The sequence below is a fragment of the Plecotus auritus genome (assembly GCF_963455305.1).
Source record: "Plecotus auritus genome assembly, chromosome: 2".
NCBI lineage: Eukaryota > Metazoa > Chordata > Mammalia > Chiroptera > Vespertilionidae > Plecotus > Plecotus auritus.
Window position 1 is genome coordinate 18,061,090 of NC_137771.1, and position 70,717 is coordinate 18,131,806.

A 70,717-nucleotide genomic window follows, 5' to 3' on the forward strand; every position below is an offset into this window, starting at 1 on the left:
CATCAGTAAAATGTTGCTTCAATGGCACAAAAGTCTTTTTTGCATTAAATTGTGACTGGCGATGAAAAGTGGATTTATTTTGAGAATCCCAAATGCACAAAATCATGAGTTGATCCAGGTCAACCATCAACATGGACTGCAAGGCCAAATCGCTATGGAAAGAAGACAATGCTCTGCGTTTGGTGGGATCAGGAAGGTGTGGTGTATTATGAGCTTCTAAAACCAGGTGAAACCGTTAATACTGATTGCTACCGACAACAAATAATCAATTTGAACCACACTTTGATCGTGAAATGACCAGGATGTTCCAGAAGACACGGCAAAGTAATTTTGCTTCATGATGATACACCATCACACACTTCAAAATCAGTTAAAAGACACATTAAAAGATCTTGCCTGGGAAGTATTAACCCACCCACAGTATTCACCAGACCCTGCTCTTTCAGATTACCACTTGTTCTGATCGATGGCACATGCACTCTCTGGGCAGCACTTCAAAACTTAACGAAGAAGTGGAAAATTGGGTCTCTGAATGGTTTTCCTCAAAACAAGAAGTTCTATTGGGACGGTATCCACAAATTACCTGAAAGATGGGAAAATGTGTAGCTAGCAATGGACATTACTTTGAATAAAGCACTTTTGATGTTTCTCTTAAAATTATGTTTTCTTTGATTACAAAATCCGCATTATTAACCAGTACACCTAGTATATGATGAGCTGTGTACTTTCACACATTATTTCTCAAAGTAATCAGGACCTTCATTTAATGCAGAAAGAATATTGGCAACACACATTGGGCACTGCAGAGCTACCTTATATATGCCACTAGAGGCCCGGTGCACGGACTTGTGCACATTGAAAGGAAATTAATTAGGTGACCGGCAGGGTGGGACTGGGCAAGATGGGCCGGACCCACCCTGGAGCCAACCTCCCACAGTCCCTCTCTGGCCGGCGGCACCAGGGCTTGAAGGGTGTCTGTGGAGTGAGCGGGGTCCCTCCAGCAGGTGGGGTCCCTTGGCCTGGCCTACAGAGATTGGGCCCAAACCAGCAGTCCAACATCCCCTGGGGTGTCCGAGTGCAAGAGGGCACTCTGCAAAGTTGCTGTCACTCAGCAGCTTCTGCATTGAGCATCTGCCCCCTGGTGTGTGTCTTCCCAACCAGCCAGTCGGCCGGTCAGCCAGTTGCTTAGCCTTTTATATATATAGACTAGAGGCCCAGTGCATGAAAATTCATGCACTGGAGAGGGGGTCCCTCAGCCCAGCCTGCCCCCTCTCACAGTCCGGGAGCCCTCAAGGGCGAGAGGCAACCCGGCAATCAGGGGAAGGTGACACCCCCATCACACCTCTGCTGCTGCCACAGCTGGCAGCGCAAGCCTCGGGCAGCCCTGGGTGGCTGGGCAGCTGCCATCCAAGGTTTGCCTGCACCTCAGGCCGGCCCTGGGTGACTGGGGGCTGAGGAGACTGGGGGATTCCGGAGGCAGGCACGCAGAGCGGCTGGACCCACCTGGGGGCGGGCCCAGCCATGCCACGCACCTGCTGCCCCGGCGGGGCTGAGGGGACTGGGCACCACCATCTTGTGGCTATGGGTACCGTCATCTTTGAGGGTGTGGCAGTCAATTAGCATATTCCCTCCTTATTGGCTATGGGTGCCGCCATCTTTGTGAGGGCATGACAGTCAATTAGCATATTTCCTCTTTATTAGATGGTATGGCTACTTCTCCCTAAAAATTGCCACAGTAATCTACAGTATATTCCCATTTTGCAGATGAAGAAATTAAGGTTTAGCAAGTAAGTGGTAGGGAGCCAGAACTCCAAAGGATTTCAGGATTGGACCAAGCCAGACAAGGGACCCACCTTGGAATAACACCTGAAGAAGACTACAATAATGGTTAGGGTATAAAAATTTATTACACATACAGAATACGACCACTAATGAATGCAGACAGGCTAGGACATAATGGTGTCAGATGGAGGACAGCTAGCTCTTTGGAAAGTGAGCAGGTTTGGATGGCTCAGGGCTTCATGCCACGCAGATTGGTCAGTCAAATGGAAGAGCACATGCCAAACACCCAGGATGTCAGGGTGTCAAGCGATTGCTCTGTGTGCCCACTACCTTCCCTGTCTGACCTGTGGCTCCGAAGGATGCCACACCCAGAAGTGAGACAGTGAAGCAAAGGGGCTTCCCCAGGTGGCCCAGGATTGTCTCTGAAGTCACAGCAACACCATTTTAAGCAATATGTTTAATTGGATGATTTCCACAAACTATACACGAAGTCTCTAACCATGACAATTCAGTGGAGTACAAAACATTAAGTTACAGGGTGGAGAAGGCAGCACCAGTGGTGGCACCTTCCAATCTTGGTTGGCCTAGGGGTAAGGGGTGGAGGAAGGTTTCTTTTTAAACCAAGCCCCTCATTTCAATGTACAAAAGAATTACTCTGATTGATATTAAATTGTATTGAAAACAAAATGGCCTAAAAAGCAAATACTATTCTATGTTGGGGTGGAAATGGGAGGAAAGAATGAGTCCTTCAAAGCAGGTGGGGAGACAGTTGGGGAAAGGTTCCGTGGCTGTGACCCCAGGCAGTCACTCTCGCTGCTCCATTTTTACTTTTGGTGGTCTCAGGAAGGTCCGATTTTTCTTCTCTTTCTTCCCCTTTGTATTTGCTTGGAAGTTTCGCCAGCTGTCCACACGACCATCTCGACTTTCCTAAACACAAAAGTGGTTGGAGGTAAGGAAACTAGTCAGTAAGAGGAAGGGCCTGACCTGCTCTGCCACTGCCCTGTAACCGAGCTCAGCCCTCTGGAACAAGACATTGCCCCAGAAAGTGTCAAAGCACCCCTAGAAGGCAGGATAAGGCAGCACAGGCTGGAAGTGGAAAACAAAATGAGTAATGCTCATATCAACAACGAGGCCACCATTTGTAGGGACCTCTGGGCTAGACAATTAGCATATGCTATTTCTAATCCTCACAGAAAGCTGACTGATCTGTTATAGTGCCACTAGCATTTCACAAATGACAACACCAAGGCTCAGAGAAGTCAAATCGTTTTCTCAAAGCCATATGGCTAGCCAGTATAATACAGCCACTCTTTCCACTGAATCTGTCCTACTCCCCACCAAAACGTGGATGGAGGCTCAAAGCCAGCACCAGTGTACTGAGAGGGCCACTAGGGACTTCTTCCTCCTTATGAAGGGGCCTACTCATCTTCTCTTTATTCATGCATGCAGTGGTACAAAGTCATCAACTCTGGTTAGCCACTCCCTACCCTGAGACCTAAATGTTATAGAAGACTAAGTGCTGCTCAGTTCAGATAACTGGCTGTGCACCTGAAAGATGTGACTCGAGTGCCAAAGAGGAGTCTAGTTCAGAAGCCATAAGTCTCTATACACTATAAATAAAATAAATTGTTTAAGTTGTTTTAAGAGTTTATAGGCAGGACACCAGGGCCATAAGAACCTCAGTTTCTACTAAAAGACCTCTAAGTCGGGCACCTCTCCATGTCTGCCCCTAAATTAAATGGGCAGGCCATTTTCCTTGAGCCTACCTGGCAGTGTGTGCCTACCACAATCTCTAAAACACCATTCTGGGACCCTCACTGCCCTTGCCAAGGCTACAGAGCTCATAGGAGGCTGAGGCAGGACAACTCACCCTTCCCCACATATCCCATTTCCCTGACTGTCGGCCCCAGTCAATGCTGGGAATGCCCCAGAAACCAGTTCTTTGCTGGGAAGTTTTCTTACTCTGGAATAAGAATCCCTGACCACCTTGGAAATTTACCTCAAAGTTTTTCTGCCACTCCCTTTCACGTTTGGCTTTTTCTTGAGCTTCAATTTCTTCTTCCCTTTGTCGCTTCCTATGAGGAAAGCCAGACTGTAGTATTTATATGATACTTAAGTGTGGTAACTATACAAGTTAAAGCATCTCCCCACAGAAGCAAACATATAAAGTAAATCGATATCCTAGGATTCTACAAAGATAGCTGTCTTGCCCTAGCCAGTTTGGCTCAGTGGATAGAAGGTCAGCCCACGGACTGAAAGGTCCCTGGTTCAATTCAGGTTAAGGGCATATACCTCGGTTGCAGGCTCAATCCCCATGCAAGAGGCAGCCAATAGATGTGTCTCTTTCACATGAATGTTTCTCTCTCTCTGAGACGCAACCAATAGATGTGTCTCTCTCACATCAATATTTCTCTCTCTCTCTCTCTCTCTGACTCTCCTCCTCCACTCTCTCTAAAAATCAATGGGAAAATATCCTTGGGTGAGGATTAAAAACAACAAAAGAAACACAACCAAATTTAGCTATCTGAAAAGGGCTCAAAGTACAATAGTGTGGTTAAGGCCCGGGGTGGGGCTGGGAGGAGGGGGATAGAGGAGGTAAAGGGGGGGAACTGAGGGGCATCTGTAATATTGTCAACAATGAAATAAAATAATTTTTTAAGTTGTTTCATAAATGTCTCATTTTAAAACATGCAGATAAGACTATGGGGAAGAGATAAATTCCCATTACACAGACAGACAAGACCATCAAAACCCAGCCAACCCTAATTGGAGGTTCTGTGCTCAGCCACTGACAAACTATCTCGAGAACTCAGGCCACCTTACTTCAGAGGAATGACCATTACAATTACAGAGGTTCTTACTCAAGAGGATCTCGGCACAAAATCCTATCCCAAAATAAGGACATTTCATACAACCTCAACTAGCAAAACCTAATTATTGCTTAACACCAATCCACGCCACAAAATACATAAACTAAGTTACCAGTAAACTCAAGATTTCTGATGAGCCAGGGAAAACATACAGGGGTCCTCAAACTTTTTAAACAGGGGGCCAGTTCACTGTCCCTCAGACCGTTGGAGGGCCGGACTATAGTTTAAAAAAAAAAACTATGAACAAATTCCTATGCGCACTGTGGGCCCGGGACGAGTCGGCTGCTAAGCAGGACAGGCAGCGGCACCCGGCGGGCCGGATAAATGTCCTCAGCGGGCCACATGTGGCCCGCAGGCCGTAGTTTGAGGACCCCTGCTTTAGGACAATAGACATTGTATATGTGATTATACTGTGTAATACTACATACTCACCAAAGCTGCAGCCACCAGACACACAAAAAGTTCTGGCCTCAGTAACAATGACCTCAATAACTCTGCCTATTTCACTCCAGGAAATCAGGAAGAAAGTACACAGCACCCTTGATTATAAACTCCCTGTGGACAGGTCTATTCAGTATTTCCCAAAGTCAGAATTTCTTACCCTTGTGATTCAAAACGTTGGCTGTTTCAGGTAACTATTTTAGATAATCATTTAAATGACCTATTACATTATTCCTTCGTTAGGAAAATCCCCAAAGAGCAATATTGGTTAAACTAGGTATTTAAATATGGTTTAAGTGAATATATTGATATATACCTTTCATGCATCTCTTTGGCTTCTCTCTCCTTCCTTTTAATTTCCAGCTCAGCAAAGAGTTTCATGGTCTGTTTGTATACTGCTTGTTTGAACTACAAGAAAGTTAAGAATCAAAGAAAATAAAATTAAATTATTTTACCAACTACTTGAATCAAGTACTTTCAGATGGAGCCCAAGACAAAAGCAGACTAGAACTCAGCAAGGAAAAGGATCTTCAAAGAGAACCAGGTAATGATGCTCTCGAAAGATAAATAACACCTCCACCTTTGAGATATTTCCACCACTTTCACCATCAGATGATATATAGGAAAATTGCTCTAGTAAAAAGCACTACCTACTCATCACAACCATTTGAGATTTTGGAGGACCCCTTCTGCCAAAGACCTTACAAAATTAACTTCCTTTTCTTTTTCTTTTCACAAAAATTTTATAATTACTCTGTGCTAGGCACCAGACTAGATACTAGAGATATGAAGTTGTTATCAAGCAGACCAGTCTTAGGGGTCTATTAACTGTGGCAGGGCTATAGTTGCCATCCCCACCCATATCATTATCTCCTCTCCCTCCATCTAAAATCCCTTACCTTAAGGCACAATGCACCCAACATAAAAGCCTATGTCCCTAGGCTTCCTTGTAGCAGAGTGAGGTCCACGTAACTTAAGTTTTAGCCCATAGGATAATAGGAAAAGTGATGTAGCAACTTCCTGGATGTTCTTAGAAAGAGCAGGCTTATCCCTTCTTGCCTCTTTCCTCTACTCTGAACTCTGAGGACAGGGCAATATCCTTGTTGGAAGAGTCAGAAAGAGTTAACATATTAGATAGAAAATAGAACTCTGCCTGGCCGGATGTAGTCTCAGTGGTTGAGCATCAACCTATGAACCAGGAGGTCATGGTTCAGTTCTGGTCAGGGCACATGCCCAGGTTGAGGGCTCAGTCCCCAGTGGGGCGGGGGGGGGGGGGGGAGCGGGTTTGAGGGCAGCCAATCAATGACACTTTCATTATTGATGTTTTAATCTCCCTCTCCCTTCCTCTCTGAAGTCAATAAAAATATATTTTCTTAAAAAAGGAAAGAAAACAGAACTCTATCTCTGAAACTTTCCCCCCAAATATGAAGTATTTCAAGTATACAAAGAAAGTTAGAAAATAACTCATCATGCAGATTTCACAGAGCCTACATCCTAAAATCAGAAACACTGGAGCAAAGAGTAATATATGAAGAGAAAAGAAAGTAAAAGAGCCCAAAAATTTCTTGCTTCTTATAATATTGTTACTGTCCACAATGAAAGCAATGATGACAACTCCAATCTCTAATAAAGACAAACATCAAAAGAGTAAAAGAGTCTGTCATGAATATTTTAATATCTTTAAAAGCTCTAAACTCTCCTGGGTGAACAGTTACTGGTGACTGTCAATATTTTATATTTTCCTGCTTTTTCCAAATTTGCTATCATTAGCATATGTTCCTTTATAATCAGAAAAAAAGACAACTAAAATAAAGTTAGGGTGCTGGCCTGACTGGTGTGGCTCAGTAGTTGAGCACTGACCCAGGAACCAAGAGGTTACCAGTTCAATCCCTGGTAAGGGCACATGGGGGCTCAATAGCCAGTAGGGGGCATGCAGGAGGCAGCCTCGATCAATGATGTTTCTATCTCTCTATTCTTCTCCCTTCCTCTCTTTCTAAAAATCAATAAAAACATTTTTTTAAAAATTAGGGTTCTTAACAACTTAGAAGAACCAAGGAATATTTATAAGAGGGCCTTCAGAAAAGACTACAGAGGATAATTAAAAGGAAGAAAGAATAAGACGGAGGAAAAAAAAAAAATACTGGAAGAGAGTAAACCCAAAATAGGTGACTAGTGGAAAATATAGCCTAGTAGTTCTCAAGCAATGTTACTGTCCAGATGATGGGACCAGTCACTGTTAATAAAATCAATGAAGCAAGTTGCAAAGAAGTTCCCCTAGCAAGACAGCCTCTTCTCTATAAATCTTTAAAACCAAGATAGGTATATGGATAACTTACGTGCTGACCTAAAGTGAGGCAAGATTAAGATGACTTTAAATTTTTCAGGCTAAAGAGGCAAAAAGACACAAATATTTAAGTAGAATCTCTCTCTTAACCAATCTCCAATAAATAACCCACTGCATTATCCAATGCTCTCCATAACTCGAAATCATTACCTAGAGCACAATGAGAACTCATAGCTCGTAGACAGCTGTTTAAGAGTCACTTGTGGCCTGGCAGACATGGCTCAGTTGATTGGAGAGTAATCCTGTACACCAGGGGTCCTCAAACTTTTTAAACAGGGGGCCAGTTCACTGTCCCTCAGACCGTTGGAGGGCCAGACTATAGTTTAAAAAAAAAAAAAAAACTATGAACTAATTCCTATGCGCACTGCGGGCCCGGGACGAGTCAGCTGCTAAGCAGGACAGGCAGCAGCACCCGGCGGGCTGGATAAATGTCCTCGGCGGGCTGCATGTGGCCCTCGGGCCGTAGTTTGAGGACGCCTGCTGTACACCAAAAGGTGGCAGGTTCAATTCTCAGTCAGGGCACATATCAGGTTTCGAGTTGGATCCCTGGTCAGGGTACGTGCAGGAGGCAACTGATAGATGTTTTTCTCTCACTTCGATATTTCTCTCTCCCTTCCTCTCTCTAAAATCAATCAACACATAAATAAATAAAAATAAGAGTCATCTCTGATTTTTCTCAAAGCTATCTATGCCAGTTGCAATAAATACTATACTTGTGATTTAAATATCACAGAAATTCATAAATGTGGTTATAAAAGTGTTTGTTGTTTCTTTTAAAACTAAGTATAATGCTTTATAAAAATTCAATAAACATAAGTCCCTAAAAATAACTGCTATTGGGAGAAACCAAGATGGCGGCATAGGTAAACACCTGAAATTGCTGCCTCGCACAACCACTTCAAAACTACAACTAAAGGACAAAACAGACATCATCCAGAACCACAGAAAGTCTGGCTGAGTGGAAATTCTACAACTAGAAGGAAAGAGAAAAGTGCAGAGGTACAGAGGCGCGCACGCCTGTGTGGAAAGAGCTGGAAACTGAGGACGCGGTTGTCTTTTTCAATCTGGAGGGAGACACAAGCTCCCGACTGCTCTGAACTCCAGTTCCAGGTGAGATTCCTTTTGTTTGGGGTTCTCTGTGCTTCCTGAACTTGTAAGTCTATTTCTTTCACCAGGTAGGGGAAGTTTTCTGTCATTATTTCTTCAAATAGGTTTTCAATACCTTGCTCTCTCTCTTCTTCTGGCACCCCCATAATTCGGATGTTGGTATGCTTGAGGTTGTCCCAGAGGCTTCTTATACTATCTTCATATTTTTGGATTCTTTTCTCTTTTTGTTTTTCCGGTTGGGTGTTTTTTGCTTCTTCATATTTCAAATCTTTGACTTGATTCTTGGGATCCTCTAGTCTGCTGTTGGATCTCTGTATATTATTATTTCATTCAGTGTATGCTTAATTTCTAGTTGGTCCTTTTTCATATCCTCGAGGGTCTCACTAAATTTATCGGCAGTTTCTAGAAAATTCTTAAAAAACCTTATAATCGTGGTTTTGAACTCTATATCCAGTGGTTGCTTTCCTCCATTTCTTTCATTTGTGACCTGTTTCTTTGTCTCTGCATTTTGGCTGCTTCCCTGTGTTGATAGAGTGGCTTTGTGTGCTAGGTATCCTATGGGGCCCAGTGGCTCAGCCTCCCCAGTTACCTGAAGTGGACACTCTTGGTGCACCCCTTGGTGGGCTGTGTGCACAGTCTTGTTGCAGTTAAGCCTTGACTGTTGTTGGTATCACTGGGAGGAATTGACCTCCAGGCCAACTGGCTGTGAGGATCAGCTGTGTCTATGCTGGGAGAACTTGTGTGCTGGAGACACCCTTATGAGGCAAGACTTGCTTCAGTGGGGCTTTGGTGCTCACTGAGTCTGGCCCCTGAGTGTGTCCCTTATGGATCTGAGGGGTTGTAGTCTGGATGGTCCCACTCTGACCCAGCTGCAGTTTGTTAGGTAATTTTAGGTTGCAAAGGGCCAGGCCATTCATATGCAAAAGCTTCTGTGCACAGCTTGGGTGGGGGAGGGTCTCGGAATTAACAGGGCGGAGCAAACAGCTATGGCTGATCCTCAGCCCTGCCTTAAGAGGCCCTCGGGTCTCAGTGTCCCGCGGTAATGGCTGCAAGCACCTCTGAGAGAAAGCCGCCCTCGAGTTCCGCCCAATGCCAGACAGTCCAGTTTCTCCCCGTATGAGTCTGGGTCTGGACCCCAAACAAAAGGAATCCAAAGTGGACCACACCAAGACACATCATAATTAAAATGCCAAGAGCAAAAGACAAAGAGAGAATATTAAAAGCAGCAAGAGAAAAACAGTTGGTTACCTACAAGGGAGTACCCATATGATTGTCAGCTGATTTCACAACAGAAACTATGCAGGCCAGAAGGGAGTGGCAATATTCAAAGTGATGAATAGCAAGAACCTACAACCAAGATTACTTTACCCAGCAAAGCTATCATTCAGAATTGAAGGTCAGATAAAGAGCCTCACAGACAAGAAAAAGCTAAAGGAGTTCATCACCACCAAACCAGTATTATATGAAATGCTGAAAGGTATTCTTTAAGAAGAGGAAGAAGAAAAAGGTAAAGATAAAAATTATGAACAACAAATACATATCTATCAACAAGTGAATCTAAATATCAAGTGAATAAAAAATCTGATGAACAGAATAAACTGAATATAATAGAATCAGGGGCATAGAAAGGGAGTGGACTGACAATTCTCGGGGTGAAAGGGGTGTGGGGGGTGCGGGAAGAGACTGGACAAAAATCATACACCTATGGATGAGGACAGTTCGGGGGGGGGGCGGTAAGGGCAGAGGGTGGGGTGGGAACTGGATGGAGGGGAGCTATGGGGGGGAAAAAGAGGAACAACTGTAATAATCTGAACAATAAAGATTTATTTAAAAATAAATAAATAAATAACTGCTATTGAATGAGGTACAGGTGAGACATCTGGAAAAGATTAGGAATAAAATCATAAATATCTAGGACTTTGCTCTTGGTATATTTCACAAGTACCTACATTTTTAAAGTACTTCAAAAGAAATTAAAAAGTACTAAAAACTATGGATAATGATTCATGTGTGTGTTTCATAAAATAAAGTCAACTACAAACTCCAATACATACTCAAAGAAAAAGGCCATAGGCCTATGTCAAAAAAGAGGTGAATTTTTAAAAGGGTGAATAAATATACATTTAATATTTTGAGTTAAAATAAGTATTTATAGCATGTGTGCATCATTCTTTAGGCTTCCCTCTCTTTAACTCATCAGTGAGCCCAAAAACACCAGATAAGGTGGCTTTTCCCTTAACTCACCAGCTCTGGATCATCCTCCTCTACATTTGTAGGTTTTCCTTCCTTCTTTAATTGCTTTTTTCGCTCTTTCACCTAAAAAAAAATTTTTTTTTTCATCAAAAAATGAGCACCCATAATTTAAGAACATCCATGAGCCTGCACACATGATATGTGTACTTTTCTATACGCACAAGGAATTTCCATTGAAAAAAGAAGAGCCTCCCCTCTAAAACAGCAATGCAATCAAGAAGAACTAGGAACAAGGGGTTCTTTCTCTCGCCTCATCTAAATCCAATCTACTGGAAGGATGAAATTGGACCAGTGAGGGAGCTGTCCCAACTCATCAAATCCTAGGCCAGATCCAATAAATTCAACACATTACCCATTTATCTTTGACAGTTTGTGGGTATATGTTTAGTAAAGAAAAAATTACGTGTCAAGTTTTAGAAGCAGCTACAGAATAAATATCGGTGTGGGTTTTTTGGGGGCATTTCTACAACTGCATTCTTTTATTTTCACTGTGAAACCCCATAATTTTCACATCATGTTAATTGGTGTTTTTACCAGTTTGGCAACTATTGAGATCCAAAAAAAAATCAAATATACTCATCCACACAAGAATGACATTACTCCATTAAGCAATCACTCAGTGTTGTACACCAGCAAAAAGCAGTGCTTTCCAAGCTCAGACAGGCCCCACTGCCACCTTGTGGTCATAAAGACTGAGGGTGGCTCCTTTACAAGCAAAATTCAGATGAAAGGTAACTACTATAATGGTTCAAGTACAAATTTTCAGGTACTTTTTTGATTTTTTTCAGAATTGGGCCTACACATGCCATTTCCAACACATGACCAGCAGGATATAATTATGGTTGTCCATCTCCTCTTTTTACTCCTTTTCCTCATCTAAACTTGGAGTCATTATTATTATTGGTTATGAAGTTCTGTTTTACATTCCAAAGCTCTTCAAAGAAAACATCCATATTCACTCCCGACTGAAATAGCCCTTATAAAATGGTCTCAAGATTCTTGACCCGCAAGTAAAAAATTAAACAAAGACCTTTCTTACCTCAAGCAAGCCACCTTAACATTTCCTGCCACTCAGATTTCAGTAATGAAAAAATAGTAACACCAGTTCTAACTAAATTTATTTCAGTTGAGCCCTGACCGGTTTGGCTCAGTGGATAGAGCGTCGGCCTGCGGACTGAAGGGTCCCAGGTTCGATTCCGGTCAAGGGCATGTACTTTGGTTGCGGGCACATCCCCAGTGGGTGGTGTGCAGGAGGCAGCTGATGGATGTTTCTCTCTCATCGATGTTTCTAACTCTCTATCCCTCTCTCTTTCTCTCTGTAAAAAATCAATAAAATATATTTTAAAAAAAATAAATAAATAAATAAATTTATTTCAGTTGAGTCCTTCCCTGTTGTTAATACAAACAGGTAGCTCCTCCTTTTTAAAAAATTTACTCATATCCCCTTGCCAGCCTACCTCAAGCCCATGTTCCAAGCCCTTCACAGGGACAAGAACAAAAATCAAGGGTCAAGTGTGACCATGGCTGCTCCACTTCTCCACTCTCAAATGGAGTAATGTGACATGTAAAGAGAGGACAAAAAAGCCATCTCTCCACACACAGGACTGGTAAGGAAAGAGGTTGGAGCAGTGTCCTAACGACTCTTCATCCTGAGGTCTGGGGATGAATTAATAGTTTTAGGCACACACTATTCACGACCACCACAGCAAAGTGGTGGAGACCACATATGCAATCACAATTTCAACAGTAGGCATTGCTATGTTAACATTAACCCTCCTACAAGATGCCCAAGGCTTGCTAGTACTTCCTGTAAACACAGCGGCTCTATAAATACTTACAGTGTGTTCCACGTATTCTTTTCCTGCCTGAATTACATCCAGGGCCCTCTTCTTTTGTTCCTGATCCAGTAGCAACTTGTAAGCTTTGTCCACAGCTAATGCAAAACATTGAAATTAACTGTTTCTGCAAACACCCTCTGCAAGTCTGAACTATACTCAGGCAGTGTAAACGGACTTGTGCCATCTAAAAGCATTCCCTACTTTGTTAAATTATTTACTGTTGTTAAACTAATTTTTAAAACATATAACTAGAGCAATGACTTTCCTTGAGAGCCTTGGAAAAAATTAAATATACACTCAAGGCTAAATACACCACATCCAGGTTTAATTCAGCGATAAAATATTGCCAATTATTTTTTATGTTCAGAGAAAAAATGGATCCTATGCAGTAACAGTCTTTGTTGGCACAAAGAAGCTTTAACAAAGCAAACTTAAGGTCTATTTCTTAAACAGCAACATTTTGCTTTGGAATGACAACTGTTCTTCTACTGAAAACCAGCTTCTTTATGACCAGAAGACAAAACTATTATATTCTTTTCTTGATCCAGGACAAGAAACAGTTCATCCCTAACATTTGACTATATTATTCAAAAGCAGGTAAATTTACAAATACCTTCAAAAGCCTTTTGTGCTCTGTCAGCATCATCTTGATTTTTGTCAGGATGCACCAAGATGGATAACTATAAGGGAAAAGGAACATTTACTCTTTGCCTGCATTCTTTAAACCAAAAGCTCTAAGGTACTATGGCAAAAAAGACTCTTGGCCAGAAGCATTTTTTAAAATATTTTTTAGCCCTAACTGGTTTGGCTCAGTGACTAGAGCATCGGCCTGCAGACTAAAGGGTCCCAGGTTCGATTCCGGTCAAGGGCATGTACCTTGGTTTCAAGCACATCCCCAGTAGGGGGTGTGTAGGAGGCAGCTGATCGATGTTTCTAACTCTCTATCCCTATTTTTTTCATTGATTTCAGAGAGGAAGGGAGAGGGAGAGAGAGAAATATCAATGATGAGAGAGAAATATCAATGATGAATAACTGATTGGCTGCCTCCTGCATGCCCCTCTCTGGGGATCAAACCCGCAACCTGGCATGTGCCCTGACCAGGAACTGAATGGTGACTTCCTGGTTCATGGGTCAATGCTCAACCACTGAGCATACCAGTCAGGCCAGAAGTATTTTTTTTTAATTAATAAATATCATAAAATGCCCAGCCCAGAAATACTGGTCTTTAACAAAATTCAAGCACCAAAAGGTAAACGCACAACTGGGAAACATTTAGGGTTTTAATCACAATGTTGAGAATAAATGTAAGCCTAGTATTATGAAGATGTTGTGATCACTGGGAGGAGGAGGGACACTGAAAACTACCAAGTTCCTGTTAGGTTCCTTATTCCGAGCACTAAGGAGAATAAAACAGGTATGGGACATCATCTCTTTCCTAAAAGAACTTCTAATGTAAAACTATGGTTCTCAGTTCTGGCTGTGCTCCAATCCTGTGAAGTTTTCAAAAAATACGGATGTCTACTTTCCACCCTCAGAGTTTCTGAATGAGTCTCTGGCCTCTGTACTTGTTAAACCTGTAAGGAATTAGTGTTAATTTTGTTAGGTGTGACAAGTAGTTATGAAAAAAAAATGTCCTTTTTTATTTAAGGAGATTCATGCTGGAGTATCAGGTGTCTGTAATTTACTTGTCAAAAATTAAGCCAAAAATATATGTATAATGAAGCAAACCATTGCAAATAGATGGTGAGTATATGGGTGTTCACTGCTTTATCTTTATAACTTAAAAAATTTTATGTCAAAATAAAAAACAAAAATCTCCACAGCTGATTCTTTTAGACATCCATGGTTAAGAACCACTGACCTACTGCCACTGACAGACAGAAACCAACTAGTTGAAACAGAGGGACTTTGGTGAGGAATGACAGCAAGTGGGAATCTAATGCTAAATCCTACATTACTAGAGAGAGAATCCTGGGGTCTAATTCCAACTTCAATCACGTACTAGCTGTAAGACCTTAAGCAACTCACTTAACCTATCTGCCTCATCTTCCATCTATTATTAGGTACTTATATTTCATTGTGTTGTCTTAAGGTTGAAATGAAATAATGCAAGTAAGTAACTTAGCATACTGTCTAACCCACACTGACAACAGTTACCATATAAAGAGGACATATATAACAAGACCTATTCTAGTGCTTTACTGTATTACCTCATTTAATCCTCATTAACAACCCCACGAGGTAGACACCATTATTATGTGCATTTCACAATTAAGGTTAACAGGCACGGAAAGGTTGAAAGTAACTTGCCCACTTCAAACTTGAAATTTTAGAGAAATAAAAAAACTGAATACTTGTAAGTGCAGAGAACTCAGGAAGAAAAAAAACTGTAAAATTATATAATGGGAAATGATTGAGTAGGCAAAGATAAAAAACATTTTGGCTTAATAGCAGATCATAAGATGATTATGAGTCAGCAATGAGAGGGGCAATTACTGTATTTAAGAAGCAAGCATGCCCTGGCCAGTTTTTCTCAGTAGTTAGAGCATCGGGCTGCGGACCAAAGAGTCTCAGGTTCGATTCCTGGTCAAGGGCACATACCTCGGTTGCAGGCTCGATCCCCAGCCCAGGTCAGGGTGCATGCAGGAGGCAACCAAACAGTGTGTATCTCTCACATCAATGTTTCTATTTTTCTCTCTTTCTCTCTCCCCCTCCTCCTTCCCTTCCACTCTCTCTAAAAATTAATGGAAAGCCCTAGCCAGTTTGACTCAGTGGACAGAGCGTCAGCTCGCAGACTGAAGGGTCCTGGGTTAAATTCCAGTCAAAGGCACGTACCTCAGTTGCAGGCTTGGTCCCAGCCCGTTGGGGTGTGTGCCAGAGGCAACTAATCCATGAGTCTCTCTCACAATGATGTTTCTTTCTCTGTGTGTCTCTACCCTTCCCTTCCACTCTAAAAATCAATGAAAAAAATATCCTCAGGTGAGGAGTAACAAAACAAAAAAATCAATGGAAAAATATCTTTGGATGAGCATTAAAAGAAAAAAAGAAGCAAGCATAAAACTGGGTATTAACAAGGATGTCATGCAGGAGCTAAGAATAACATTCAGCACTGGTCAAGCCCTTTTAAATATGTAGTGCAGTGGTTTTCAACCTTTTTCATCTTGTGGCACACAAACTAATTACTAAAATTCTGCAACACACCAAAAAATATATTTTCTGTCCAACTGACATAAAAAGAAATAGGTATAATTTAATTTTTTTAATTAACATCCTAGGTTTTTTTAATATCTTTTATTGATTTTTTAGAGAGAGAGAAGACGGGAGAGAGACAGAGAGAGAGAAACATCAATGAGAGAGAAACATTGATCAGCTGCCTCCTACACACCCCCTACTAGAGATGGGGCCCAAAATCCAGGTATGTGCCCTGACCGGGAAACATACCAGCAACCTCTTGGTGCATGGGACGATGTTCAACCAACTGAGCCACACTGGCCAGGTGCAATAGGTATAATTTTGATTCATTCACATGAAATGGCTATTGTTGTGTTGGCTGTTGTCATTTTTTTATTTGATAATCTAAGGGAAAAGAGGTCAGTGCCCCTGACTAAATAGTCAGGTATTGCATGTTTTCAAAATTCTTGAGGCACACCAGTTGAAAATTGTAGTACATAAGAGAAATAAAGACGTTGGGAAAAGTTAAAAAAAAAAAACATGAAATACATAGAAAATCCAATTTGTAAAGACATTATCAGGAGTGTGATTATTCAACTCACAGAAGGAAAGGCTGGGGGCTTACTCAACTCTCAAAACTACTTTGTAGCTCAAGTTATTAAACACCAGAGGCCCAGTGGACGAAATTCGTGCACTGGGGGGGCGGGGTGTCCCTCAGCCTGGCCTGCACCCTCTCGCAGCCTGGGAGCCCTTGGAGGATGTCCGACTGAGAGCTTAGGCCCACTTTCCACCTAAGCCAGCAGTCAAACATCCTTACTGCTGCCACAGAGGTGGGAGAGGTTCCCATGTTAAGTGTCTACCCCAGGCGTCCTCAAAGTGCAGCCCGCGGGCCACATGCGGCCCGCCGAGGACATTTATCCGGCCCGCCAGGTGCCGCTGCCTATCCTGCTTAGCAGCCGACTTGTCCCGGGCCGCAGTGCGCATAGGAATTAGTTCATAGTTTTTTTTTTAAACTATAGTCCGGCCCTCCAGCGGTCTAAGGGACATGGAACTGGCCCCCTGTTTAAAAAGTTTGAGGACCCCTGGTCTACCCCCTGGTGGTCCGTGCACATCATAGTGACCAGTCTGTCAGCCATTCGGTTGATTTGCATATTAGCTTTTTATTATATAGGATTAGAATGAACAAGAATCAGACATTGTGGATCTCCTTTCCTAGAGAATTTCTACAAAGCACTCCTTATATTAAACCAGTTATCTCCTGGATACTCATTTAAATTTACAAAAGAAAATTACTAAGGAATGGGGTCTTAAAAAAAATAAAGAACTGTTACAAATCATTTAACATGTTCTCTCCTGGAAGCCAGGGGACTTAGTAAGTATGACTCCATGTAAGCGCTACAATTCTACTTGTACTTCTCCCTTTTAATTAAGGGGCTAAAGAGACTCTATTTGGATATAAAATTCATTCCATTCAGAGGTAAGCTATGACCATCAAATTACTTAAGATTTTATGTCACTATAAGGTTTTTATCTAAGAGTTAAATAGCTTTAAGTTTTTTTAAAAAAAAAAAAGTTAAATGTTGGCCCAAAAGTCATAATAGCAAATCTTTTTTTTTTTTTTTACAGAGAGGAAGGGAGAGGGATAGAGAGCCAGAAGCATCGATGAGAAAGAAACATCAATCAGCTGCCTCCTGCACACCTTCTACTGGGGATGTGCCCGCAACCAAGGTACATGCCGGAAACGAACTCGGGACCTTTCAGTCCCCAGGCCGACGCTCTATCCACTGAGTCAAACTGGTTAGGGCCATAATAGCAAATGTTAAGAAAACCATCCTACGCTTACATTTTCAAAATGTGCAAACTCCGTCCATTACAGAGAAATAGTACTATACCTGCCGAAACCTCTTTTTTATTTCTTCATCTGTCACTTCAGGATCTATCTGAAGAACCTGAAAGAATCAAAATCAACACTGTAAAAAAAATTAAAAGACTTCATAAATTTAAGAGATACCCAATAATTATACATATTCTAATCAACTTCTAGAATAGTACTCAGCCCTAGCCAGTTTGGCTCAGTGGAGAGAGCGTCGGCCTGTGGACCAAAGGGTCCCAGCTTCAATACCAGTCAAGGGCATATGCATGGGTTGCAGGCTGGATCCCCAGTAGGGGGCATGCAGGAGGCAACCAATCAAAGATTCTCTCTCATCATTGTGTTTCTATCTCCCTCTCCCTTCCGCTCTGAAATCAATAAAAAAAAAATAGAGAGAATAGTACTCAGCATTCTAGAACTGTGCCTGGCACACAGTTCTAAAAATGCTCAAGAAATATTAATGAGCAAATCGGTAACAGAATAATAGCTATACTGTTTTAGGTTCTCAATACAGTAGTTACTTTCACTCCATCAGAAAATAGTAACTTACCTTATACCCAGAGACATATTTCCAAACTGTAAGAAAATATTGTATTTCTCCTTCATTCATTAATAGAAGTACCCACCTCCTACCCGCTACTTACCTTTGCAAATGTGGAGAAAGCACAGAACTCAACAGGGAAAAAAAATAAGGCTGGCTGATTTTCACCTCAATTGAGAAGTGCCCACTTGGTTCCACTTTATATCAATAATTTACATGGCCTGATAGTTCTCAACCCGGAGTGAACATCGCAAACACCAGTGGAAACCTGACATCAAAGCCTGGGGCCCCCCTGTAGGAAAGTCTGATTCCAAATGGCAGAAATATCTGTTTTGTTTTTTTAGCAATACTGTTTTAAAAAATAAATTTAACTATTCTTCTCCAAACCTGGGTATCCTGGTATTGACATTCCTCATCAAGGATTCTAATCCCATTACTACAAATACATACATTCATTCATGCCGAAACCGGTTTGGCTCAGTGGACAGAGCGTCGGCCTGCGGACTGGAAGGTCCCGGGTTCGATTCCGGTCAAGGGCATGTACCTTGGTTGCGGGCACATCCCCAGTGGGAGGTGTGCAGGAGGCAGCTGATCGATGTTTCTCTCTCATCGATGTTTCTAACTCTCTATCCCTCTCCCTTCCTCTCTGTAAAATATCAATAAAATATATTTAAAAAAAAAACAAAAACACAAATACATACATTCATTCAAATATTTTATGCAGTAGCTACTACCTGCTGAATACACTGCTATGTACTAGAAATGCACAGATAAACAGGCAAGGGAACTTGTGTGTGTTTTTAAAGAGCTTTACTTTTTTTTAAGTTTTTTGTTTTTGTTTTTTAGAAAGAGAGAAGGAGAGGGAGAGAGATAAACATCAACTAAGGATCAGTTATTAAAGGGGGTGGGAGAGGAAAAAAATCTTGATATGAAAAATACCTACTGCCCTGGCTGGTTGCTCAGTGGTTAGAGCATCAGCCTGGGGACCAAAGGGTCGCAGGTTCAATTCAGGTCAAGGGCACATACCTGGGTTGCAGGTTCAATCCCAGCTCCCCTCCTCCCTGGTCGGGGTGCGTGGGGGAGGCAACCAATTGATGTGTCTCTCTCATCAATGTTTCTCTCTCTCTCTCAGCCCTTCTCCTTCATTCTTTCCATTCTCTCTAAAAATCAATGGGGAAAAATATCCTTGGGTGAGGATTAACAAAAAAAGAAAAATACATACCAGAGAAATTAAAACTGAAAAGTAATCTACTAAGCTTAGTCAGATGCTTAAAGGGTCTTAGGAAAACCTGGCAAGTAACGTCAAGATTTATAGCAAGCTTTCAAAGCATTCGAACAGCCCACCTATAGCAGAATTATTGGTATGCAATGAAGCTGAATCAACCATAATATTCAATAGACTTTTTTTTTTTTTTTCAGAGCTCCTGAGTTTATTGGCAATTACTTAGACAACACACACGCGGCCGTTGTCCAGGTCCACGCACCGCGACCAGCAGAGTCCGTTAGTGATTCCTCCCCGTGAATAACTCGGGAGACGCAGCATGGCTGGCGAGGACCCACGTGGAGAGGCGGGCCTCCTGCCGTGCACCCACTGCTGCCGCGGGCTGGGAGTGCGGGCACCAGGAGGCCGCGTTTCCTGGAGGCCCCGCCGCCGGGTGCGGGCAGCGGACATTTCAAGGCACGTAGGACCCCTCCCCATAGCAGCTCCAGGCTCTGCCTCAGACCTGGCTCACTCCGACCCCCCACGCCCGTGCTGTGCTCACCCCGCAGTCTGTGGCCATTTCATGACTGAGCGTGCTGCCCCATGTGCTGGGCTGGGGGCTGCGTGTGACTCTACATTCTGAGGACGGGAGACATGCAGACCCGACTCCGACATGGCACCGGTGACCTCGCACTACTGGGAGGCACTGTCAGGGCATCGGCCTCGGGAGGGGGTGGGGGAGGTGGGCATTCCGTCCAGGGAGCCAGAGGGAGGGGATGAGGGCGGGCCTGCTTCGAACGAGACTCAAGGCACTGACAGGGTGGACAGCTGGGTGGGCCTTGGGGAAGGTCAACCGGAAGAGGGGTGGCTGGGAGGCGACCTGGCCCCACTCCTAAATGAGCCCCCATGGGGCCATGAGCTCCTGGGCCAGAGCTGCTCCCTCCCATCCAGCTAGAGGCCCAAGGCACCCCCAGGACTTCCCGGCCAGCGCAGGCGAGGTCTGGGCCCACCTTCAGGGTCCGTCTTCCCACTGCGCTGGCTCGGCTGCTGTCACTCAGCACACAGCACGAGTTTCTCCGACACCAGCCCACCAATTATGGCTTTTTGGCTTAAAAATCAGAAGGGTTTTTCCTAACTGTTCTCCCCGTGACCCAACCCTGACCATGGGGTGTGGGGCGGGCCATCCTCGAATGGACCAGAGACACAAAGAGCTACACCCCTTGGGGTGGGCACCACATGGAAGATGCCAAACCCGGGGCGGGTGAGCAGGGGCCGAGACCCACCGCCCCCAGAGCCGTCCGCACTGCTCAGAGAGCGGAGGCAGACACAGCACACAGTCGCGGGTGCACAGAGGCTCCTGCAGACGCCACGGGGAGGCGCTGGACTCCCCACCTGGCAGCACCGTGACCGCTCTGTGCCTTTCCGGGGTCTGCAGGCCCCAGCCAGGCCCCCAAGTCCAGGGGGAGAGCCCACCCCACTTCCAGTCTAATCTCGAATCTCAGCAGAGCGGGGGCCAAGTGTGGTGCAGGCGGGAGGGGCGGGCCGAGGCCAGGGCCCTAATACCCAGGCCAGGCAGGACCCTGAGGTGGCAGGAACCCGTAAGGAGGGGCCGGCCCTTGGGGGTAGGGAGGCTGAGGAGGGCCCGTGGGCTGGGGTTGGCCCGGGAAGCTGGGGAACTGGGGCTGCGTTGGGTAAGGAGGTTTTCCGCCCGCAGCGGGGTAGGAGGGCTGTTGAGGATAGCCAGGACTGCGAGCCCGGCCCCCCGCCAAGGGGTACCCGGGGACAGAGGCACCAGGGCCGGGCGCGGGATAGCCAGGCCGGGGCGGTGTGCTCCGCTGTGGGGACCAAGAGTAGCCCCCAGCAGCCCTGGGCCCCGGCTGGGCTGACGGGAACGGGGGGCCCAGAGGCCCGCTGTAGGAGAAGGAGGGCTGGGACATCACGGGGAAGGGCGCCGGCGGCAGCTCGCCCTGCGCGGTGGGGCCCATGGGCGAGACGGGCTGTAGGGCAGAGGGTAGGGAGGCACCCCTGCCGCCTGCGGGGCTGGGGGTGGCTGCTCCTCGGCCGCAGGGGGGGTCTCCTGGGGGGCCGGGCGAGATGGGAGAGGCGGGCGGAGAGGAGGGGTGCTGGCGCCCGCGGGCTCCTGGGAAGCTCTGGGCTTCCTCACCACGTCCTGGAGCTTCTCCACGCGAACCCGGCGCAGGTGCGACAGCCTCCTCATGGCCGAGAAGTCCTCCAGGAACGTCTCCAAGGGCACCTCGCCCTCCAGGAACTTCTCAGCCATGGCCTCAGACTCTTCTTCTATCTTCATGCCTTCGATTTGCAGCAGGTCTAACAAGGCCCCCGGCTGCAGCGCCCCCGAGAATTTCTCCAGCTTGGCCTTCTGCTCCTGGCACCGCTCCACGAGCTTCCGCAGCTCCTGGTACTTGTCCGAGAGGTTCGAGCGGCTGATCTCCAGGGGCCCTTGGAACTCCAGGTTCCGCTCGGCCAGGCTGCGGTTGGTGGCCAGCGCCATCTCCCGCTCCAGCTGCAGGTCCTGGACCTCAGGGGCCTCCTGGGCCAGCCGGTCGATGGCCGCCGGGTCGTTCTGCATCTCCTCCAGCTCCTGCAGGGTCTTGTCTTTCAGGGTCTCCATCGCTCCCTTGTCCTGCGGTGCCAGGAGCGGGACTGGCTTGCCCAGAGGGTGGATGTCCGGCGATGCCGCTTCACCCCAGGGCGGGGCCTGGGCAGGGCTTTCTCCAAGCTCCCAGGTGCTCTCACCGCCCAGGCGGCGGCCCAGCGCCAGGTGAACCAAGGGCTGGCGGCCGGCCTGGCTTGTCGCCGGGCGATCCGGTGATGAGAAAAGGCTGTGTCACGAGGCTTCCCAAGCCCTCCCGGCAGCTTTCGCTCCCCCCTCAGCTCCGATGCTGATGGCAGGGTCTGTGCTCCTGGAAACCGGAAACCGACGTGCAGGGAGCAGCTTAGACAGCCGACCCCGGGCCACAGGCGCCGGCCGCACTCAGCCGGAGCTCCCCCGCGCTCGGCCCAGCGCCTTCCCGCTGAGTCCGTCCCCACTCGTCTCGGTCTCCTTTTCTCCAGAGCCAGCAGGGCTGCATCAGCGGCTTCCAGGGCATGAACATCCCCACGGCCAAGGGGGAGCTCTGGATCCTGGGCGACGTGTTCATCCGCCAGTACTTCGCTGTCTTCGACCGGGGCAACAACCGCGTCGGCCTGGCTCCCGTGGCCTGAGCCCCGTCTTCAGCTGCTTCCCTGGAGCCCCGGGCCGGGTCTGCGCCCGCTCGAAGGGAAGAGCATTCTCCTCAGGGGTCTCCCCGATAATAAAACCTAACCTCCTGGAAACGTTTTGTGGAGTTGCTTCTCTTCGTTGGTATTGCTCCTCGCGTCACTGGGGTCAGGGGTCAGGACAGGGGTCGGAGGTAGCCATGTTCACTGGACCGCTGTGGCACAGTGAGCTGGCGGCGCACACGCCTCAATAGACTTTTTAAGAGATGTTCTTATTAATTTGAGAGAAGAAGGGATAGGGAGAGAGACACATCTATGTGAGAGAGAGAGAAATCAGTTGCCTCCCACACACACCCTGACTGGGGATCGAACCCTAAACCTGGGTATGTGTCCTGACTAGGAATCGAACCAGCAACTTTTCAATGCATGGGAAGATGCTCAACTAACTGAGCTACACCGGTCAGGGCTCAATAGACTTTTGAAGGTTATGACAAGAGCATACCCATTCTCAAATGCAAGGCATACAACCGGAGGTGAAGGAGAAAGAACTCTAAAACAGAATTTCCAAGAGTCAGTGTGCCCCTTCATACTTTTCCAAGGGAGAAAGGATTGGGAAAAACTCAGAGAGAAAGAATGCAGCCATATAAGATTTACAGACAACAACAACAACAACAAAAAGATTTACAGATAAAGAGAGGTAACTATGTACACAAATATTCAGAGAACTTTACCTTACCTTGGTTCTGGGGAAAAGGAATGCATTGCAGTGGTTCTCAACCTTTCTAATGCCACGACCCTTTAATACAGTTCCTCATGTTGTGGTGACCCCAACCATAAAATTAAACTGTATTAAAGGGTCGCGGCATTAGAAAGGTTGAGAACCACTGCATTAGAGCAAACCAAAGTCCAACAAACCCCAGAAGGTGTCCAAAATGAATGAGAAAGGATGGTAAACTTCCCACCTTCAGGAGAGCGCACACACACCCACACACCCGTACACAGCCTCCAATAAAACTAGCCAAGAACTAATCATGCCAAATGTAATTCATAAACTGGTTCCTAAGTTTTTTTAAAAGCCATAATTTATATTTTTTTGGATAATTGGGACTATTTGAAAGTGGACTCTAGGCTGAATTATATTATTGAAATAATGTTGTTTTTCCTAGGTGTGGTCATGGTTTGTGGTTATGTGGAAATGTGCTCTTGTTTTGAAAAGATGATGCTCAAGTATTTAGGCATAAAGAGTCACAATGTCTGCAGCTTACTTTTAGATGATTCAGCAAAAAGGAAGAGGGTATGTATACTTACATAAATACATACACACACACACACACACACACACACACACACACACAAAGGTATTTTCCCAAGCTATATCACGTGTGCACTGATTAACAGCAACCAATATTCACCGAGTGCCTTCAAAGCTAATCCAACTCCTTTCCTATCTTTAAGAGTTGTAGGTAGCCATGAAACACAGTGAAGAAAATGACTAATACCCGTGGCCCAAATCTCTTTGAAGCCAGATTTATACATTCAATACAAACTTTTAGGGCACACAGGACTGCTAGATACTGTGCTCACAGACTATTTTCATGGAATTTAAGGTCTAGCAGAGTGGGGGGTATCGACAAGTAATAAGTAACCCTTACAGAAATGATAAATGCCGGGGAGTGTTTGAGATCTTGCTCCCCGGCATGTGATCAGTTTGGCTCAAATAAACTCTTATAAAATTTCAAAAAAAAAAAACACAAACAAACAAAAATGATAAGTGCCACATTACCAACATGGCTCTAAGGAAGCACACAGGATGTTCAGATTCTTGGAAGATTTTTCTGAGCTGTTGTGTCTCAGGCTTTGGGAATACTGCAATGAAAAACCCACAGTCTTGGAACACAAAGAGTTAATTAATCATCAAACAGCAACAAAAACGCTTGACTGTGGCATTTACATAACTTCCCAAACTCAAACTGTAATAGTCTCCTTCTTTGGGGCCTTCGACTTAAAAAAGGAATCCAGCCTTAACATCACACCTGAATTCTCTGACATGTTAAATACCTTTTTTCTCAAGGTGCTGAACAAGATAAACAGAAAATAAAATATGTGGTACCGTCTGCTGGAGCCTTAAAGTTAAATTAAAATTTTAAAAAAGGAGCCCAGCTGGTGTGCCCCAAAAGGTCACCAGTTCCATTCCTGGTCAGGGCATATGCCCAGATTGTGGGTGTGTTCTCCAGTCGGGGTGCGTGAGGGAGGCAGCAGATCAATGTTTCTCTTTCACATCGAAGCTTCTCTCTTGCTTACTCCCTCTCCCTTCCTCTCTCTGAAATCAATAAAGCTTTTTTTTTTTTAAAGGAACATGAAAAGGGTAGGACTGAGCAGGGGCACAGGTCCACTGGAGCTTATGGAAGGAAGCAGGAGAGAGCTCTTAACCTAAGAATAATTATAGAATGCATAAAAAAGATGACTGCATAATGGCTAAAGGTTTGAAATGTATTCAAATACAGAGCTGTTGAGATGGCCGTCAGGAAAAAAAATGCTCCCTGGAAAAGGATTCCTGTAATTAGACTCCTAATTCCCAGACTAATTTCTGCCTTTTCTACCTGCTGCTCAGTAAGGTGGTGTATAGAAAGACTATTCACACTTCAATTGATAGCTGAGATGACAGCTACTACTGCATTATTTCTCCTTACTAGAAAAAGACCAGTCTGCTTACCTCTGTAGAAAACTCTGATTCATTTAGATCAGGGGTGGGGAAACTTTTTTCTGCCAAAGGCTATTTGGATATTTATAACATCATTCATTTAGTATAGTTAATTTACTTAATATAAATTTGTTGCTATGAAAAAAGCTCCTAGATTTATTGAATTCTGAGTCCCGCCTATGGTTGCACTGGCAGCGCCAGACCAAATGATTTCTTGAGCCCATGGGCCAGACATTCCCCACCTCTGATTTAGATGTTTCAATAGTTGTTACATAAAAAACACATAACTGATTTCCTAAATCATTAGGAACACCTAATTCTGACTTAAGAGTCAAAAACAACTTAGTGACACCCTGGCCAGTATTGCTCTGTGGTTAGACCAGTGGTCGGCAAACTCATTAGTCAACAGAGCCAAATATCAACAGTACAACGACTGAAATTTCTTTTGAGAGCCAAATTTTTTAAACTTAAACTTCTTCTAACGCCACTTCTTCAAAATAGACTCACCCAGGCCATGGTATTTTGTGGAAGAGCCGCACTCAAGGGACCAAAGAGCCGCATGTGGCTCTTGAGCCGCAGTTTGCCGACCACTGGGTTAGACAATCAGCCCTGGCACCAAAGGGCCTTGAGTTTCATTCCTGGTCAAGGGCACATACCTGGGTTGCAGGTTTGCTCCCCACCCTCTACCTTCACCCCCCATCAGGGCACATGCAGGAGCCAGTCAATGTGTCTCTCTCACATCGATGTTTCTCTCCCTCTCCCTCCCCCTTCCTTCCACTCTCTTTGAAAAGCAATGTAAAAGGTATCCTCATGTGAGGATTAACAAGAGGAAAAAAGCAACTTTATGGCACCCATCGTATAAAGTGGCCAGCACATTTGTATGAAATAGAAAAGACAGAAGTTCTAATGGACAGTCATGGAATCCTGCCCAATACAATCTCACACCTTCCTAAGTGTGCCCACCTCCTCATATCTTTATGCATCCAAATATGCTTCCTATAGTCAAGACAGGCGCTACGGAGTACTGAGTTCCACTTCCAGAACCATATTAACTAGGGGCATTAAAATCCTAGCTTTTTATACTGGTCCTGAGTATCTGTCACTCCTCATCAATCAGATCTCCACAGAAACCCTAATTACCTTAACAAATACATGGCTAAGTTATATGATTACTTGTCCCCTTTTCATGTACTATGCTCAATTTAAAAGTATGTCTCAATAGAAAAAAAAAGGTATGAGTTGATAGAAAGAACATACCAACAAGTTCTTTATTACCTCCTCAAATTATCTCCCCCTATGCCTGCCCTCCCCAAAATCTTATCAAAAGTATTTTTTAAGGTTTTCGTCTTCCCCTTCTCTTTCTGAGCAATGCAATCCAAATACATTAAGTGGCGCCAGGCAAAGCAGACATCTACTTTGTGTGGGGAATCAAGATGGCCCAGAGCAGAGTGTGAGAGCCCATCTGTAATGAAGAAAAAAAGACAGTGACAACACTGGGAGTGATGGCCAGTCACACGGTGCTAGAGCCCAAACTGGGTGAGAGGAGCATTCACACAGAAGAGGAGACCAACATGGAATGCCGAAGTAGGCTAAGGAGGGCAGCCTGGCATGGTGTGCTAGAACACAAGCAGGGGGAGACTGTTAACATTGGAGGGTAGCCCAGTGCAGGGTGTGAGAGCTCAAGAGGCACTCCCATTGAAGTAAAGCCCAATATAGGTATTTGAGACCAAGCAGGGTAAGGAGTGTCCACAAGGAAAGGTGGTCTGGCACAGGGCACAGGAGTCCAGGCAAGGACATCTCCACAAAGGAGTGGCCTAGCATGGGGTGTGGAAGCTTGGGCATGGTAAGGGAGGTGCCCAAACAGGAGGACATCCAATGCAAAAGGGCAGCCCAATGCAAGATGCTGGAGCTCTAACAGGATGTAGAGAGCATTTATGTAAAGTATGGCTGGCACAGAGAGCTAGAACCTGAGCAGAGTGAAGAGGGACTCCATGCAGAGGGGTGTGGACTCAAAGCCCACGTAAGATGAAGAGGGTAGAAAGGGTGCCTGTTTGGCAGGGAGGATGCTGCAGCCTAAAAGGAATGAAAAGAGCCCCCAGGGCGTGGAGGGTGGGCACAAAGAACCAGAACCAGGTGAGGAACATACCGCATGGAAGGATGACCTGGCATGGGAGTTTTGAGCTCAGTTGTGGAGAGAATGGTTTTGCAGTGAGGAAGCAAGGTGTTGGTGTCAGAGTGAAGTGGGATGAGGGTATTCACATAAGGGAAGGAATGGTAATGGAAGATCACTTGCATATAGGAGGATCAAATAAGTAAATACATATTAAAGATTTCTCAGTAGAGAAGGGAAATAGGAACATGGGACGGGAAAAAATCTAGACTAAACCCTGTGGTGTTGGATTAAAATTGGGTGTGAAATAGTTAATTCCAGGCTGGGTCAGGAAAAATACAAGAGTGCCTAGTAATCCAAGAATGATAAAGAATATTAAAAAGACAGGCACTCACTTGAAAGGTAACCTACTAGCCAAATTTGGGACAATTTGAGCATCAAAATAAATATCTAAATGTAACCCAGTGACTAATATAAAAAATCCCAAGTCCATACTGACAAATAAATTAATAAATTGAAACTCTGAATAAGGACAGGATATTTATAAAGTCTCAAAATACTTTCCCATAAAATACTTATTAATTACAGAAAAGAAAAAGTAACTTCATGAAAAAAACCTAGCGGGCAACTCTTATTTTTATTTTTTTAATTGATTTGAGAGATTTGTTATTCCACTTATTTATGCGTTCATTGGTTGTTTCTTGTTATGTGCCCTGACAGGGGATTGAACCCACCCCTTGGCATATCAGAACGACTCTAACCAACTGAGCTCCCCAGCCAGGGCTATTATCAGGCAACTTTTTTTTTTTAGTTAATCCTCACGGGAGGATATTTTTTTTCCATTGCTTTTCAGAGAAAGTGGAAGGGAGAGAAGGGGAAAGGCGGGGGGGGGGGGGAGGGAGGGGGAGAAAGGAAGAGAGGAAGAGAGGGGGAGAGGGGGAGAGGGGGAGAGAGAGATCTATGTGAGAGAGACACATCGACTGGTTGCCTCCCACATGCAACTGAAATCCAGGTACATGTCCTTGACAGGGAATCAAACCCATGATCCTTTGGTGCATGGGCCAATGCAGTAACCACTTAGCACACCAGTCAGGGCAAGCAGGCAACTCTTTTTTTTTTTTTTTTTTTTTCAAATTTTTATTAAGGTATTATATGTGTACATATCTTACCATTGCCCCCCCCACCCCACTCCCATACCTGCCCTCACCCCCCAATGTTTTGCATCCATTGGTTACTCTTATATGCATGCATACAAGTCCTTCAGTTAAGCAGGCAACTCTTCAAGTGATCAAGTTAACATGAATAGTAATGGAATAAATGAAAATCATGTACCAATTTTTAAAAATACGTTTTTATTAATTTTAGTGAGAGAGGAAGGGAGAAGGAGATAGAAAGATCAATGGGAGAGAATCAACATCGATCAGCTGCCTCCTGCACACCCCTCACTGAGGATCCAGCCTGTAACCTGGGCATATGCCCTGACCAGAAATTGAACCTGCAACCTCTTGGTGCATGGATTGACGCTCAAACACTATGTCACACCAGCCAGGCAATCATGTACCACTTTAGAAGTTGCAAAGACATGAATGCAGTATCACCTCTGTGATATTTCTGCCAACATTGCATAAACCTATCTAACATAAAGAAATATTAGATAAACTCAAGCTGAGAGACTTGCTACAAAATAACTGGCCTGTAATCTTCAGAAATGTCAAGGTCACAAAAGTCAAGGAAAGACTAAGGAACTCCTCCAGACTGAAGCCTAAAGAGACATGACAACTAGATATAATAGGAGATTCTTAACTGGATCTTTTTGTTATCGAGGTCATTATTGATACAATGAACAAATTTGAATGGGATCTGAGGACTTAAGATGGTTATACTGTGGTTCAGTAGGAAATGTTATTTGTAGGAAGAGCATAAAATATTCCAGGATGATGGGAAAACGTATTGACAACTAAGTTTCAAACAGTTCAAGAAAATCTTCATAGTATACTTGCAACCTTTCTGCAAATCTGAGATTATTTTAAAATAAAAATTCTTTTTTTTTTTTGTCTTTTAACTTTATTAGCATTTAAGAATGGGGAGAATGATGGGTGGCAGGGAACAAAGACTTGGGGAGCAAGTGGGAGGCACTATCTCACTCAGAACACATGGGTCCTTACATATCTTCAAGGTGGAGGATCTGAGAGAGGAGGAAAAAGATCTTCTCTCTGCTAACAACTGGTAACTCAGGGAGAAACTCTGGGGCCAATGACAGGAGGAAGCAGGGTGGTACTGCTCCCACCAAGGGGTCAACTTCTAGACCTAAGTAGCTGTGGCCCCAGTGAGAGGAATTACCTGGGGACTGTGCTAAGACATGGCTGGGCAGGGGCTGTGCAGACCAGGTCAGCCAGAATTAGTCAGTCAGTCAGTATCCATGCCCCTCCCTCACTAATCCCCATAGGCCTCAGATAGGGACAATTCTAATCAGTGGCTCCTGCCTTTGAAAAACAGAAATAATGCCCTGGCCAGTGCGGCTCAGTTAGCTGAGCATCATGCCATGCACTGGGAGATCACTGGTTCCATTCCCATCCCGGCACATGGCTGGGGTGCAGGCTCCACCCATTACGAGGGAGGCAGCCAAATGATGTTTCTCTCTCCCTCTCCCTTCCTCTCTAAAAATAAAAACGTGTTTAAAAGAAACTACGAATTAAAAAAAAAAAAATACAGAAACAATGGATGAACCTTGAAAATAACGTAAGTGAACTAAGCCAGACATAAAGAACAAATGTATGATTCCACTTATGTGAGGTACCTAGAATAGGCAAATTCATAGACAGAAAGCAGAACAGAGGTTACCAAGGTACTGGGGGTTGGAGGAATGAGAAGTTCTTGTTTAATGGGCTTGGGATTCCTGTTTTAAATGATGAAAAAGTTCTAGAAATAGATGGTGATGATGGTTGCACAACACTAAACATACTAAATGCCACTGGACTCTATACCTACAATTGGTTAAAATGGTTACTTTTATATTATGTATCTTTCACCACAATAAAGAGTTTTTTATAAATGCTCCGTAAGTGTTATTTTTATGTTAACAATCTTCATTTCAATTTATAATTGTGAATAATTAGAAGCTAATTTAAAAATCTTACAATAAAATAATTGTTTAGAGACTTTTAACATGTTGCAAAACTATATTTTATGTAACAACGCATTTAAAATAGCATAAAGTAATAAATAAGTAGCATGAAGTATCTATATGATCCTCCTTATTTTTAAACTAGAGGCCCGGTGCATGAAAATCGTGCACGGGGGCGGGGCAGGGGGGCCCTCAGCCCAGCCTGTGACCTCTCGCACTCTGTGACCCCTAAGGGGATAGCCAGCAGGCAGACATCCCTCTCACAGTCGGGGACCCCTGGCTCCTTACCGCCCACCTGCTCACTGCTCGGCTTGCTGCTCCTTAGCACTGCTGCAGAGGCGGGAGAGGCTCCTGCCACCGCTGCTGCACTCGCCAGCCATGAGCCCGGCTTCTGGCTGAGCTGTACTCCCCAGGGGGAGCACACTGACCACCAGTGGGCAGCTCCTTATTTGAGCATCTGCCCCCTGGTGGTCAGTGCACATCATAGCACCAGTTGTTCTGGTCATTCTGCCATAACGGTCACTTAGGCTTTCATTATATGGATAAAACTATTAAAACGTATGAAAATAAACAGTAAAGAGTAGCTAGAATTTCTCTTAGGGAGAATTATACACGAATGTTTATCCTTGCTTTTTTTATATTTCAAATTTTAGTAAGAAATATTATAAATATTACAAAACTAAGGAAACCCAAAAACTGTAACTCCTTGTCTAAAATCTTGTGATCATTTTTTGGTTGTTGGGATTTTTCATATTTTTTTAAATTGTGGTGAAACAGAAAATTTAAACAAGCAAATTAAACCGAAGATCCGAAATTTATCAAAGCTAGCTATCCCTTTACATCTGAAAATAAACCCATATATATTTGGGTTGCTTAAAGATGATGGAGAATATCTGACAGAGCAAAGACTATCTCATTTTCCTTAACATGCTACCTCTCAGGTTCTGCTCACAATAAAACCATCCAAGTTCAATTCCAACTATAACACAAATTAGTTGTGTGTTCTGATTAAGTCTGCCTTCAACTATGCAAAACTCCCCGTCATGACACCACAGCAACATCAGACAGCTCACCTCAAATGGGTTCAAATTGAAGTAGGAGGAACCAGGACGGGTCAATCTTTCAATCTGATTTTTGGATGTTAGAACTGAATCTCTTTTCTCTATTTGTTTCACCTAAAATAAAAGAGATAAGAACTTCATTAGTAGAGGTCAAAAATAAATTCTGAATTGTCACCTTAACAAGCTATTTTACTAACCACTTTGAGGAATAATTACAACAGCTACCATCTGCTGAATTTTAATAATATGAAAACTTTACACATATTTATTCCTCTCAACAATCCTACACAGTAAATACTATCATCCCCATTCTACAGATAAAAAAACTGAGACTTAGAGAAATTAACTGAGTTCTTCCCAATTACCCAACTTATAAGAATTTTAATCTTAACAGTTTGATTCCAGAGCAACCATTCAGAGATTCAAAGTCATATCCACCACCTTCAGTTACCACTCTAATGATAGAAGATGTACTCAAGTGTGTTCATACTTAATTTAGAACTTTTTAAAAGAAAAAATACAAGTACACTGAAATATATATTAAAGGCACCATTAAAAAAGTTACGTGGGAGAGAGCAAATAACTCTGCCTACCTAACTCTAACAGAGTTAGAAAAATTCCTGGCCCGAAGACAATTCGAAGGAGAACAGGCACCAGGTAGTCCCAGGAAAACACCCTTGGTGCCACTATCGGAATTGGAATGCTGGCTGAAATGAATGTCTGGTATATTATTTACCATCTTTATTCCTCTGATCAAATGAGTTTGGGAAGAATTTCAACAACATAAAAAGCCATTCCTTCTCAGCATCTTCCCTCTTCACTCTCTTTAAAATAGCATGCCACTTCCCCACTCCCCCACCTTCTTTCTCAGGCTTATTTTTCCTCATAGCACTTAAATCACTACCTGACATTATATTGTATATATGTTTGTTTACTGTTTATCCTTCTCTATAGAAGGCAAGCTCTATGAAATGAAGACAGGCTTTTTCTCTCTGCTGTTCGTTACCATATCTGCAGCACATAAACAGCACACTACTTCATGTCAGGTGCTCAACAGACATTGAATGACGATTGAAGGGTCCTCCTTTACGTGTTTTCTCTCATTGAATTCAAACAAACCAGATCTGCTTTTTTCTTTTCTTTTCTTTTCTTTTCTTTTCTTTGTAAACTAAGAGTTGGTAAGTGAAACAAGTTCCATTATAACTGCTGAACACTTTCACTTGAATCAGGCATTTCAAAAGGACAGACTATAAAGGATGTGCTAATTTCCGTATTTAAATGTAATTCTTGGGAGAAACTACTTAACACACTGTTACAAAACAGCAAAGACAAAAGATGAACGTGACATGGTGCTTCACTCTGAGTAGCTCACAGCCTGGTGAGGAGCAACTCTAATCCTCAAATCCACGCCAACTTAATGAGCTCCATCTTCAGCCTGAAGTCTTAGAGAGATGCTGCTGCTTATGAAACTCCTTCTTATATATTTACTCCATTAACCCTCATAAAAACTCGTTTTAATAGTAATTCGTTTTACAGACATGGAAATGAGATCTGCAAAATCACTGCCTTGAGAGAATTCAGTAACTGCCATGCACGAATCCAATCCGAGGTCCTCTGACTCCAAATGGTATGCTTTTCCTTCATTTATTCATTCATTAACTTGCTCAACAAATATTTACTGAGTAACCATATGTAGTAGGTGCTGGAAATGCGATAGTAAACGAAGCTCAGATCAAACGGACTCCTGTCCTAACATGATACAAGCTGTTACAAATTATTTCATCTCCCTAAACCTCAGGTTTGTCATCTGTAAAATGGAGGTGCCCACCTGGTATGACGCATGGTGCCTGGCATTCGCGAATGGCATAAATAACCACTAATACAATTCATTACAGAGGACTATGTAGAGAGTGCTTACGTTTAAAAATAAAAACGGGGGCCAGGACGGTTAAGTCGCCCCCAGGAAGGCCAGCCCCAACTCCGCGGACTTGGGAGCTCTACGCACGCCCAGATACTTCGTTGGCCAGAATCGCCATCTACCCGCAGAAGTCGGGCCCCGACCCCTTTTTCATTGCCCAGGGGATCCCCCAGCAGCTATCAGAGAGAGACGCACACACACCCCTAACCCCGCGCCGCCCCGAAGGCCAAACAGGAGGAGCCGCCCAACGGTCCAGGCCAGGAGGACCCCTGCCTTCGCCGGACGGGAGAGTAGGCCCAGGAGGGGTCGCCCGGGTGTCATTACTCATCCCTCGTGGTTCACCTCACTGTAGAAGGTCATAAATGCCTCCTCTGTACTGCCTCCGCCGCCCGAAGCCCCGCTCTCTCCAGAAGCCGCCATTTTCCCGGGCCCAGCCACCACGTGACTCTTCTGCGCAGGCGCTGCTTCACGTGATTCTTACAGGCCCACCTCTAGCCTCGCCTCCTTCCTAGGGACCCTAAGGGGCTCAGAGCCCGGCCTGACACCGCTAACTGGAGACTCTTTTTTTTTTTTTTTTTTTTTTTTTTAAGTTAGGGTGAAACACATATGACATACAATTAACCGTTTTAAAGTGAACAACTCATTGGCCTTTAGTATATTCACAGTGTTGTGCAACCACCACCTCTATCTAGTTCCACAGCTTCATCACCCCAAAAGCGTATCTGGCACCAATTAAGCCGTTTCTCCCACTCCCCTTACTTCCCAAACCCGGACAACCTCTCCCATTCCCCTTACTTCCCAAACCCGGACAACCATTCTATGTTCTGTTTCTATAGATTTACATATTCTGGACATTTCATATGAATGCAGCCATACAATATGTGACCTATTGTGTCTGCCTTCTTTCAACTTCGCAAGTTTTCAAGGTTCATCTAAGGCAGTGGTCGGCAAACTCATTAGTGAACAGAGCCAAACATCAACAGTACAACGATTGAAATTTCTTTTGAGAGCCGAAAACCGACTTCTGCGCATGGGCCACGAAGTTTCAATCGCACTGTACTTGCGCGCCCGCACGTGGTATTTTGTGGAAGAGCCACACTCGAGGGGCCAAAGAGCCGCATGTGGCTCGTGAGCCGCAGTTTTCTGACTACCGATCTAAGGTATTGCATGTATCATTACTTCATTACTTTTTGTGGTTGAATAATATTCCACTGTTCTTTTATTCATTCATCAGTTGATGTACATTTGGGTTGTTTCCATCTTTTGGCTGTTGTGATAGTAGTACTGCTATGAACCTGAAGCTACATGTATTTATTCGAGTACCAATTTTCTATTGGGGGGCGGGGGAGTAGGTGTATATACCAAATACCTAAAGTGAAATTGCTGAATCATATGGAAATTCTATATTTAACTTTTGAGCAACTGCCAAGCTGTTTTCCACAGCAGCTGAAACATTTTATATTCCCAACAGCAATGTTGAAATTTTACAATTTCTCTCCTTTTTTATTATAGTCATCCTAGTGCCTATGGATCTTTTACAAAAACTCTGTAAGACCCTCCACTGGATGCCCAGCCTAGGAGATAATCAAGAAACAGCAATATGAGAAGTAGAAACAGAGTTTCTGAAAGTGGAATGGTACTTAAAGATCATCTAGAAACACACCAAATTATTATCACCAGGTAGGAATTATAAATGATTATTATTTCTACCCTGCTTTTGTCTTTTTCCAAATTATCTGCAATGAACATTTGAAAATGTGCCCCACAGCAATTTTCTCCCAAGTCATACAAACCAGGACTGGCATTTTTCCAACCAAAAGATGATTAATAAAAATAGTTCTACCATTTCATAGAAAACAAAGAAGTGTTATAATTATGAGAAACATAGGTAATCTGGCCTAACTCTCTCATCTACAGGAGAAAAAAACTGAGTCCAGAGAGAAAATATGACATAGGCAGGCAAAGGCTATATAAACTACTATTTTCTTGTTCATATTTGTTCATGGCTGAAGGAATGTCAAGGCAAAGCCTTCCCTAGACTCCTACTTATGCTCTTCATTGCACCACACCATTTGATAACATATTCATTCATTTTACAAATATTAATTTAATGCCTATTTGATCACGACTCTGGTAACTTCAGAAAGTGAAAAGTGCAAAGAGAGAGAAAGAACAAAACAGGGAACTATGATAGAATGCTTAAGGAGATCAGGGATGATTTCTTTGAGGTGACACTTAAGCTGAGACTTTATAGTGAAATGGCAATGCAACAAAAGCACATTGATACCTCTTAAGAGACCAAATATATATACAACATTTTTACCCACAACCCAACTAAGTCCGGGTATCTTGGACATAGATATCCACACTCCAATTCCTATAGCATCTTACCAATCTTTTTTTATCTTACTATTCTTATAGCATCTTTGCTGTTGTTAATCTCACCAGAGGATATTTTTTCCATTGATTTGAGTAAGAGTAGTAGGGAGGGGGAGAGAGAAACATCCCAAAGGTGCCCCCACTAGGGGGGAGGGGGGTGCAACCTTGAATCCAGGCACCTGTTCCCTTTTTTTTTTTTTTTTTTTTTTAATATATTTTATTGACACTTTACAGAGAGGAAGGGAGAGGGATAGAGAGCTAGAAACATGGATCAGCTGCCTCCCGCACACCCTCCACTGGGGATGTGCCCGCAACCAAGGTACATGCCCTTGACCGGAATCGAACCCGGGACCCTTCAGTCTGCAGGCCAACGCTCCATCCACTGAGCCAAACCGGTTTCGGCAAGGCACCTGTTCCCTTGACTGGGGATCGAACACGTGACCCTTGAGTACATGGGCCCCACGCTCTAACCACTGAACTACCGGCCAAGGCTCGTATAGTATCTTATTGACCCTAGCGGTCCAGGAAAGGGAAGGTTGCCTTTGGGTGTTTAACAATAATAAACTTGGGATTGGAATCGTGGGGTGAGGGGTGGATGCCACGCTTCAATCTAATGGCTTCTGACCCTCCCTCGCCCGGGACTCGCCTCCAACGTCCTCCATTTTTGTTTTTCTATCCTTTGGCCCAGGAGACCTTGCTAGGGGTTGGCTAAGAATAGGCCCGCCTCCTGCTCAGGATTCGCCGCGAACTCCAGCAATCCCGCCTCCCCCCTTTCATGATTCGCTTCTCCCGAGTTCATCCCGCCTCTCCATGGAAAAGATTGGTCGCCGGCCGTCAGCGCCGTTAGCACCCACGGGAGTCTGCACCTCTGTGTCCGGAGCTGCGCGGCATTGACAACCATGGCAGTCTCGGCGTCGGCGGCGCGGCTGCGGCTCGGAGTGCGGGGAGTGAGGGCCATGCAAGCCGGAGGCTTCGGCTGCGAACGGGTAGGCCCGCGGCAGTGGCCGCTGCCCCAGCCCTGAGCGCGGACGCCTCTCCCCGCCCCCCGCACCTTTCCCAATGTCACGTCTCTCTCCGCAGTCAGCTAATTTCAGCTCGGACGCGGGCGCGATCAGGGAAGCCGGTGGGACCTTCGCAAAAAAAGAGAAGGCTGAAGAGGAACGATACTTCCGGTGAGGCCCCTGGGGCGGAGTCCAGCCCTAGATCTCGCAAAGCCTTCCTTCCCGGCCTTCTTAAACTTCCAATCGCCCTACCCACCCCTCCCCGGTGCCAGGTCGCCCCATCCCCCCAGCAGAGCTCCCGGGTTCCGGAACCCATTACACCCTTGCTCCTAGTGACCTGCTGAATAGTACCAGGGCCCCCAATCCAAGCCATTTCCACCTGCGCTTCTCCATTACTCTCAAGCCACGGCCCAATTCTTCCAGAATCATTTACCATCCCCACCCGTGGAGTTCTTCCCAGATCGTTCAAAACGCCGCCAGATCCTTTGCATTGTCTGGATCCAACCGCCCAATACTGGCAGACCCTCTGAGTTTGCTCCCTGCGCCAACACCCAATATATATCCTTCTATGATGTTTTCTCGTCCACACGCCTTAGCTTTGCTAGCCCCTGAAGGATGGATCCCCTGAGACCTCCGAAGGCCTAACTTGGCCAGAGCGAGTGGGTTATATAGGAGCTGAGTGCTCTAAATTTGAAATTCCCTTCCTCATTTCCTGGAGACTTTGGCCGGCTCCGCCCAGTATAGAGTGGGGCCTGGCTGGTGTGGCCCAGTGGTTGAGCATCACCTATAAACCCGGAGGTCACCATTCGATTCCCGGTCAGGGCACATGCCCAGGTGACAGGCTCTATCCCCAGAGGGGGGCGTACAGGAGGCAGCCGATCAATGATTCTATCATTGACGTTTCTTTATCTCCCTCTCCTTTCCTCTCTGAAATAAATAAAAAATATATATTTTTTAAAAGAGTATGGAGTGGGGCCCTAGCTGGTTTGGCTAAGTGGATAGAGCCTGTGGAGAGCGACTGGCATGCGGACCGGGTCCGGAAGGGGCAGTACCTTGGTTGCAGGCTCCTCCCCGCCAGGGTCCTGGCCCGAGCTTATGCAGGAGGCAACACATGGATGTTTCTCTCTTTCTCTCTCTCCACTCGTCCTAAAAATCAATGGAAAAATATCCCCTGGTGAGGATTAACAAAAAACAAACAAACAGTGGGCTGGGCCTCTACATTTTTACCAACACTGAGTTATCTTTTACTGACTTCTCTGCACAGTAAGGAATAGTGTAGAACTTATCTCTGCTTCTCCTTTGGCCATCTTTTCACTTCTGCCTTCTCTTCCTCACTCTTAAGAATTATCACCTCAGCCCTGGCCCCTTTGGCTCAGTGGATAGATTGTCGGCCTGCAGACTCAAGGGTCCCAGGTTCGATTCCGGTCAAGGGCATGTACCTTGGTTGCAGGCACATCCCCAGTAGGGAGTGTGCAGGAGGCAGCTGATCAATATTTCTCTCTCATCGATGTTTCTAACTCTCTATTCCTCTCCTTTCCTCTCTGTAAAAAAAATCAATAAAATATATTTAAAAAAAAGAAAGAAGCCGAAACCGGTTTGGCTCAGTGGATAGAGCGTCCGCCTGCGGACTGAAGGGTCCCGGGTTCGATTCCGGTCAAGGGCATGTACCTTGGTTGCGGGCACATCCCCGGTGGGGGCTGTGCACGAGGCAGCTGATCGATGTTTCTCTTTCATCGATGTTTCTGGCTCTCTATCCCTCTCCCTTCCTCTCTGTAAAATATCAATAAAATATATTTTAAAAAAATTAAAAAAGAAAGAAAGAAAAGTCTTTCCCTGATGCTGTGTACCACCCTATAAAAAAAAAAAAAAAGAATTGTCACCTTGGCCCTGGCCAGTGTGGCTCAGTTGGTTAAGCCTCGCCCATGCTTGTTAAGGTTGCTGATTTCCATTCCCAGTCAGGGCACATGCTGGGGTTGTGGGCTCTTAAATGAATGTTTCTCTCTTCTCCCTTCCTCTTTCTCTGTAAAAATCAATAAACTATTCTTAAAGAAAAAAAAAAAGAATTATCACCATGGCCCTTGTCATACCAGAAAGCCAAAGTACAGCCCCCTACTTGGGCTCCTATATATTTTTAAATATATTTTTTTTTATTTCAGACAGGAAGAGAGAGAGAGAAAGAAACATCAATGATGAGAATCACTGCTCTGCCCTAGCCAGTTTGGCTCGGTGGATAGAGCATTGGCCTGTGGACTGAAGGGTCCCAGGTTCGATTCTGGTCAAGGGCACATGCCCGGGTTGCAGGCTCGATCCCCAGTGGGAGGCATGCGGGAGGCAGCCAATCAATGATTCTCTCTCATCACTGATGTTTCTATCTCTTCCTCTTCCTTCCTCTCTGAAATCAATAAAAAAATACATTTTAAAAATAAAAAGAGCCCTAACCAGTTTGGCTCAGTGGATAGAGCGTCGGCCTGCGGACTGAAAGGTCCCAGGTTCGATTCGGGTCAAGGGCATGTACCTTGGTTGCGGGCACATCCCAGTAGGAGGTGTGCAGGAGGCAGCTGATCGGTGTTTCTCTCTATCCCTCTCCCTTCCTCTCTAAAAAATCAATAAATTATTTTTTTTTAAAAAAAGATTCATTGATCGGCTGCCTCCTGCACGTCCCCTACTTGGGATCGAGTAATGCTCTATCCACTGAGCCAGACTAGCTAGGGCTCTCTCTCTCTCTTTTTTTTTTAATCCTCACCTGAAGATGTTTTTATTAGTTTTTTGTTTGTTTGTTTTTAGAGAAAGATCAAAGTGAGAGAAACATTGACCAGTTGCCTCCCATACACACTGCAACACAGATTTGAACCCACAACCTAGATATGTGCCCTGACCAGGAAGCAAACCCGCAACCTTTCCATGTACAGGACAACATTCCAACCAACTGAGCCACCCAGCCAGGGCTATATTGTTTCTAAATTGGACTGCCGAGTACTGCAAGAGGCCCCTTCTCCCCCCCCTCCCCCCTTTTTGGCCTTTACGGTGGGCCATGCATTTCTCTAGGCAAAGAAAGCTCTAGGTAAATTAGGATAGATTGCAAATATTTGTCCTTGAACTATACCCCTTTGTCTACTCATTTCCCCAAAAAGGGATTCTGTTCTCTTGGTTATTCCTCTAATAAGGTATTGGGGACATACGTCACACCTCTCTGGAGTTTTCTGCTCTAAAGAGGAATGTAAAAGGAATAGCTCATGAATGATGGAATTTCAGGCACTAGCACCAGAAAAAATGGAATCATTTTGATCATTTCCTAAAGATGGATACATGTTACGGTGGAGTATTCTTTCACTAGTGGGGCTTGAGGAGGTAGAAGAGGATGACCAGCCAGACTCCCATGGGACTGGGACTCCTTTGCCTTAGGTATTGTAGGTTATGCTTAAAGATCTCTTTGGAGTGATGGATTAGGATTAAACCCAGAGCCACTGTTTACTTGTAGAGAGCGGACTAAAGAACAACTGGCAGCCTTGAAGAAACACCATGAAGAAGAGATCACTCATCATAAAAAGGAGATTGAGCGTCTGCAGAAAGAAATTGAGCGGCACAAGCAGAACATCAAGAAACTGAAAGATCATGCTGATGATTAAGTGCACGCAGTTCCCCATAGAATGGCTACATAATGTCCACTTCTGTGAAGACATAGTTCTGGTAACTAATATCTATCTATGCTGCCAACAGATTATAATAAATTGTGATCAGTGAACTGTGTCTAATGCCTTCTACCGCCTGGAGAGGGGTGGGGGAACAGTAAATGCTAAAATATGTCAGACAGGGTATCTGCAATAGGGAGCTTAAAGACAAAGCACAGCATGATAAGAGCTGTGTCACATGGGGAGAATTGGGGGAGGCAGGTGTGACATAGGGAGAGGCCCCTTTCCCTGTCTGAGTCAGAGGTTCAGAGAAAGCTTGAAGGGTAAACCCCAATCAAGGTCAAGAGCAGCCTGGAAAACAGATGAGTAGTTGCTTAAAAGATACAATTCAAGGAACCATCAGTCCATTTTGCATTTATAAGATGGATTAGAGAACTCTTCATATGAACTAGTTATCCTTGTTCTAATTATTTTTGTGCAGATTGAGAGAACTGGAATTAGAAATGACGTGTTGCCTATGGTTAGTAAATTAGAGTTGAAATTTGGCATCTAGGGTTTTTGATTTCTAATCCAAGTCTATTAATAGCAGAGAATCACAATTATATCCTAGGTTATATTTTGCTCCATCGAGCTTGCTCTTGATTCAAAATAGACTTTAACAAACCAGTAGTGTAACTCCTCTAAGCCAAAACAAAAATTTATTTTTGAAGTGATTTTTAGGGCCATTGGCAAGACATTTTCAATTCAACAATTCAATAGATCATTTGCCCCAGAATTACTATGAAAAATTTGTTGCAAGACCCTATTATTACTTGTACACAAAGGCCTTTAGGGCCATTGAATAATAAAACCTTGGACAAGTCATTGACCCTGCTCTTGCAGACAAGACACTAGATGGCCATTTCCAAAACACTTGTCCATGATGCTGCTGATGGAAAGTTTGTAAATAGTCCCGAGGTATAAGTACTGAGATTCAAGTGGCCAGTAACAAAATGACCTCCAAGACGAAGTACAGGAAATGATCATGCTAAGATCACATGCCTTTTTAAAAATTTTACAACAGTACAAAATTTGGAAAGTTTACAAATGACATAAGGAACAAGTAACATCTTCCATTTTGCTTTTTAAGAAAATCCTCACCCAAGGATATGTTTTTACTGATTTTAGAGAAAGGGGAAGGTTGCCTCCTGTGTGTGCCCAACCAGGGATCGAATCCAAAAACCTAGGCCTGTTCCCCATCCGAAAATCAAACTGGCAGCCTTTCAGTGCTCCAACCAACTGAACCACACAATCAGGATCATTTTGCTTTTTTTTTTTTTTACTAAAATTATAAAGGCATACAAAATCCCCTAAGAGTCTATTGATGATTGGATAAAGCAAGCAAAAGCTGAAACTTTTAATATATTTTATTGATTTTTTACAGAGAGGAAGGGAGAGGGATAGAGAGTTAGAAACATCGATGAGAGAGAAACATCGATCAGCTGCCTCCTGCACACCTCCCACTGGGGATGTGCCTGCAACCAAGGTACGTGCCCTTGACCGGAATCGAACCTGGGACCTTTCAGTCCGCAGGCTGACGCTCTATCCACTGAGCCAAACCGATTTTGGCAAAAGCTGAAACTTTTAAGATGAAGATGAAGAATCAACATGAATTCTTAAAGAAGTAAAATAAGTTTTGGAGCAGCCTAATTTAAAACTAGCAAATGTCCATGATCCAGCAGCATCTGGGAAATTTGTTAGAAATGGAAATTCTCAGGCCCTATCACAGACTTGCTGAGACTGAGGGTGGGACCCAGCAATCTTAACAAGCTCCCCCAGGGGATTCTGATTTGCACTAAAGTTTGAGGACCACAATACTACAAATACAATAGTTCTGAAATTTGCTGGCCTTGGGCATAGAACACTTTTGTAAAGGCATTTTATTAAATATAATAATGATACCTACTTAGTTCTTTTTTTTAATTGAATTTATTGGGGTGACATTGGTTAATAAAATTATATAGGTTTCAGATATACAATTCTGCAATACATCGTCTGTATAGTGTATTGTGTATTTACCACCCCGAGACAAGTATCCTTCCATCACCATAATATAGTTCTTAATATGAAAGCTACTTGAGGATATGAAAATTAAAGTATATTAAGCATTATTCTTGTACAAAACATGAACATTTTTTTTTATCTTTTTTAAATTGATTTTAGGGAGAAACATTGATTTGTTGTTCTACTTATGATTTTATTGGTTGATGCTTCTATGTGCCCTGACAAGGGATCGAACCTGCAACCTTGGTATTATATCAGAACAACACTAACCAACTGAGTTACCCTGGCCTGGAATAACATTAACATTTTAGAACATAGCCTTCCATAGAATACAATTTGGAAAATACTGTACTGATTTATTGCATTAGTTTAAATTCTGTTACTTTACAAGTAACAGAAACCAGCACTGGCTGGCTTAAGAAAGAGGAAAAATAATTTATTAAAAGAACAGGGGCTATTGTTTCAGAAACTCAAGAAGACTTGAACACACAAAACTTGGAAAAGGCAGGGACCAGAGAACTCCACGAGCAGATCTGTCTAAACAGCTTCCTAACCACCTGTGTCAGAATCATCGGGGCCAGCCCAGCTGAGAGTCTCAATGGTTGAGAGTCAACCTATGAACGGTTAGATTCCTGGTCAGGGCACATGCCCAGGTTGTGGGCGCCATACCCAGTGTGGGGCATGCAGGAGGCAGCCAATCAATGATCTCTCTCATCATTGATGTTTCTATCTCTCCCTCTCCTTTCTTCTCTAGAATGAATAAAAATGTGTTTAAAAAAATCATGGGGCCATTTAAAAAATAAATATTTCAATGGAATTTCACACAATGAACTTAACAATTGCACAACAATTTATATTTATGGAGTACTTTACAAATACTTGACTCATTAAATCTCATTATATTTCTGGCAAATGTGCCCATACCATTAGTTTAATTTCATAACCAAAGTAACTGAAGCAGGGGACGGTGAAGTAATTTTTCAAGGTCGCACAACCAGGCTTGTGCTGAGCCCAGACTTGACTTCAGAACTCCTAGTCCCACAATCTCGAGTTGCAGTTCCAGTGTTGTGGTTCAGCTGCCTATTAGCTCCCTCCTCAATGTGAGACAGGTCAGGGAGCTTGCCTAGACATCTGGGGGTAGGTGGCAAAGGCAGAGATTCCTGGCAGTAAATGTTGAAATGCCAGTACTTGGCATTGTGTTAGATTTTGGCTGTGACGTGAATCCCCTAAGCATGTCAATGCATGCCTATATAGTGCAAACACATTTGCAATTGAGCTGGGTTTAGATTTTCACATCAGTAAATACAAAGTTGTAATCCTCAACCCAGGCTGCGCATTGAAATACTGAGGAGTTTTAAAATTAAACCAATGCCTCAGGACCAGTTAAATCCAAATCTCTGAGATGGAGGCCTGGGCATGAGTATTTTCAAAAAGCTCTCTAGGTTTTTTCAATATGTGGTTCGAGTTGAGAACCACTGGTGTAAAGGATCCTTCCAGATCTGCTGCATAAGGTATGGGCTGCAGGTTGTTCCCTGCATAAGGACACCTAGTTGAAAGGGCCAGGGAGGACTAAAATTCTGCTCACCAAGCAGTATACTAGTACTGTAATTTAGAGTAATATTTGTTCTGAAAATGAGTCACCTTTTGTCATCTGATTTCCATAAAAAGGACTCTGGGTCATTCCACTATTTTCAAATATGCATTGCTGCATAACCTACATAATCCATTTTCAGATCTTTTAAAATGTATAGATTAAAAATTAAGCCCTGGCCAGGTAGCTCAGTTAGAGCACTGTCCGGATATGCCAAGGTTTCTGGTTCATTCACCAGTCAGGGCACATACAAGAATCAACCAATGCATGCAACAACAAATTGATGTTTCTCTCCCTACCCATCTGTCTCTAAAGTCAATAAAATATAAATAAAGTTTATATTTAGCATCTACTGTATGCTGGGCACTTGATAGACACTGGGAATACAAAACAATCAATGTTCCTGTCCTTACGGGACCCACAGCTGACTGGGAAGGACAAGTGACTAAACAACAATGTGGGAAATATTCTGATGGTGATGAGTACAGAATGCTTGGGGAGGATGCTGGACAGGCACTACCCAGACCTGGGGCTTGAAGGGCCCTCACAGTGGAAAAGGTATTAACAGCAGCCAGATAAAAGGGAGGGGTGGCATTCAAGGCTGTGACAGCATGTGAAGAAGCATGGGTTTTGGGGAATTCACAGTTCAGTCTGTCCAGCTGGAACATGGAGGGGAATGATGGGGAAAGAGGAGGTAGTGTGGTTGAGAGCCTACCAATCTTCCAAGGGGGAGTGAGGGGTGGGTTTGGCCACTTAAAAGCATAATCACTGTGTCCCTCTTCTCAGTCCTTCCTCCCTCTTTCTTCTTTCCAGCCTCCCTCCCGCCCTCCTTTACCTCTTCTTTTTAGGTATAGTAGTCCTTTATTAGAGCAGAAAACACCTAAACCACTTGTACCCTACTTCAAGGAATCTTTAACTCCAAGCACTGGAAAGGAACAAAAGGCTTGGGACCAGGCAAAGAAACAAAGAGCATGGGGACACATACGCCACTGCTTCGCTTGGTGCCACCTGGCACAAACTCACAATTAGCAGATTCCACAGATTCCTCCTTGTTCACCACCACTCTTCTTCTAATTTTTTTTTTTTAATATACTCCATTGATTTTTTACAGAGAGGAAGGGAGAGGGATAGAGAGCCAGAAACATCGATCAGCTGCCTCCTGCACACTCCCCACCGGGGATGTGCCCGCAACCAAGGTACATGCCCCGGACCAGAACCAAACCCGGGACCCTTGAGTCCGCAGGCTGAACGCTCTATCCACCGAGCCAAACCGGTCAGGGCCACCAGTCTTCTTTAATTGGGTAAAATTCACGTAACAAAGAATGAATCCTTAACCATTTAAAGCAGTGGTCACCAACATTTCTGACCTCATGGACCACCCGTTGGCAACTGCTGATTTAAAGTGTAAAATTCAGCCCCAAACTGTTTGGCTCAGTGGATAGAGCTTCGGCCTGCGGACTGAAGGGTTCCAGGTTTGATTTCGGTCAAGGGCATATACCTTGGTTGTGGGCACATCCCCAGTAGGGGGTGTGCAAGAGGCAGCTGATCAATGTTTCTCTCTCATTGATGTTTCTAACTATCCCTCTCTCTTCCACTCTGTAAAAAATGCAATAAAAAGTTAAAAAATAAATAAAGTGTAAAATTCAGTGGCATTTGATATATTTAACATATGCAAACACCACCTCTAGCAGTTTTAGTGTATTTTTATTACACCCCAAATGCCATACTCATTAAGCAGTCATTCTCTATTCCCCCAGCCACCCAACTACTAGTCTGCTTTCTATCTATAAACTTGTCTATTCTGAATATTTCATATAAATGAAATCATATAATATGTGACCTTTTGCATCTAGCTTCTTTTACTTAGTGTGATGTTTTCAAAGTTTACCCACGTAGCATGTTTTAATACTTCGTTCCTTGTTTATGGCAGACTAATACTCTATTGTATAGATATACAACTTTTGGTTATCCATTCACTAGTTGATGGACATTTGGCTTGTTTCCACCTTTTGGCTATTGTGAATAGTGCTTCTAAAAACATTCATGTACCAGTATTTGTTTGGACATCTGTTTTCAGTCCTTTTGGATACATGCCTAGGAGTGGGAATTGCTGAGTCATATGGTAATTCTATGTTTAACTTATTGACAAACTGCCAAACTTTGTTCATAGCAGCTGCAGTATTTTACAGTCCCATCGGCAATGTACAAGAGTTCAAGTTTCTCCACATCCTAACCAATACTTGTTGTATCTGAATTTTTGATGTTGAGGCAAGATGCTAGGACAATTTACTTGGCAAGTGGAATGAGGGAAACTGAGACAAGTAGTTAAAGAAGGTTGAGCAATTAACAGCCTACTAACCAAGGTCTTATCTCCCCTAAGCAAGGATGCTTAGGAGCAGATGGTTTACACCTCTGCTCCCCAACTAGAGAGTGAGTAGTTTCAATCACCCTAGTCAAGGAGATCGATAACAGGACCCAGTTAGTGCCATTAGTGCCAGTCAAACCCCAAAACAGATGAAGTCAGGGAAATAAATAACAAAACAAACAACAACAAAAAGCAACAATTAGAACCAAAATAAAAGTAAAGCAGTGAAGCTGACCAGAGAATGATACCAAACTCCCCTCTACACTCCTTTTGATGCACCAGCTTATTAAAGGACATACCTAGAAAGCTGTTGAATATTCTGTTGAGACCTTCCCTAAAACTCCCACCTTCAGAAAACATAAAAACCCTTAAGACAAAGGATGCTAGTGCCTGATCTGCCTTGAGTACACCTGCAGGCCCTACCCCCACTTCTTTCGTGGGGTTTATATCTTTGCTTTCTTTCTCCTAAGCTCTGAGGATTCCCATGAAACTTGCAACCAGGGGAGCAGCAGCTTATCCCAGACTAACCCCCTGAACCTGTCTCCAAGGGCCCCCCTTTTGCTTCTGTAACTTATTTCCTGAGTCCATGCAGCCCAGCATGGCTCACTTCTGCCTCTCTGACTTCCTTTCCTGAGTCTAGATAGTTCATCCTAGGTACACTCCTGTTGCTGTGATCTTGACTCTTTTATCTTTTTAAAAAAATATTTTTATTGATTTCACAGAGGCAGAGAGAACAACATCAATGATGAGAGAGAATCTGACCGTGACCTGCTGCTTCATAGCTTGATATTCAACTACTGAACCACACCATCCAGGCTCCATTGATTTTTAGAGAAAGTGGAAGGGAGAGGGAGGGGGCAGAGAAAGAGAAACATTGATTGTGAGAGACAAACATCCATTGGTTGCCTCCCACACACACAACCCGGGCAGGGATCAAACCTGCAACCCAGGTACTGCCCTTGACCGGGAATCAAACCCTCAACCCTCTGGTGCACAGGCCAACACGCCAACCACTAAGCCCTGCCAGTCAGGACTCCACTTGATTATTAACATTTCCTCTGCCAAGGTCACTCTTTGGTAAGTATTCACATTGGACACAAATATCTCCCCCACCCTTTAGAGACATTTTCTTGTCACCCCCAAACATCTTCCTTCCAAATCCCTGACCATCCAGCCAAACCATTGGTCACTACCCATCTGCTATATATTTATTGAATGCCTATTGTGTAAGGACTCTGCTAGGTGCCAGGAATACAACAACCACAAAACAGAATCCTGCCCTCATACAGCTTCAATAATGTGAGGGAGGCAAAAAAATAAACAAGTATATATGTTAGGTGAAAGAAAAAATAAAGTTGGGTAAAGGGACATAAAGTGACTGGAGGTGAACTATTTTATATAGTGTGATCTGAAAAGGTGGTCACCTTATAGAGTGAGCTGATAGGGTGAGGCCTAAAGATTACATTAGCATAAGCTATGAAGGTACAAAGTATTCCAAGCTGAAGTCTAATAGCAAAGGCAAAGAACCTGAGATGAGTGGCTTAACATGGCCAAAAAACAGCAAAGTGGCCAGAAAGTTGGGGCACAGTGAGCAAGGGGAGTGAGGAGCTGATGAGAGCCATATATGAGACTGCACATCTGGTAGCAAAAATTTCCACCTCTGGACATTTCATTCCATTTGGTTTTATTCAAATTGGCTGACTTTGGCCTGGTCTTATCAAGAAAAAAAGCACCACAAGTTAATGAGTAAAGAACCAAATGAGGTAGTTAAAAGTGCCTGGGTAGTGAGATGAGAAACCCTGGTTCTAATCTCCATTCTGTCACTTCGTTACCCTTCGATCTTGAGCAACAGTGTGTTTGAGCAAGAGTGGAAGGAAGTTCAGATGAAAGGGAAGGCATAGGACCATCATGGGGCTTTGAATACCTTGTTAAATAATCTTGACCCCATTCAGGGGTTTCAAACTCAGGTTCCTACAAAAGTCAGGCAGATAAAATAAGTCAAATTTATTTATTTTATTTTTTTTTATTTTATTGATTTTTTACAGAGAGGAAGGAAGAGTGATAGTCAGAAACATCGATGAGAGAGAAACATCGACCAGCTGCCTCCTGCACACCTCCCACTGGGGATGTGCCCGCAAACAAATTACATGCCCCCGACCGGAATCGAACCCGGGACCCTTCAGTCCACAGGCTGACGCTCTATCCACTGAGCCAAACCAGTTTTGGCTAAGTCAAATTTATTTTGTGTGTGGTTATTATTATGGGAACTAAAAACTGAAAAGACAGGTTCAGCTACTTAGTCCCACCAATGGCCCCAGGAATGCAAACCCAGTGTTAATACATCTTCCTCTTTTCTAAGAAAATTCGTAAGTTGGGGAATTTATGTCAAATTTCATTAAAATCTTAGCAACTAATCCTATTTTTTGTTGAACCCAGAGGACTGAACTATAGAGGCCCCCCTGGGAAGGCACATGGGCATTCTTTAATTATTGTCAGCTGAACCCAGTGGTGCTGGCAAAGCCACACCCTGTGAACACGCCTTGCCAAAAGGGCAAGGGTGTTGTCAGCTTGACCTTCATTTCAGCCCATGGTGTGGGGAAGTGGGTTTTGATATCTAAATCCAGCCTAGCACCAGGAATGCTCAGGGCCTACTCAAGAATGCAAATAACCTCCTTTGTCTTGACCTTTTGGTGAAACTTCCTGGTATTTGGGGGTATAAAATAAACACGCATCGGCTCTGGGTCATTGTCTCTCCATCAGAAGAGGGCAGCGGTCCACCCGGCCCCAGCTTTTCTTTCTATCTCTGTGTCTTGACTCTTTCTTTTATTTCTCAATCCCCAGCCGCCTCTACTCAGGAATTGGACCCACTCTCTAGCCGCGCTGGATGCGGAAAAGAGAGAAAATATTACACTGAACAGCTTATATCAGCAGACCAAATATGACCCATTGAATGACCATACACAGCCTGGACGATGGGAGCCATGAAGAGTTTTAAGGCCAGTGGTGACTTGGTCAGACTATTTTCAGGTGTCTAGGCTTATCTGAGCTACTTCTGTTTCTGCTTTTATCTTCTTCATCTGTCTGATCCTGGCTGTCAGATTTGGGGTATTATTCAGCCCTGTTCCCCACCCCAAGCATAGCATCAGGCCCTTCATAGGCGTTGCTGTGGATTGAATTGTGTTCTCCAAAATATGTATGTTGAAGCCTTAACCCCAGTGTCATGATATTTGGAAATAGGGTATTTGGGAGGTAATTAGGTTTAGATGAAGACATGAAAATGGGGCCCTTATCATGGGCTTAGTGACCTTATAAGAAGAGACAGCAGAGAATTTGCTTGCTAGCTCTTTGCCATGTGAGGACAAAGAATGCAGCCACCTGCAAGCCAGTAAGGGAGCTCTCACCAGAACCCGACCATGCTGGCACCTTGAACTCTGATTTTCCCGCCTCCAGAACTGCGACAAAATAAATTTCAGTTGTTCAGGCTACCCAGTCTTTGATATTTTATTATGGTAGCCAGAGCTGAATAAGACAGGCATCAATAATGTTCACAGAAGCAACTTTATTTTAAATTTTTAAAAATATATGTTTTTATATTTCAGAGAGGAAAGGAGAGGAAGAGAGAAATAGAAACATCAGTGATGAAAGAGAATCATTGATCGGCTGTTTTCCACAGTTGGTGCACCAGTCTGCATTCCCACCAGTAGTGCACAAGGGTTCCTTTTTCTCCACATCTTTGCCAGCACTTGCTGTTTGTTGATTTGTTGATGATAGCCATTCTGACAGGTATGAGATGGTACCTCATTGTTGTTTTGATTTGCATCTCTCGGATGATTAGTGACTTAGAGCATGTTTTCATACAGTCTCTTGGCCTTCAGTATGTCCTCTTTTGAAAAGTGCCTATGTAGTTCCTTTGGCAGGCTCGATTTTTATAACCAGTGTGGGGCGTGCAGGAAGCAGCCAATCAATGATTCTCTCTTATCATTGATGTTTCTATCTCTCTCTCTCCCTTCCTCTCTGAAATCAACAAAAATATATATTCTTTTAAAAAGCAAAACAGAATAAATGCATCCATGAGTGGAACAACAGATTGATGTGTTTCTCTTCCTCTCTCTCTAGGGTCAATTAAAACAATTTTAAAAAACACAAATATTATAGAAATGAATAAGAAGTCTTACAATTTCTCTATCCCCCTCCACCCCAGAGGTAACCGGATGCTAACAATTTGTTGCAAACTGCCCATTAACTCCAGACTTTTCTTGCCTCTGTATAATCATGTACATATATGTTTTTGAGATCATTCCGTATGTATGATCGTGCAACTTGCTTTTTGTTTTAACCTAATATTAAATCCTGAACACATTTTCATTTCATGTAGAGCTACGTCCCTCCGTTTCTGTGTTGCGTGATGTTTCATTGTGAGGACTAATCTGTTTATTACTTCAACCAGTCCCCTTTGGTGGGCATTTTGGTCGCTTCCAGTGTTTCGCTTTTACAATTGCACGACGAACAAGTGTAATACTAGCTTAAGTCAGAAAGCCTGGAACACATAAAAAACACAAAAGGTGAAAATATTCGGGTCATCTCTTTTGTACCTTCACGCTTTTCTGTATATCCCAAATTTTCTTAAATAATACATGTCACATAACTTGGAAGGGAAAAACTAAGTTATAACCAAAATTTCATTAAAAATAAAAAAATAGAAAGTGAGGGAGAAAGAAACAAAAAACAGACGGGGTAGTCCCGGCCCCCGCCCACGAAGGCGGGGCCGGGAGAACGAAGGGGTGGGCCTCCAAGGTCCGCACCAATCAGAGCCTGGTTGATAGGCAGACCCAGGAGCATTTGGAGACAATTCCCGCCCCCGAAAACCTCCTCAGGGGTTAGCTTTTCTAGCCGCCTGGAAACCAGCAAGGGTCAGTCCTGCGCGCCGCTTCGGGCTGCTATTGGCTGCCGGGTAACCCAGCCCATCTTTCTGCTCACTGGCCAGGGCGGTTTACGTAAGAGGAGCCTGTTGCTGAGCAAAAACAAGTGGTGCAGCCTTTCCTCCGGAGAGACATCATAAAGAGGGGGGCGGGGGTTCGGGGGTGAGAATTGGGGACATCTGTAATAGTGTCAACAATAAAAAAAAAAAAAAAGAGACAGTAGGACTGCCAACGTACTGGGAGCCCTTGGGTGAAAAAAGCAAGAGTACTAACCACCGTTTATGTATTCAGTTCCTGCTCAATGCCAGGCTCCGTGCTTCAAACTCTTCAGTATTAATGGTTATAATCACCTTTCTTGAACACCCACTGTCTTCCTGCACTAAGTTAGGTACTTTCAAATAACAGCAACAATATAAATAATAATAATAATAATAATAATAATAATAATTACAGTTTATTGAGCACTTGATCTGCATCAAGCCTTGTTAAGGGATTTGCATGCATTAGCGCTCATCCTCACAACAGCCGCAGTGGATTGCCCCATTTTACACAGGAAACACGTTCAGAGAGGTGATGTGACTTCCGTAGGTTCACACAGCTAAAAACCTTCAGCTCTGATATCCTAATCCAAGTGCAACTTTTTTGGGGGTGAGGAGAGGAGGGAAATCTTAAAGGTAGGAAGAGGTGGGCTGGGAAAGGTGATAGGAGCCAGGGGCATTGCTCCAGGGACAGCCTCAGGGTGTTTGAGAAGTGAATGTAGGTCCTCTAGAAGTGGAGAGGAGGAAATAGAGGAAGACACCGAAACAAAGAGAATTGTTCTTCCTGGAAAGGTGTCACTCCTGGGGCAGCCTTGGTCTGTGGCCCTGGACTTGGGGGTCTGGACCCCAAGGTTCTAGTCTCCATTCTGTGACCAACTTTCTGAGGACCTTGGACATATGAATTATTCTCTCTGGACCTCAGGCTTCCTGCCTATAAAATGCAGGAGTAAGCCAAAACAATGGGAAGTGCATTCAGGCTGGAAGGTACTTGAGGAGTCTGGTCTGGGCCCTCCTGGAAGCAGGGAATCTTCAGCATCCACAGGATCTTTACTTAGCTGTTGCCTGGCCACTTTTCAGGACCTTCAGGCTGTGATATGGGACCTGACAATCCTATAAACTCAAAACGGTTTGGGGCATCTCAATCCACCCTTCTTCCCAGTCCGTTCTGAGCTATAGCACGGTCCTGCCTGTAGGGGGCGCTAAGGACTCATTCAGCCGACAAAGCCAACCTAAATTCATAGTGAATTATCCAAAGCACCCAGCTGGTCAGTTTTTGTATTTGATTTGTTTTGTTTTTATTAAGAGGAGTGAGTTTTTTGAAACCTGGTTTCTGTCCCCAGTATATAATCAATCAAACCGAATTATATGCATTGCCCAGTCCTCTCCACAGTGGCTCAGAGGGTTAGAGCTAATTTCCAATTCCTTTGTTTTACAGATGAGAAAACAGGTTCTAAGAGCTGGGAAAAAAAAATTCTCTTTCAGTCATATAGCTAAAAACTAGGATTCCTGGGGCAGTGCTCTTAAGAGATAGTTGGCTCTGATTCAGAGAGTCTGTTTGTTCTGCCTCCAGGAGCACAACTCCAGGGGACAATTTCAATTTTAATTGTGTAGCTCCTCAGCTCAGCACCTGTCAGCGCAGGAGGACCTCCCTCAGCATCTACCACAATGACTGCTTAATGAGTGATTGAATGGATGAATGTGTGAATGAGCCACAGAGCGTGAGTCCGCTTTGGCTTTATTAAACCTGTAGGAGTTGGGCTTTTTTGCTGAAAGCTCCCCCAAGGCAGGAATTGTATTCTGAGATGGCAGGGGGGAGTGTGTTGAGAACAATGAGAAGAGCTTAGAAAATTACATATGGGTGATAAATCATAGCCCCAGGTATGGTCAGAGACAAAGTCATTATAGCAAAGTGACCCCATAATTGGGGATTATAAAATTAATTCAGAAAGAATGAATACAAAACAGAAGAGACTTCCATTAGAGTTAAAATCCGAGAGAGGTTCTGAAGCGGAGGAAACCAAAAACATTTCAAATGCAATGTAGACGTAGCTTCAGGACTGGAATGTGACTGAGGAATAATAAAAGCTTTGGTCAATCAGTGGCCTCAGCATGGCTGATGCAAGAGTACAGAGAGTATGGCAACAGAAAGTAGAGGTCCTTTCTGAACCAAAAATACTAGTCATTGGGGAGGGGAGGAATCAACTCCGCCAGAGTCACTGGGCCATGCCCCACTGGACTAGAAGTTTTACTGGTTGGATTTCCAGAGCCCAGGACACTGTCTGGTGCCTACTAGGTAGTCAATAAATATTTACTGGATAAAAGAAAAAAGGAAGAATCCAGAGGACTGACCAGCAGGTTTTCTCTGCATGGAGCCAGTTCAATGACATATTTTCATTGGTTCCTTTTGGCTCAGATTCCAGCTGCCCTAACCACCTTCAGAAGATAACTTGGCTTCTCCTATCAAAAGGCATGTCTGGCCCATCTGTTACAGGCCACTTGATCATTGTGTTTCTCACTCCCAATTAATGGGAATTCTGCTTTACGCATTAGTTCCTTGTGCTAGCCTGCTTCTTACATACACACTCAGCTTCTTCTCTCATTAGTGGTACCGTGGAGCTTCTGCTTTAGAGTCATTCCTGCCTGAATTTGAATCCTTACTCAACATATTACCAAACTCTCAGACTATGGCCAACATACAACATACCTCTTAAACTTCAGTTTCCTCTTTTGTCAAATGGGGGAATAATGCCTACCTCACCAGGTTGTAGTGAGAGTTACAGGAGATAACAGATGTATCCTGGACTTTTGTTGGAGTTCAGCAAAAGGTAGTATCTGTGCCTCTTTTGAGCTTTTCCTTCCTTAGAGACTGGTAACAAAAGCTCATGCAATTTAGTATATCAGTATTGCCTTTTCTTTTCACAAAATCACTAACTTTGTAAGAGAAACCTTGAAAAAATTTAGTCAGTTCCTTGAAGATTCTAAAAGGTTATTCTACAGAGGAAAGTATTCATATTGACTCACTCAGAAATATTTACTGAGGAATCACTACATGATATTAGGGGATACAGACACAACTGGGCACAGTTCCTGCTTTAAAGGAGCTTTGACAGCCCAGCTGGCCTGGCTCAGAGGTTGAGCGTCAACCTATGAACCAGGAGGTTAGGGTTTGATTCCTGGTCAGGGCACATGCCCAGGTTGTGGGCTCCATCCCCAGTGGGGGACATGCAGGAGGCAGCCAAGCAATGATTCTCTCTCATCGTTGATGTTTCTATCTCTCTCCCTTTCTCTTCCTCTCTGAAATATATAAAAATACTAGAGGCCCAGTGCACAAGATTCACAGTCTGGGAGCCCTTGGGGGATGTCTGACTGATGGCTTAGGCCCACTACCCCTGGGGAGTGGGCCTAGGCCATCAGTCGGACATCCTTAGCACTGCCACAGAGGCAGGAGAGGTGCCTGCCACTGCTGCTGGCACGCCAGCTGTGAGCCTGGCTTCTGGCTGAACAGCACTCCGGCTGTGGGAGTGCACTGACCACCAGGGGGCAGCTCCTGTGTTGAGTGTCTGCCCCCTGGTGGTCAGTGTGCGTCATAGCAACCAGTCCTTCCGCAGTTTGGTCTATTTGCATATTAGCCTTTTATTATATAGGAGGATATATTACAAATCAATAAATAAATCAGCAAGCTCTGGCACAGCCTGGTACAGTCAAAAGAAGACATTATATGACCCTGATGCAAAGTTTTCCCTTTCTAAGTAAGCTGAAGTTTCTTCCCTTTCAAAAGTGGTCAATAACATATTCCATTGTTTGTTAGAGAGAAGCGGTAAGGTATGTAGACATAACAAGGCTGCATCATGTTGAAGACCAGTGGTATAAAGAGGTAGAAACAATGTGTTGAGGAGTGGGAGAGAGGACTGTGAGCTGAGCTGAAGAAGCAATGTTTTCTGTAGGAAGTGGCGTTTCAAAGCCTTCATTCAGGCCACAAACATGAATGAAGACTTTGAATGCTGGGTAGGATTTCAATAGGCAGAGATTTGCAGAGGGAACTTCTGGAAGAAAGGCTTGAAGGCCAGAACATTGGGCTAGGTGGCATGTAGCAGAAGACAAAGATGTGGACCCTACCTTCAAATAACTCATAATCAAAAGGGTCAGATAAGACCTGCACATAGCCCTGACAAGTTTGGCTCAGTGGATAGAGCGTCAGCCTGCGGAATGAAGGGTCCTGGGTTCGATTCCAGTCAAGGGCATGTACCTTGGTTGCGGGCATATCCCCAGTAGGGGGTGTGCAGGAGGCAGCTGATCGGTGTTTCTCTCTCATTGATGTTTCTAACTCTCTATCCCTCTCCCTTCCTCTCTGTAAAAAATCAATAATAATAAAAAAAGACATTTGCATTAAGTTTCTAATATGTGTCCAAATGAGAGAGAGAGAAGGGTGAGGGGAGAACTTGTTCAGAGAAAATAGAAGCAATTGAGGAATAAAAAAAAAAAACATTAAAAAAAAAGACGTGCACACATAAAATTATAATACAAGGTAGAAAGTGATAGGTCTTATAAAGGAGATCCAAATCAAGTGCCTTGGGAGCTCAGCAGAGGGTGAGATTAATTTCCTTCTCCCAAGAAGTTGGAGGCAGGAGACCAAGCCATAAGGGTCATCTTTGGAATCATAAGCCTAGACTCAGAAGTTTCAGAGGGGACCTTGTAGGTCATTTAGTCCACTTGCTCCAGCCATGATTCTCTATTCAGAGTTAACAATGGCTTTAAAATTGAAATAAAAAAGTGGAGCTCTGAAGAAAAACTGTGAAGGAAGAGAATCTGTGGGAAGGAGACTGAAGATTAAATCAGCTCACAGGTGCTGAGGGGCTGGTGGAAGAGACTTTCTCCCAAAGGGAGAGTTGAAGGCCAGGAAAGGAATGAGATCAAGGACCGAGACTATGTCTGGATAGATGAGGGATAAAAACAAACTAGGGAAAAATCCATGTTCCAGGGGTGGCAGGATAAAGAGGAGCCAGAGAAGAAGTGACTAGAGAGGTGAGAAAAGATCCAGTGGACCGCCTTATCACAAAGTTACTAGAAACGGGTGGCAGGGATGGAAAAAGGACCCGAGACTCAAAGGAGAAGTAAGGGGACACCTGCAGCAATAGGGACTGAAGTTAGACTGGGGGTTGCCAAGGACATTTCAAAGAATAAAGGCTTTCCCAGGGACTCTACAAATAAGGTGGATTCTCTGTGTCTGATACATTTTAAGGGCGGAGCCCTCCCCGGAGACCAGGAGAACAGGGGTGTGCCCAGATCTGGCTCTATAATTAGCACCACCTCTCCGAACCCTAAACCAGTCCCTCCAGGAACTGAAAAGCTAAAGAACGTACTTGGGAGGGATTTCGCACCTGGCTCTACGGCCCAGCCCGGTGAAGTCCCGTTTCATCACGCAGCTGTAATGACTCTCCGGGCTGTCACTCTCGTCCGGTATTGTCAACAATCTGACTAAATCCTTTTGCAAAAGTTTGCAGCATTCGTGCGGGGCTGACTACAGCTCCCAGAGTTCCTGGGCGCTTCTCGGCGTGGATTGGCTGAGCAGTCGGCTCCTGAGGAGGGTGTCGCCCCGCCTCCCTAGGAAACAGGCATCTGATTGGCTGCTGCTTGGGGCTTTTGTGTCCCGCCCTCCCCCAGGGACCGCAGCGGGCTAGAGGCGCTGCTGGTGTCAGAGCCCTGCGAAAGCTGGCAGTTCCGCGGCGGGGATGCCGAGCAGCGCCGTGTCCGCCAGCAGCCCTTGCCACTGCGGACTTCAGAGGCACCCCAGGCCGTGAAAACCCGCGCGCCGCGGCCAATCCCAGGCTTCCGAGTCCATTCGCCGCTCCAGGAGCCGGACGCGAGGAGAGTCCAGCGAGGCAGCGGCCGTTCCTGGACTCTGGGAGCGTTCTGGAGCCCTGAGAGACACCCCGGGTTCTAGAACCTCCCCTGCGGCCCCCGGTCCCGGCTTCCTGAGTGTGTCCGGCCACAAACCCCTCCGGTGCCCGGGTCGGCGGCCAGCCGCGCCTGGGTCCTGGCGCACACCATGATCGTTGCGGACTCTGAATGCCGCACGGAGCTGAAAGGCTACCTGCCGTTCTCCCGGGGCGGCGGCGGCGGCGGCGGCGGCAGCAGCAGCAGCCCGGGGGCTGGAGAGGTAAGCAGCGGCCGAGCCGCGCCACTTTTCCCTTGAACCCCGAGCCCTGTCCGAGCTTCGGGCTAGCCTGAGCTGAGTCGGTGCGCAGGCCCCCCTCCCCCCTCATTTCCTCCACCCCCGGCTCGGTAAGGAGGAGTGGAGCGCGTAAACCTGGAGTGGGGTTGCATCAACTGGCAACCTCGACCCTCTTCGCCCCTCCTCTTCCCCCAGGGTTGCGGAGCCCTTCTGGGCTCCCTCGGACTCCTGGCCAATGAAAGGAGAACCTTCTCGAGGTTGCCTGGGGTTTGGGCTCTGGTCGTGGGAGTCGTCAAGTCCGGGCAAATCTCCGCCGCAGCGGCCCGACCACTCCTCCTCCCCGCCCCCTACCGAAGATTCCCTTCCTTGGGCTGGGGCTGGCGGGCAGACGACTCTTTCTAGGTAGGATGCGTTCCCGCTCCAGTCCCCCAGCGCGGGGAATGGGGCATCTGGGACTGGCCAACGAAGGTTGACCTCGTTCCCCGCCCCACCTGCACCCCAATTTGGAAGGGGGCGCAGTTGCTTCCGGGCCTTGGCCGGCTACCGGGTACGCGGCGACAGCGGCGGCCAAAGCTCTGGAGAGAAGGCGAAAACCCTGGCCATAGCTCCCAAATCAAGCGCGGATTAGGCTGTGCCCTACTAATTGGTCTGAGGTCTCAAAAGTTTGTTTCGCAGGGACTCCCTTTGCAGGGAGGCTAGGAATAAGGCTGGGCCTAATCTGACAATTCGCCTCCCCTTCTCCCCTGCCCCCACCATCACCACCGCCATCGATAATGGGTCTTATAAAGTACCTATTAGATTCCAGGCTAGGGTTTTGCCTCTTCTCTGAGTCCTCCTGACTAAACTAGCAAAATGCTAGTAGGAGCTATACTGTAGTCCCATTTTACAGGATGAGAAAATTGAGATCCAGGAGGGACTATGGAGACGCTTTCTTCGCTAACACCACAGAGTAGCTCATTTTTTTGGCCTGGGTGTCTCTAGGATTTCCGAATGTGCTTGGCACTACAGGGAGTTTTGTTTCTTTAGTTTCCTGGCCTGGAGAGTGGCACAAGGGTATTACTGCGGTTGGGAGACAGACACTTGCTAGTACTAAATGGTGATCCTGGGAAAATGGCTGGGCTTCTCTGAGTATCATGGTTTCTGGGGAGGTCCTGCCTCCAAAAGTGAGTGGTTTGTCCTGCATTTTCTGTTACTCTGTTTACCCGTCCCCACCATGGTTTAGGAGCCACAGGTGGAGGAATAAAACCTGCTTCTGCCCATTCTCAGCTGTGTGACTGACCAAGTCACTCCACTCTGAGTCTGTTTCCTTCTTTGTGAAAAAATGGAAAGCCCGGCTGGCATGGCTCAGTAGTTGAGCATCGACCTATGAACCAGGAGGTCCCAGTTTGATTCCCGGTCATGGCACATGCCTGGGTTGCGGGCTCGATCCCCAGTGTGGGGTATATAGGAGGCAGCCTATCAATTATTCTCTCCCATCATTGATGTTTCTGTCTCTCTCTCTCTCCCTTTCCCTCCCTCTCTGAAATAAAAAATATATATTTTTAAAAAATGGAAATACAGTAAGTCCTCATTTAACATGGTCTATAGGTTCTGTGACTTTATGCAAAATGATGTATAAGGAAACTAACCTTACCATAGGCTAATTGATATAAGCAAACAATGTTGAATGAAACAATGTTATTTATGAATGAACCTGGTGTAATATTTTTTTAAGATTTTTTTATTGATTTTTTAGGGAGAGAGAGAGAAGCATCAATGGTTGCCTTCTGTATGTGCCCTGACAAGATCAAACCCGCCACCCAGGTATGTGCTTTGACTGGGAATCAACCGGCAACCTTTCAGTGCACAGGACGATGCTCAACCTACTGAGCCACACCAGCCAGGGCTGTAATATTTATTAAGAGCACCTAGCCCGGTCCGAGTGGCTCAGTTGGTTGAGCACATACCTGGGTGGCGGGTCCAATCTCAGGGCATGTATGGAAGGCATCCGAACCATTTTTCTCTCCCTCTCCCTCTCTCTAAGCATATCCTCAGGTGAGGCTTAGAACTAATAATAATAAAAATAAGAGCACCTGGGCAGAGCTCTGAGTTCATGTACTAGCCCTCCCACTCACTTGCTGTGGGAACTTGGCCAAGTGATCACTTCTCAGATCTGCATCTTCCTCCCTTTCAGATTTGATAGTATCTCTGAGGGACTGTTGGGAGAATTGACTGAGAATACAAAGGCCAAAGCACAATATCTGGAACACCTTGTCAAAAATGCTAGCTCTTGTTAGAATGTGGCCATCATCCATTTATATCTCTTTTCCCCAGAGTGTCTCACAGGGTGTGTTTGAGGGTGTTCCTCCTGCCTGAGGTGAGAGTTGGTCCATGCCTCTTAGGGACAGTGCCTGGGAAGTGGTCTGGGCAAGCTATGGGGGAGTGGCCTTTAGATGGAAGAAGCCACAGGTCTGAGAGGGGAAAGTGGGTGATATCTGAACCCTTTCCACATATTTTCTCTTAAAGAGGACCTTGGGAAGATGTCTGCGTTAGGTGGATTCCTTAGAAGACAGCAAGGTGCGGAACTTACAAAGCCGGGTAGCCCAAGGTCCAAGGGAAGACCCACATGTATGGTCCTCTCAACTACCATCACTTCACACACCCTTTCAAGGGGTTTATGCCGTTAGACACTTCACTCTAGTATTGGTAGTATGTGTTCAGAGCCCTATTAGGCTCAAGAATCACTTCCTCAAACATCATTTCCTCAGGGACGCCTTTCCTCCCCAATAGATAAGGCCCCTCTGCATATACTCTCCCAGTCCCCCTTCTCCTTTGTAGGAGCTTTTTATCCCAATTATAGTGTGACAGTTGTATAATCGGCCATTTCTTGTCTGTTGCCCTTGCTGGGCTAGAAACACTCCATAGGCCACATCCCCAGCACTGTTCTTAGCACCTAGTAAGTGCTTGTAACTATTTGCCCCTCTTGGCTTAGCTGACCCTTGTGAACTGTGCAGGCTTTGAAGTTCGATCTGAGCTGTGCTTGTCTGGAACAGGACTCAGAAAAGCTTCCATGAGTGGTCTCTGAAGAAGGGATAATAGGACCTGTTTCCCTCCACATGGTTGGGAGAAATCAGCCAGATCAGATGTGTAAAACACTTAACCTAGTCCCCGCCCATAGTAAGTTTGAGGCACCAGCACACTCCCCTCCCCCAAGGCTGGTCAGAGGCTGCTTGGCTATGTATCACTCTCAGGTGTAAACCCAGGCATGTCTCTGAGTTCAGCAGACCACAGCTGCTCACAAGGTAGGGGTGAGGGTGGGGTAGTCTCTGCCCTTTCCCAGCTGGCAGAGTGACTTTGAAGGTGTCTGTAGCTGAGTCCTGGGGGTTGCAGGCTGTGGATAGGATACCAGGAATAAAGGCTGGGGCTACTCCAAGAAGCTGAGTTTAAATCTCAGATTGGCCACTTGTCATCTGGTACTTAACCTTTGGAACCTTAATCTTTCCTCAAGTGCAAAATAGAGACCCCCACCTCCACACCAAAACAGATGAAGATTAGATGGAAACTGTATACAAGTGTCTAAGCTAATATAACAACTAGCATTTAGCAAGCACTTAAATTAGGAGCCAGGCACTGAGCTCTGAGGTGGTTATCCTCTTTTCACAACTTGCCTGAAACCCTCCCTGTTGAGTGGCCACTCAGAGGGCTGACTGGTTAGTGTTCTTGCTGCCCTGAGGGACCCCCTCAGTTGGAACCATAGGAACAGTAACCGGTGATCTTCCCTCTGCCCATTCTAGCTGTGTTACTTTGGTAGGTCACCTGCCCCCTCTGGTTTCCTTTCTTTAATCTGTAATTTGGGGGTGGGGGATCTTGCCTTTATCATGTGTGCTGAAACTGCACTGTCTAATATGGTGGCCCTTAGCCACATGTGGCTATTTAAATTTTGATAATTGTTTTAAAAATTAAAATTCAGGTTTTAGTTGCACCAGTGACATTTCAAATGCTCAGCCCCCATGGCTAGGGGCTACCACCTGTGACATGCAGATAGACTATTCCTTCATTGCCGAAAGTTCTGTTGGACTGCTCTGTGCTAGACACGGGTTAAGAACAGGGAACTAGTTCCAGTGTGCACCCTCAAGGTAAGAAACGACGAAGTATGACAGGTGCTGTGATTGGGGGTACTGGATTTCTGGGGATGTAGGCAGGGAGAAAGAGCTCCTCAATCCTGGTGAACCCCAGATGCAAAGCCTTGGGGCTGTTGAGACCTTGAGAAGTTTAGAGAATGGGAATAGTGTCTGCTGTTGAAGAAACCTGGTTTGGATCCCAACTTTGCTACCTCCTTGGCTGAGTGACTAAAAGTGACTATCTCTCTGAGCCTTACTCCTCATCTGTAAAACAGGCACCCTAGTCGTAGTAGTTCCTCCCTTAAAGTGCATGTGAAATACTTGCTTAGCCAATGGTAACCACAGCTGTTATCTACCATTATTATTATTGACTTCCTGTCTCAGGGAATAGGGGAGAGCTGATTTGGAGGCATCATCTCTTGGCATCTCCTGCCCTGTCTGCTTCCTCTGAAGTTCTGGGTGTCAAGGTCAGAGAAGCATTCCTAGTATCAGAACTCCGGGTTAGAATCTACTTGGTCTTGCCTTCAAAGCTTTGCAATTTCTGTTCTGAGTGGAATGCTGGCCTGCTGCCTAATCAATTCATTTAGATATTTGATATTTAGATATCAACTCAAAAGTTACCTCGTCCTGGCTCAATGGTTTATCTGTCTACTCGGCCTACAATATTGCATATCACCCACCCCTACCCCATCATTGCTTTATTTAATTTACTTCATATAATCTGTTATTTGAAATCCTAGTCATAATTTGTTTATTTGCCTTTTTCTATTAGATTGTAAATTCTGTGAAGGCTGAGACTTTGTCTTTTTACTCCTGTACTGTTGCTACCTGAAATGTAGTCATCAAAAACATTTGTTGAATGCACAGATTAATTTTGGCTCCACCTGGAAAGCTCTTAGCCCACTGCCTTACACACCCTGGCTATAAACTATGCTGTGCCCACCCAATTAAATTAGAATTGCTGGAGGCCGGGCCTTACATATATATATATATATATATATATATATATATATATATATATATATATATTATTTTGTTGTTGTTGTTGTTGTTGTTGTTGTTAATCTTCACCTGAGGATATTTTTCCATTGATTTTTAGAGAGAGTGGAAGAGAGAGGAAAAGACAGAGAGAAACATTGATGTGAGAGAAACACATCTATTGGTTGCCTCCTGCATGCCCCGGACCAGGGCAGGCCCGGGCCTGGGTCCAGGCAGGAAAGGAGCCTGCAACCAAGGTATGTGCCCTTGACCAGAATAAAACCCAGGACCCTTTGGCTCACCGGCTAATACTCTATCCACTGAGCCAAACCGGCTAGGGCGCACTGGCATTTTTTAAAAGCTTTCAAAGGGATTCTAAAGTACTGCTTGGGTTGAGATGCCATTGTTTGAAAAAACAAAGAGGTTAATGATAGCTGATTTCTATTAAGTGCTAACTGTGGTAGAGGTACTGAGGTAAGGGCATTATCTCATTAAATCCTTATGACTACCCAGTAAAAGTAGGTACTATTAGCCCCATTATTTGTTGAGGAAACTGAGGCTCACGTAGGTAGCAGATGGTGGAGATGTCATTTGAGCCTAGGCAGTTGTTGTCAGAGCCCCTATCTTGTACTGTACTCCATTAGCATCATCCTCATCATCAGGGCTGAAAATGGTTGTTGGATCCAGACTTATCACTTAAGACCCACAGGTTCCTTTCCTTGACAGCTCACGGGGCAGACCTTAGAGTGAAATGGGACTCCCAAGGTTGTCCCCTGTACCTTGCTAGCACTCTAGTGGGCCCTCTATCCCCCCAACCCCCAAACCCCAGTTCCACCCTGCCCTTCCCCACCCCACCTGGCTGTGGTTTTCTCTCTGTCCTCACATCCCCTGAGGGGGAGGCCCTTTTTGTGGAGTCAGCAATTCTTATCTCCCCACACAGAGCTGTTAGGCTTTTTCTCTTTGGTGAGGGAGGAGGGGAAGCTGAAACAGGAGTGCTTGGGGCTTCTGCTGGTTTCTATGGTAGACTTGGACCTCCCTGGCCTGGTAGCTCCCAGAAGTGTGGGTTGAATCCCTTTCTCAAAGTGTGGGACCTGAGAAATCAGCCCAACTATCTTCTTTGTCCCAGCTTAAGGCCCAGAGAGTTTAGGTTACTTTCTCAGAGGCACACAGCAAGTTAGTGGCAGAATTATTCACATCGAGGACTTCCAGGTCCCATTGTTCTTTCTTTTGTCCTCTTTCAGAGCCCCAGAGCTCTGCCTTCCTCCGGCAGGGGGGGGTGGGGGGGGTTGGCCATCTGAGAAGGAAGGTGCAGTTATAGTATTTAGTTCCTGGACAGGTAGGTCCATTGGTAATAAGTCTGGATTTTAATGAGATAGGGAGTTATTTCTGTCCAGTGAAGGTATAACTGCTTCGGGTAATCTCTCTCTCTCTCCCTCTCTCTCTCTCCCTCTCTCTCTCTCTCTCTAATCCTCACTCGATATTTTTCCATTGATTTTTAGAGAGAGTGAAAGGGAGAGAGAGAGACACTATTGATGTGAGAGACACATCAATTGGTTGCCTCCCACACGCACCCCGACCAGGGCTAAGGTTTGAGCCTGCAACCAAGGTACATGCCCTTAACTGGAATCATACCTGGGACCCTTGAATCTGCAGGCCAATGCTCTAGCCACTGAGCTAAACCAAATAGGGCTGGGTAAACTCTTTCTAAGGCTAGGCCAGTGCTGAGAGCCCCCCTTGCAGTTATTAAAACAAATGAATAAGTAAAACATCCTCTGTGAACCTCACCTCTAGGACTAGGAGCAGATTTAGTGAGTACATCATTGGTGGTTTCCAAAGAAGCTTCAATACATGCATGTCAAAAGAGCTGCTACTGTCAGCCATGTATGCCCTGTCCTGATTCTCTTGAAATCTCTGTGCTTTCTTTGTGTTCTTAATTCATAGGCTGGTATGAATGACCTGGCCCCGCTCTCCACAAAATGTGATCTGGTACTAGGGAGACCTAATTCAGACAAGTAGAAGACAGTGTTTTCAGAAGCAAAAGCACTGGGAATTGTGGGATCACAGATGAGGGTCCGAAAGAAGTTTCCCAGGCCCTGGAAGACTGTAAAAGTTAGCTCTGCAAAAGGAATGACTAGTGGGAGGACAGTGGGCCTGAGTCACTCTAATTTATCTCAAAGGCTAAGGGAGTCGGAGGCAGAGTTTTAAGCCAGTTGATCAGATTTGCACATAAACTTTACTCCAGCTGTAGAAAGGTTGCCCTCTTTAGAAACCACCAAGGTCACATACTCACTAAATCTGCTCCTACTCCTAGAGTTGATGCTCAGGGGGCATGTTTTATTTATTATTTTTTTTGTTAATTTGGTAGAGGAATGGGTAGGATAGGGCAGGGAGACCATAGGTGAGGCTGTGGTTGGTAGTCCCGACAAGAGATGGTAGCGGTGTATGAGGTTGTGATGGTCGGAGGGATGAAGAAATGACAATTTGAGAGAGACTGCAGCTGCCTCTTAGGAATCTAGGGTAACCTGGCTTCAGGATGTAAATGAGGGGGTTGTTGTATGGATTCTCCAGGGCTGCCAGGAAGGTGGTCTCCTGGAGATACGCAGTATGGTGGCTGTGTATTCCCCTTTCCCAGGCCCTCCCTACCCAGTACTGGGGCTCCCAAGTCACTGCCCAGTTTCTGAAGAGCTAAGCCTGTGGGGCGAGCTCTCTCTCTTGTTTGCTCTCTCTCCACCCACCAAACAGGTGTATATCTCCCAGATGACTCCTCTATGCAGGGTGCACCAGAAAGGAGGTTTTCAAAGTTCAATGTAGCCCCTTGGGTAGGAAGAGAAAACTAGAGAGAGCACTTTCCTTTGAGTCCTCTCTTTTACCTCCAACTAACCATGATGTGTTTCCTTCTAGGAGCAGAGGATGAGGTGGGCTCGGGGAGGCCCTCGAGGACCCAGCGCCTTCATCCCAGTGGAGGAGGTAAGCTTGGAAGGGCTTAGGAATTGTTGGTCGCTGGGAAGAAGGGACATGTAGAACACTGAGTTGGTGAGGAGGGTCTTTTCCTGTCTCTTGAAATAGCCGTTTTGAAACTGTCCCTTCAGGTTCCTGACTCATTTAATCTACAGAACAGCTCTAGGAAGCAGCAAATTAACCCCATTTTGCTGGGAAGAAACAGGCTTAAAGAGATAAAGCGGTAATAATACAGCAAGTAATGAACAAACTTTTGATTCCTAGAACAAGGCCTGCTTTTCCTCAAGAAGATAGAACCATCTGTGTTTATCTTCTCATTCTTGACTGTGCATATATTAAAGTTTTATTATACTTCAGAAGTATATGTTCATTATAAAAAACTTTTCCAATGTTTCAGAATCTCCTCCGCTGAGAAGTAATCAGTGTTACTTAACCATTTGCCATTGTTTTCTGGCGGTTTTTTGTGTGTTTTTTTTTATACAGAACCAAGGTCATAGTTTACAGCATGTTTTTTGGGGAAGTTTATTGTTTTGTTCTGTTTTCTCACTTAATACAACAGAGACCTCTTTCATTTACTGAGTCAGATCATCTATTCATTTTTTTCATGTTTTTAACAGATAGCTATTGGATAATTAATCTGGGTCAGGTACTGTCCTGCATGCTGGGGATACCACAGATAGTAAGACAGACAAAAATCCTTACCATCATGGAACTGACATTCTAGCGTAGAGTTGGTGTGTGGGGGTGCCTTCAAAGCACATGTGCAGAAAATTTTTTAAATAATAGTTTTCTTCTTTTTCTTTGGAAACAACTGTGTTTCCTTGTCCTCTTTTCTCTCCTAAACGTGTAGGCTAAGTAGTTAATAAACTGTGTGTTGTTTTTTTGTTTGTTTGTTTTTTTGTTTTCTAAATTATGTATAATTTATTTTATTTTTTATTATTTTTAATTTGATAAATCTTTATTGTTCAGATTATTACAATTGTTTCTTTTTCCCCCATAGCTCCCCTCCACCCTCTGCCCTTACCTCCCCCCGACTGTCCTCATCCATAGGTGAACGCTTTTTGTCCAGTCTCTTCCTGCACCCCCCATACCCCTTTCCCCCTGAGAATTATCAGTCCACTCCCTTTCTATGCCCCTGATTCTATTATATTCACCAGTTTATTCTGTTCCTCAGGTTTTTAATTCACTTGATTTTTAGGTTCACTTGTTGATAGACATGTATTTGTTGTTCATATTTTTTATCTTTACTTTTTTCTTCTTCCTCTTCTTAAAGAATACCTTTCAGCATTTCATATAATACTGGTTTGGTGGTGATGAAATTCTTTAGCTTTTTCTTATCTGTGAAGCTCTTTATCTGACCTTCCATTCTGAATGATAACTTTGCTGGGTAGAGTAATCTTGGTTGTAGGTTCTTGCTATTCATCACTTTGAAAATTTCTTGCCACTCCCGTCTGGCCTGCATAGTTTCTGTTGAGAAATCAGCTGACAATCGTATGGGTGCTCCCTTGTAGGTAACTAACTGCTTTTCTCTTGCTGCTTTTAAGATTCTCTTTGTCTTTTGCTCTTGGCATTTTAATTATGATGTGTGTTGGTGTGGTCCTCTTTGGATTCCTTTTGTTTGGGGTTCTGTGCGCTTCCTGGACTTGTAAGTCTATTTCTTTCACCAGGTGGGGAAGTTTTCAGTCATTATTTCTTCAAATAGATTTTCAGTATCTTGCTCTCTCTCTTCTTCTGGCACTCCCATAATTCTGATGTTGGTACGCTTGAAGTTGTCCCAGAGGCTTCTTACACTATCTTCAAATTTTTGGATTCTTTTTTCTTTTTGCTTTTCTGGTTGAGTGTTTTTTGCTTCTTTGTATTTCAAATCTTTGACTTGATTCTTGCGGTCCTCTAGTCTGCTGTTGGGTCTCTGTATATTTTTTATTTCAGTCAGTGTATATTTAATTTCTAGTTGGTCCTTTTTTATATCTTCAAGGGTCTCGCTAAATTTATCGGCCTTTTCTAGGATATTCTTGAAAAGCCTTATAACTGTGGTTTTGAATTCTATATCCAGTCGTTTGTTTTCCTCCATTTCTTTCGTTTGTGATCTGTTTCTTTGTCTCCGCATTTTCCTTGCTTCCCTGAGTTGGTAGGGTAGCTTTGTGTGCTAGGTTTCCTATATGGTCCAGTGGGTCGGCCTCCCCAGTTAACCTGAGGTGGACACTCTTGGTGCACCCCTTTGTGGACTGTGTGTACAGCCTTGTTGTAGTTAAGTCTTGATTGTTGTTGGTATCACTGGGAGGAATTGACCTCCAGGCCACTTGGCTGTGAGGATCAGCTGTGTCTACGCTGGGAGAAGTTCGGTGCTGGAGACAGCCTTATAGGATTAGACTTGCAAAATTGCAAAAGCCTCTGTGCTTAGCTTGGATGGGGCGGAGTCTCAGGGCAGAGCAGACAGTCTTGGCTTCCCGTCAGCCCTGCCCTTGCGCGCGCGCCTCCAGACCTCTGCCTTCCGTGGCTCCCCTGAGTTTCTGCCTGACAGTCCAGATTCCCCCCATAAGAGCGTGGGTCCCTAGGGGCTCACCCGGAACTGGGGTTCAGTGCAGTCGGAACTAGGGTTCAGTGCAGTCAGGAGCTTCCGACTCCCTTCCGCTAGGGAATGCCTGCAGCAACCTCCGCATTCAGTCTTCTCTGTGAGCACTCTTGCGCACGCCTCCAGACCCCTGCCCACCGCGGCTCCCCTGAGTCTCCAAGTTTCCGTGTACCTTTCTCTCTACCTGACAGTCCAGGCTCCCCCTGTATGAGCCTGGGTCCACGGGGTTTCACCCAGAACTGGGGTTCAGTGCAGTCAGGAGCTTCCTTCCCCCTCCCACCCGAGGAAGTCAGCCAGGCACTCAGCCGCCCTTCCTCTCTGCGCTGCGTGTCTCCATACCTCAGCCCTTTGCCACTCCTCTGATTCTCCATGTGCTTTTCTCTTTCCTTTTAGTTGTAGAATTTCCACTCAGCCAGCCTTCCTGTGGTTCTGGATGATGTCCGTTCTGTCTTTTAGTTGTAGTTTTGAAATTGTTGTGCGAGGCAGCAGTTTAGGTGCTTACCTATGCCGCCATCTTGGTTTCTCTCGTTAATGAACTGTTAACAAATGTCTAAGCCTTCAGTTCCCTCCACCCTTTGTAAATGAAAATAAACAACCACTAGCTAGTTATTCATGTCTGCAGCCCAGAATTTGAAGCTCAAGTGTTGTTCCTATATTTTATATTTTCATTTAGAAATAACCACTCCTGCCCTAGCAAGTTTGGCTCAGTGGATACAGCGTTGGCCTGCAGACTGAGGGGTTCTGGGTTCAATTCCAGTCAAGGGCACATGCCTGGGTTGTGGGCTCAAATCCCCAGTGGGGGCAAGGGGGCGTTTGGGAAGCAGCTGATCAATGATTCTCATTATTGATGTTTCTCTCTCTCTCTCTCTCTCTCTCTCTCTCTCTCTCTCTCTCTCTCTCTCTCTCCCTCCCTCCCTCCCTCCCTCTCCATTCTTCTTGGAAATCAATAAACATATTCTTTAAAAAAGAAAGAACCACCCCTCTTTTATAATAAAGAAAAGAAATAGGCTTTGGGGTTCATCTGGATTTGAACCCTGGTTTTGTCATTTACTAGATCTGTAACCTTGATCAAGGAATGAAACCTCTCTGGGCCTTGATTTCCTCATCTCTCAGTGGAGGGAAAGTAGTGTTCACCTGACAAAATATAATGGGGAAATCAATGAGATAACTCAGGGGACGCTTAAACTCAGCCCTGGCGTGGAGAGAGCAATTGGGAAGTGTGAACTATTTTGCACCCACTTCCAGGGCTGTACGGTTTTGCACTGTTAAAACAGAAGCTCCATGAAGGCCGGAGAAAACTGTATTTTCATCTCTGTGCCTGAGTTTTTCTAACTAAAAATGGAGAATATTATTATCTCATACTTGTAAGAATTAAATGAGTAAATACATATAAAGTGCTCAAACCGTGCTTGGCACATTGTAAGCATTATAAAAGTATTGGTTATTGTTATACAAGGTATCTGGTAAGTATTTGATCACTTAATGAAATATCTTTTACTCTCTTATTCTCTTTTGGGACATGGTTGTTTTCAGTTTCTTGCTATTATAATCCCACTGTAATAAATGTGTTGGTCTCTTTGCGGGGAAGGATGGGAGGGGAACCCATCCTCTCCTCACCTTTGTTTGGCAGGTCCTACAGGAGGGAGCTGAGAGCCTCGAGCAGAACCTGGGGCTGGAGGCACTGATGTCCTGTGGGCGTGTGGACAACCTGGCAGTGGTGATGGGCCTGCACCCCGACTACCTTAGCAGATTCTGGCGCCTGCACTACCTACTGCTGCACACAGATGGGCCCCTGGCCAGCTCCTGGCGCCACTACATTGCCATCATGGTGAGCCTGTCTGACCCTGACTCTCCTAGGGGAGGCCACATGGCGGGGGTTCAGTCCACAAATCTCTTTGCTGGGACTTTCTGAACTGATTCCATAGATGAGGAGGAGGAGAGGAAAGCCCTGGTTTTATTTGACTAGAATTTTAGAAAAGAGGCATCTTTAGTGCCTGCTCCACAGCTTGGGAAACTGAAGCACAAAGGAGTAAACGACCTGCCCAAGGTCACAACAAGCCAGTGGCTTAGTAAGCCTTAGAGAAGCTATTTGACTTTGAAGTTCCATTTCCTCATCTGTAAGATGAGGATAAAGAGCTGGGGTTAGAACCTAAAGTTCCTGCCTCTCAGGCAACAATGAGGTCTATGATGTCACCTTCCATGGGGTACCCACCCAGAATAGGGCACAGAAAGAATAGCATGACCTAAGCTTACGCTACTGTATGTGCCCTTACCTCCATAGGCTGCTGCCCGCCACCAGTGTTCCTACCTGGTGGGCTCCCACATGGCCGAGTTTCTGCAGACTGGCGGTGACCCTGAGTGGCTGCTTGGCCTCCACCGGGCCCCTAAGAAGTTGCGCAAGCTTAATGAGATCAACAAGTT

At 44.8% G+C, this 70,717-nt stretch overlaps 4 protein-coding genes across 5 annotated transcripts in view; 2 read left to right on the top strand and 2 right to left on the bottom strand.

Moving 5' to 3' along the window:
• Positions 1–1,884: 1,884 nt before the first annotated feature.
• On the bottom strand, positions 1,885–34,017 carry DNAJC8 (DnaJ heat shock protein family (Hsp40) member C8). 2 transcript variants are annotated; one of them, XM_080658215.1, is made up of 9 exons: positions 33,894–34,017; positions 31,646–31,747; positions 17,699–17,755; positions 13,249–13,315; positions 12,636–12,730; positions 10,789–10,860; positions 5,410–5,501; positions 3,782–3,857; positions 1,885–2,709 (listed from the first exon to the last, which is right to left on the bottom strand). In XM_080658215.1, the coding sequence occupies exons 1-9, from the start codon at positions 33,969–33,971 to the stop codon at positions 2,587–2,589; spliced, it is 762 nt and encodes a 253-aa protein (XP_080514341.1). In that variant the 5' UTR covers positions 33,972–34,017; the 3' UTR covers positions 1,885–2,586. The 2 variants fall into 2 exon arrangements, with proteins under 2 accessions (XP_080514341.1, XP_080514340.1); XM_080658214.1 differs by having other exon boundaries at positions 33,753–34,000.
• On the bottom strand, positions 20,975–22,135 carry LOC308242522 (vacuolar protein sorting-associated protein 37C-like; the record flags this gene model as incomplete). Its single annotated transcript, XM_080656999.1, is given in 2 exon segments — positions 20,975–21,408; positions 21,411–22,135. Coding segments are annotated over 2 exon segments (1,074 nt in total). The 5' UTR covers positions 22,051–22,135.
• A 2,721-nt stretch (positions 34,018–36,738) lies between the features above and the next one.
• On the top strand, positions 36,739–40,673 carry ATP5IF1 (ATP synthase inhibitory factor subunit 1). Its single transcript, XM_080658216.1, has 3 exons — positions 36,739–36,916; positions 37,011–37,102; positions 40,410–40,673. Exons 1-3 carry the CDS (start codon positions 36,830–36,832, stop codon positions 40,555–40,557), a joined length of 327 nt encoding a protein of 108 aa, XP_080514342.1. The 5' UTR covers positions 36,739–36,829; the 3' UTR covers positions 40,558–40,673.
• Positions 40,674–56,841: 16,168 nt separating this feature from the next.
• The window catches only part of SESN2 (sestrin 2), a 21,558-nt gene continuing 7,682 nt past the window's right edge, over positions 56,842–70,717 (top strand). Inside the window, exons 1-4 of the mRNA XM_080658217.1 lie at positions 56,842–57,673; positions 65,668–65,733; positions 69,927–70,124; positions 70,578–70,717. The exon at positions 70,578–70,717 is cut by the window's right edge and continues 43 nt beyond it. Coding sequence (XP_080514343.1) covers positions 57,563–57,673; positions 65,668–65,733; positions 69,927–70,124; positions 70,578–70,717 — 515 coding nt within the window. The 5' untranslated portion in view covers positions 56,842–57,562. The remainder of the gene's footprint in view (positions 57,674–65,667; positions 65,734–69,926; positions 70,125–70,577) is intronic.

What these genes read in the sequence shown, in the direction of transcription:
- ATP5IF1 (XM_080658216.1), top strand. Translation starts at nt 36,830, where the DNA reads ATGGCAGTCTCGGCGTCGGCGGCGCGGCTGCGGCTCGGAGTGCGGGGA. An exon ending in GAGGCTTCGGCTGCGAACGG is followed by an intron (nt 36,917 to 37,010) that starts GTAGGCCCGCGG and finishes CTCTCTCCGCAG; the next exon opens with TCAGCTAATTTCAGCTCGGA. An exon ending in GAAGAGGAACGATACTTCCG is followed by an intron (nt 37,103 to 40,409) that starts GTGAGGCCCCTG and finishes GTTTACTTGTAG; the next exon opens with AGAGCGGACTAAAGAACAAC.
- DNAJC8 (XM_080658214.1), bottom strand. Translation starts at nt 33,872, where the DNA reads ATGACACCCGGGCGACCCCTCCTGGGCCTACTCTCCCGTCCGGCGAAG. An exon ending in TCAATTTGAACCCATTTGAG is followed by an intron (nt 17,756 to 31,645) that starts GTGAGCTGTCTG and finishes TGATTCTTTCAG; the next exon opens with GTTCTTCAGATAGATCCTGA. An exon ending in AGGAGGATGATCCAGAGCTG is followed by an intron (nt 5,502 to 10,788) that starts GTGAGTTAAGGG and finishes ACTTTCTTGTAG; the next exon opens with TTCAAACAAGCAGTATACAA.